Source organism: Triticum aestivum, chromosome 3A (assembly GCF_018294505.1).
Source record: "Triticum aestivum cultivar Chinese Spring chromosome 3A, IWGSC CS RefSeq v2.1, whole genome shotgun sequence".
Lineage (NCBI taxonomy): Eukaryota > Viridiplantae > Streptophyta > Magnoliopsida > Poales > Poaceae > Triticum > Triticum aestivum.
Genome location: NC_057800.1, coordinates 21,706,480 through 21,778,568, shown reverse-complemented (window position 1 = coordinate 21,778,568; position 72,089 = coordinate 21,706,480). Strand labels below are relative to the sequence as shown.

The 72,089-nt window shown below is 43.8% G+C and overlaps 1 long non-coding RNA gene across 4 annotated transcripts; it reads right to left on the bottom strand.

Moving 5' to 3' along the window:
• Positions 1-34,599: 34,599 nt before the first annotated feature.
• Positions 34,600-43,437, bottom strand: LOC123059933 (uncharacterized). Of its 4 annotated transcripts, none has more exons than XR_006427654.1 (11): positions 43,179-43,437; positions 42,946-43,089; positions 42,499-42,630; positions 41,944-42,213; positions 41,786-41,849; positions 40,255-41,367; positions 36,767-40,141; positions 36,588-36,690; positions 36,419-36,495; positions 35,860-35,921; positions 34,600-35,425 (listed from the first exon to the last, which is right to left on the bottom strand). It is a non-coding gene; the product is annotated as an uncharacterized lncRNA (long non-coding RNA). The 4 variants fall into 4 exon arrangements; XR_006427653.1 differs by having other exon boundaries at positions 36,588-39,704; positions 39,796-40,141; XR_006427652.1 differs by having other exon boundaries at positions 36,588-40,141.
• Positions 43,438-72,089: the final 28,652 nt, after the last annotated feature.

Genomic DNA, 72,089 nt, shown 5'->3' with positions numbered 1-72,089 from the left:
CAAATTTATCTATACATGAAAGAAAGTGCCCAGAAAATTCTGAAAATTTGGCACAACAACACTCATATGATGTATAGAATTCTGGGAAAATTTCAACTTCATTGGATTAACAGATTGAGACAACCATCGAGTTGGATCCCTGTCTACGTGGCATGCTGACTGGGTTGCCCAGTCAGTTTGACTGGGTCAAAACCGCTTGACCAGCCTGAAACTGAGTCAAGGGTTAAAATCTGGACCCTGTGACAAGTTGAGGGTTGAAATTCGACCGGTTTTAGAGATCGAGGTTGAAAATCAAACCACGCGGTTAGTTGAGGGTTGAAATGTGGACTTCCCTCAACTTTATTTGACGCTATTATAAATGAAAAATCTAGAATTTATTATAGGCACGAGCAGACGAGTGGCTCATTGAGCCCAGACTTCTTAGACAAACCTATGAGGGCCTGAGCGGGAGCGAGAGCCAGGCCTTAAACATGTAGCATGAATTCGTGCAGGATCCAAAATATTTCAGAGGGAAAATTTAGCTAAGCCACGCAATATGGAGAACAACAGTTGCGTGTGGTCAGTCACGGCTAGGGTACACCAAAGAATATGTACATCCATCGACGTCATCACTATGGGGGGGGGGGGGGGGGGGGAGGTGCTTGCATCGTAGCCAAGGAGAGGCGAAGTGTGGTCAGGAAGGGTGGAGGAGGGAGGGGGGCATGCGAGCTCGAGCATTGGGTCCAATCGCTGGGAATTTATCCTAAATTTCCATATAGGGTTTTATTGGTTTTTTTCATTTTGTCCATATACGAAGTCTTAAATTTTTTTTGACACAGTTGAACATGACTTGGCATCAATCTTCTTGAGGTCAATAATACTACTGTATAGCCTTGGTAAAATTATTTGAATTTTTTTAAGCAAAATATTTGCATACATCTGTTAATGGTCCTTCTATTTCTGTGAATTTGCAAAGGGTTTAAAATACTTCATTTATTCCAAAAAAGATAGGTAAAGGTTAATGGGATTCACCAAAAAATATGTACATATGATGACATCATTGCTAGCTAGGGCTGGAAGGGGTAGCTGCGCAGCCAAGACGAAGCAAGGCATGGTCGAGAAAGGGGATGAAGGAGGGTGCATACATATAATTCATAAATTAACTCGATGTTTTTTAAAAGTTAATAGGTGAGCTTTTTTACTCTAATTTGTTTTATTTATATGTATATTATTCATAGTTAGAATTTACAACTTTTTTAAAATCATCAAATGAAAAAAGAACTAAAATAATTGTAGCCAACGAGCACGATATGTTATATTAAAACTTAACAATTTTATGTAGGCATTAGACTCCATTAGTTGGAGTGGCAGGCCATCCTGTTTGTTTTACTCTGGTCGGTGGTTCGAAACTCAATGGGCATAACTATTTTTTCGGATTAAAATTCTTAATTTATGTTATTTAATCCCAGGATATAAAATTTGCATATGCACTTATGTCAGCAACTGAACTTTGGACATTGATCCGCTGGAGCTGCGTTTCCCTTTTGAGGTAGACAAGTAGATAGCTTGTTCACTTCAACTAAGCAGCCCGAGGGATGATTACACTGCCTTCTACGTCCAAACGTCAAGTGGGCAGTACCTCATAGAGCCGAACAAAGGAATTGTACCACCCCAATCTAAAAGTAATGTCATCATAGCATTCTGAACCGAGGATGAGTTCATTGTGCGGTGCACAATGGTGAATGGGGACCTCACGACTGAGAACGTCACTGAAGACATATTCGATGAAGAGTCGAAGTGGTCGAAAATGTGAGTTTGACGGTTGCATTTTAACGCAGTGCTGAAGATATGTTTTCGTTCTAGGGATCCATGTCTGGCAAAAAGCCGGCCTGAACCATTTTCAACCAAATTAAAGTTGTTTATAGTAATATACAGAAGAGAAGAAAGCCTGTAGGCAGGGCTGAGAAGCAAAAATTACAAAAGGGGTTAAAAAAAGGCCGCAACTGCACAAACCTAGCAGAGTTAGCTAGATGGGAAAGGCCCCAGTCTCGAAGAAGAGATTGCCGAACCGCATTGGAACACCGGTTTTGACCAACACTCTGGTTATTTTAACAGCTCATGCAAACGCCAGATGTAAACGGCGGTGTGGATCACTAGGTCGCCATGCTGAAATTGAAGGGTCTGCACGAGAAGCCATCGGCCGAGAGGTGCCGGCTGAAGCTGAGCTTCTACTTGTCCTCGTCGACCACCACCAGCCTGCTCTCCATCTGGAGCCCGCCGATCACCACCGCCGGCAGCGCACTCTTGTCCCGTCCTTCCATCTCCACGAACGCGAAGAACGCCGTGCCGCGGCCCACCCGCGCCATGGAGTTGTCCCCGAAAGCGGTCCAATTCTGCCCGCCATCCAGCATCACGTCCACCTCCGGCACCGAGTACCCGTTCTGCGACGACAGCAGTGTCGAGTAAGGTAATTGTATTAGAAAATATAAGTTAGACTAGGAATATTCTGGCCTGCCTTATACTTCAAATAAATTATATACTCTTGTATATATGTCTATGAGGCTCAAGTAATACAATGGACTATTTCATCAATTTTCTATGTCCCTTCTAACATGGTATGAGCCCAATCGATCCAACCCTAGCCGCCGTCCGACGCTTCCGCACCCGCGCGCCGCCCCCGAGGCGCTCGGCCTCCATGACTGCCGTCGGAGCCGCGCCGCCCGTACCTAGGGTTCGTCTGCCGATCGTGTTGACCGGCTGCCCTAGAGAGTCTTTTTCCCGAACCCTTTCTTCGAGATTTTTCTCTCTCCCATCGATCATCTTATTCGGCGTTTTCTTTTTGGTTTTCATGATCTGTTTGATCGGTTTGCGTCGCCCGCCGCCGCCGTCGACTTCCGTGCGCCTCTACTCCGACACCGTCGCGACCGGCCGGTGATACGTCTCTGTCGTATCTACTTTTCCAAACACTTTTGCCCTTGTTTTGGACTCTAACTTGTATGATTTGAATGGAACTAACCCGCACTGACGTTGTTTTCAGCAGAATTGCCATGATGTTGTTTTATATGCAGAAAACAAATATTCTCAGAATGACCTGAAACTCCATGGAACATCTTAGAAAAAACAATAAAAAATCCTCGTCAAAGATGAAGACCAGGGGGCCCACACCCTACTCACGAGGGTGGGGGTGCCCCCCTAGGGCGCGCCCCCTACCTTGTGGGCCCCCTGAAAACCCTCCGACGCCAACTCCAACTCTATATATTTGCTTTCAGAGAGAAAAAAATCAGAAAGAAGAAATCATCGCGTTTTACGATACGGAGCCGCCGCCAAGCCCTAAAACCTCTCGGGAGGGCTGATCTGGAGTCTGTTCGGGGCTCCGGAGAAGGGGATTCGTCGCTGTCGTCATCATCAACCATCCTCCATCACCAATTTCATGATGCTCACGGCCGTGCGTGAGTAATTACATCGTAGGCTTGCTAGACGGTGATGGGTTGGATGAGATTTATCATATAATCGAGTGCGTTTTGTTAGGGTTTGATCCCTAGTATCCATTATGTTCTGAGATTGATGTTGTTATGACTTTGCTATGCTTAATGCTTGTCACTAGGGACCGAGTGCCATGATTTCAGATCTGAACCTATTATGTTTTTTATGAATATATGTGAGTTCTTGATTCTATCTTGCAAGTCTATAGTCACCTACTATGTGTTATGATCCGGCAACCCCGAAGTGACAATAATCGGGGCCACTCCCGGTGATGACCATAGTTTGAGGATTTCATGTATTTACTATGTGCTAATGCTTTGTTCCGGTTCTCTATTAAAAGGAGGCATTAATATCCCTTAGTTTCCAATAGGACCCCGCTGCCACAGGAGGGTAGGACAAAAGATGTCATGCAAGTTGTTTTCCATAAGCACGTATGACTATATATGGAATACATGCCTACATTACATTGATGAATTGGAGCTAGTTTTGTGTCACCCTATGTTATGACTATTACATGATGAACCACATCCGGCATAATTATCAATCACTGATCCGGTGCCTACGAGTTTTCCATATACTGGTTTACGCTTATTTACTTTCCCGCTGATACTATTACAATCACTACAAAATACCAAAAACATTAATTTTGCCGTCTTTACTTTTGTTGCCGCTACCACCACTATCATATTACTTTGCTACTAAACACTTTACTGCAGATACTAAGTTTGCAGGTGTGGTTGAATTGACAACTCAGCTGTTAATACTTGAGAATATTCTTTGGCTCCCCTTGTGTCGAATCAATAAATTTGGGTTGAATACTCTACCCTCGAAAATTGTTGCGATCCCCTATACTTGTGGGTTATCAAGACCAATTTCTAGCGCCGTTGCCGGGGAGCATAGCTCTATTCTTTGAGTCACTTGGGATTTATATCTGCTGGACACTATGAAGAACTTGAGAGATCCAAAAACCAAGATCTATCCCTCAACTACGAGGGGAGGTAAGGAACTGCCATCTAGCTCTGCACTTGATTCACCTTCTGTTATGAGTAAGTTAGCGACACCTACACCTGCTTCTGCTATTCGTTCTGATATGTCGCATGTTATTGATGATGTCACATCTGCTATGCATGATACTTATGATGAAACTGCTTCTATGCCTGATACTACTGTGCCCCTTGGTGAATTTCTTGATGAACAAATTGCTATGGCTAGAGAAAAAGAAATTATTGAATCTGAATACGATGATGATAGTGATGATGAAAATATGCCTGTTATTCCCGAGGGCTATCTTTTTGATATGGAATCCTTTGCCGCTATTTTAGCTTGCAAAGATAGATATGAGCTTAAGATGTTATTAATTAAATGGAACAAAGAATCACTTAGAGATAAAATGAAACCCGACCCTGCTTTTGCTACTTCACCTATCTGTGTTCCTGATAAGGATTATGAATTCTCTGTTGATCCTGATATAATTACTTTGGTTGAATCTGATCCGTTTTATGGCTATGAATCTGAAACTGTTGTGGCACATCTTACTAAATTAAATGATATAGCTGCCCTGTTTACTAATGATGAGAGATCGCGTTACTTCTATATACTCAAAATATTTCCGTTCTCATTAAAGGGTGATGCTAAGATATGGTTTAATTCTCTTGATCCTGGTTGTGTGCGTAGTCCCCAGGATATGATTTATTACTTCTTTGCTAAATATTTTCCTGCTTATAAGAAACAAGCTGCTTTGAGGAAAATATACAATTTTGTGCAAATTAAAGAAGAGAGTCTCCCACAAGCTAGGGGGAGGCTTCTCAAGTTACTTAATGCTTTGCCTGATCATCCTCTTAAGAAACCTGAAATACTTGATATCTTTTATAATGGACTAACCGATACTTTCAGAGATTACCTGGATAGTTGTGCTGGTTCTCTTTTCAGGGAAAGAACACTGGATGAAGCTGAAATTTTATTGAATAATATGTTGACAAATGAAAATAATTGGGCACCTCCTGAGCCAGCTCCTGAGCCATCTCCTGCTCCAATTACTGAGCCTATTCCTAAACCAACTCCGAAGAAGAGAGGTGTTTTATTTCTCAGTCCCGAAGATATGCAAGAGGCAAAGAAATCTATGAAAGAAAAAGGTATTAAAGCTGAAGACGTTAAGAATTTACCTCCTATTGAAGAAATACATGGTCTTAATTCACCACCTGTTGAAGAAACATATGATCTTAATTCTTTATTTACTGAAGAACCTCCTGGTCCTGATATCCCGACACAGGTAGTAAAGGTAGATTCTCTCTATAGATATGATAAAGCTGAAGTCCCTCCTACTAAAATTGCTAGTCAGTGCTTGGATGAGTTTGATAACTTTATGTTTAAGCAATACGACTTCAATGCTTATTTTGGTAGACAATTAAAAGAAAATGCTTATATGATTAGACGCTTGGGTGATTATATGGCTAATATTAAAGGTGAACTTAAACTTGTTAGCAAACATGCTTCTATGGTTACCACTCAAGTAGAACAAGTACTTAAGGCTCAAAAAGAAGTGCTTGATGAAATGGATAGTAAGAGAAATGATTATGATGTTAGAGTGGCTACTAGAACTGGTAGAATGACTCAGGAACCTTTGTATCCTGAAGGCCACCCTAAGAGAATCGAGCAAGATTCTCAAAAAATAATATTGATGTTCCTAGTTCTTCTAAAAAGAAGAAGAAGAAAAATGATAGAACTGTGCAAACTTCAAGTGAACCTATTGCTGAACCACCTAATAATCCAAATGATATCTCTATGTCTGATGCTGAAACACAATCTGGTAATGAACATGAACCTAATGAAAATATTAATGATAATGTTCATGATGATTCTCAACCTAGTAATGATAATGATGTAGAAATTGAACCTGCTGTTGATCTTGATAACCCACAATCAAAGAATCAACGTTATGATAAAAGAGACTTTGTTGCTAGGAAACATGGTAAAGAAAGGGAACCTTGGGTTCAGAAACCCATGCCCTTTCCTCCGAAACCATCCAAGACAAAGGATGACGAGGATTTTGAGCGCTTTGCTGAAATGATTAGGCCTATCTTTTTGCGTATGAGATTAACTGATGTGCTCAAAACAAATCCTTATGCTAATATATGAAGGATATCATTACTAATAAAAGGAAGATACCGGAATCTGAAATTTCCACCATGCTTGCTAATTATACTTTTAAGGGTGGAATACCAAAGAAACTTGGAGACCCCGGAGTACCTACTATACCATGCTCCATTAAAAAAATTATATTAAAACTGCTTTATGTGATCTTGGAGCCGGTGTTAGTGTTATGCCTCTCTCTTTATATCATAGACTTGACTTGAATAAGCTGACACCTACTGAAATATCTTTGCAAATGGCTGATAAATCAACTGCTATACCTGTCGGTATTTGTGAGGATGTGCCTGTTGTGGTTGCAAACGTTACTATTTTAACGGATTTTGTTATATTTGATATTCCCGAGGATGATAGTATGTCTATTATTCTTGGAAGACCTTTTCTTAATAGTGCAAGGGCTATTATTGATTGCAACAAAGGCAATGTCACTTTTCATGTTAATGGTAATGAGCATACGGTACACTTTTCGAGGAAACAACCTCAAGTTCATAGTATCAATTCTATTGGGAAAATTCCATCGATTATAATTGGAGGTTTTGAATTTCCTCTTCCTACTGTCAAAAAGAAATATGATATACTTATTATTGGGGAAGTGCATATCCCCGTTGAGGTAACTTAGTGTTATTCGAAATTTCTCCGGTTTCATGATTATCGGAATGAGTTTGTTAACAAGACTTGATCAACCTTGTTAGTGGATTCTTTTTGATGAGCATGAGATGGATGAAACTAGAAGCACAAACTTCTGTACCCCACTTTTACTTTCTGTTATTTATATTAAATAAAGTAAAAATAGTATTTTCTGTCTGTGTCCTGACTTATCCGTGCAATATAAAAATATCCCGAAAATAAAAGTCCTCAGAATGCCATGCCAATTTAATATGATTTTTTCAGGAATATTTGAGGATTTACTGTGCAAAAATTACCGCGGGAGGAGCTGCCACCTGGCCACGAGGGTGGTGGGCGCCCCCCTAGGGCGCGCCCCCCTGCCTCGCAGGCCCACGGTGGCCCTCCTCCACTTATCCCAGCACCCATCTTCTTCCTCTATCTCACACAAACCTGAAAAACCAACTCAAGCACGAGTTCCAGCCACTTTTGCTGTGATTTTCGATCTCCTTGCTCAAAGCACCTCTCGCAAAACTGCTTGGGGAGATTGTTCCTTGGTATGTGACTCCTCCATTGGTCCAATTAGTTTTTGTTCTAGTGCTCTATTCTTTGCAAATTTGTGTTGCATAGGTGACCATGTTCTTGAGCTTGCATGTCAAATTTATATGGTTCCAGGTAGTTCTAATGCTTGATTTAGGCTCTAGGCACTTGTAGGAGTAGTTGCTATCAATATTATTGAAGTTGGTTCATTTTTGTTTGAAGTTACTAAAAATTTCAGATTGTTTTAGAAAAGTAATGAGGAGGTTTTTGAGGGGCTCGTCGAGCCAAAGCTTGAAGGAAAAGGCACCAAAGCCTAAGTATAATTTGCCGCGCACCGTGGAGATTCGGGCGTGTGAATGACCTTTTAAAGATTTCTTGAGAGCAGCCGGTATCTATGAAGATTTTCATGAATTGGCTCACAGTGCAGGCCTCACCGCTTTCCTCCACGACCAATGCGATCAGTATCTCTTACTCACAAATACTTTTGTGCAAAACTTTCATTTTCATTCTAGGAACTCACCACCTACGGTGGAGTTTCATTTATATGACGAGCATAAGGAGATGTCACTTTATGATTTCTGTCGGATTTGTTTAATCCCTTTTGAGGGCAAGACAGAAGAACCACATCATGATGATGTGGCTGGGTTTATTGATACTATCACTGTAGGGGAAACTAGAAAGGTTTCCGATGCACGAATCACTAGCATACATTTTCCTGTTTTACGCTACTTTGCATTATTTGCTAGTTGTTGTTTAATTGGACGCGGAAATAGTGGAAACCTTAGTATCCCTGATATAATTATTCTGCACCATGGCTTATACAGTGATAACACTTTTAGTATGGGTGGTATTATTGCTAGACGGTTAAGTATGAACCGTACTAAGGGTCCCATCTTTGGAGGCGTCTATGCCACACGCCTAGCTGCACATTTTAACATACCTATTAGGCATGCTGAGAAGGAAGAAAAGGTGATGCCTCGTGTTTATCTAGATCATAAAAGTATGGTGACACATGATTTTACTGTTAAGAATAGGGAAGGAGAGCTTAAATATCAATTGTTATTTAACAAACATCATCCTGAGACTATTATCCTGCCTGCTCCTTCTTTGTTTAATTTTGTAGGACCCTACCTCGTTACGTGGGCTGCCGTCCAAGCTTACAAGAATCCTGCACCAGCCCCGGAACAGGAACCACAAGATGAGCCTCCACGATAGTCTGTTTATTCTTGGGATCCAGAGATGACTGTCAGCCAGTGGCAGTCAGAGTCTTCTTCTTCATCACAGTATGATCCCAACTATTCCTCCTCATCACAGTACGACCCCAACAACTATTATTATGGATATCCGTCAGGCCAGCCTTGGCCATAGACCAACTTAGGCCAAAAGCCTAAGCTTGGGCGAGTACGTATTTCTCACCGACATTACATTTATGCTCACACACACTCATTGTTAGATGTCGGTGCTCATACTTTTTCACTGTAATATCCATGCTAGTTTATTTTCTTTTTTCTGCTTTCTTCTTGTGTGTTTGTTAAACCTTAAGAAAAACCAAAAAAATTAGTAGTAGTTTATTTTTCTGTTGTAGTAGTAATAATTAAAAAGAAAACCCAAAAATATTTCCCGTTCTTCTTTTACTTGTTGGGAGCTTTCCCGTGTAAATAGTTTTATTTCTTTTCTTTTCTTTGGGGGTCCGTAGGAGAAGACCATAATTAAATTGTTGAAGTGGCTCTTATTTGCATTATTGTTGATTTAACCAAGAGCCCATATTGCCTTGTCTTCTCCTGTTTATTGAATGCTCACAGATTCCAGCTTAGTCCAATGCACGTGCACTCTTATTATTATTCACACCGTTCGGTCGTGCAAGTGAAAGGCAATTATCATGATATATGATGGACTGACTGAGATGAGAAAAGCTGGTATGAACTCGACCTCTTTTGTTTTTGTAAATATGATGAGTCCCTCGTTCTTGATTCAGCTTATTATGAATAAACATGTTTGCAATGACAATTAGAGATCATAGTTGCTTGTGCCATGCTTGATTAGCTATGAGTTATAATGATTTACCTTGTGTGCCAACATGCTATTGCGATGATTATGATGTGGTATGATGGGGTGGTATCCTCCTTTGAATGATTTAAGTGACTTGACTTGGCACATGTTCACGCATGTAGTTGAAACAAAATCAACATAGCCTTCATGATATTTATGTTCATGGTGGATTATATCCTACTCATGTTTGCATCTAATGTTTATTAATTTTAATGCATGTACATGGCTGTTGTCGCTCTCTAGTTGGTCACTTCCCAGTCTTTTGCTAGCCTTCACTTGTACTAAGCGGGAATACTGCTTCTGCATTCAATCCCTTAAACCCCAAAGTTATTCCAGATGAGTCCACCATACCTTCCTATATGCGGTATCTACTTGCCGTTCCAAGTAAATTTGTATGTGCCAAACTCTAAACCTTCAAATAATCATTCTGTTTTGTATGCTCGAATAGCTCATGTATCAACAAAGGATGTCCTTATCTTCCGTGTTAGGCGGGTTATTCTCAAGAGGAGTGGACTCCGCTCCTCACTCACGAGAAAATGGCTGCTCACCGGGATGCCCAGTCCCATGCTTTATGCAAACTAAATCAAAATTAATTGCACACAAAACTCCCCCTGGGACCTGATGTATGTGGGAGGCACTTGTTGTTTCGAGCAAGCCATGGATTGATGCTTGTTGGTGGAGGGGGAGTATAAACTTTACCATTCTGTTTGGGAACCGCCTATAATGTGTTTAGCATGGAAGATATCGCCATCTCTTAGTTGTTACGTTGACAATGAAAGTATACCGCTCAAAATACAATTTATCTCTATTTCAAAACCGAGCTCTGGCACCTCTACAAATCCCTGCTTCCCTCTGCGAAGGGCCTATCCATTTACTTCTATGTTGAGTCATCACCCTCTTATTAAAAAGCACTAACTGGAGAGCACAGCCGTTGATGTCTACTACACAACCTTCTTCTTATAAATGTTGTTGGGCCTCCAAGTGCAGAGGTTTGTAGGACAGTAGCAAATTTCCCTCAAGTGGATGACCTAAGGTTTATCAATCCGTAGGAGGCGTAGGATGAAGATGGTCTCTCTCAAGCAACCCTGCAACCAAATAACAAAGAGTCTCTTGTGTCCCCAACACACCCAATACAATAGTAAATTGTATAGGTGCACTAGTTCGGCGAAGAGATGGTGAAACAAGTGGTATATGGATAGTAGATAATAGTTTTTGTAATCTAAAATAATAAAAACAGCAAGGTAGCAAGTGATAAAAGTGAGCGTAAACAGTATTTCAATGATGGTAAACAAGGCCTAGGGTTCATACTTTCGCTAGTGTAAGTTCCCTCAGCAATACTAACATAATTGGATCACATAACTATCCCTCAACATGCAACAAAGAGTCACTCCAAAGTCACTAATAGTGGAGAACGAACGAAGAGATTATGGTAGGGTACGAAACCACCTCAAAGTTATTCTTTCCAATCAATCCGTTGGGCTATTCCTATAAGTGTCACAAACAGCCCTAGAGTTCGTACTAGAATAACACCTTAAGAAACAAATCAACCAAAACCCTAATGTCACCTAGATACTCCAATGTCACCTCAAGTATCCGTGGGTATGATTATACGATATGCATCACACAATCTCAATTCATCTATTCAACCAACACATAGAACCTCAAAGAGTGCCCCAGAGTTCCTACTGGAGAATCGCGACGAAAAACGTGTGCCAACCCCTATGCATAGGTTCCCAATGTCACCAAACCCGCAAGTTGGTCACCAAAACATACATCAAGTGGCACGTGGTATCCCATTGTCACCACAGATATCCATGGCAAGACATACATCAAGTGTTCTCAAGTATTTAAAGACTCAATCCGATAAGATTACTTCAAAGGGGAAACTCAATTCATTACAAGAGAGAATAGGGGGAGGAGAAACATAAGATCCAACTATAATAGCAAAGCTCGCGATATATCAAGATCGTGCCAAATCAAGAACACGAGAGAGAGAGAGAGAGAGAGAGAGAGAGAGAGAGATCAAACACATAGCTACTGGTACATACCCTCAGCCCCGAGGGAGAACTACTCCCTCCTCGTCATGGGGAGCGCCGGGATGATGAAGATGGCCACCGGTGAGGGTTCCCCCCTCCGGCAGGGTGCCGAAAGAGGGTCCCAATTGACTTTTGGTGGCTACGGAGGCTTCTGGCGGTGGAACTCCCGATCTATCTTGCGTTCTGGAAGTTTTAGGTCACGTAGGTATATATGGGTGCAGGAGGTACGTTAGGGGAGTCACGAGGGCCCCACGAGATAGGGGGTGCGCCCCCACCCTCGTGAGCACCTCGTTCCTTCCTTGACGTGGGGTCCAAGTCCATCAGGTGTGTTTCCTTCCAAAAATAACTTCTCCAGTTGATTTTGTTCCGTTTCGACTCCATCTAATATTCCTTTTCTTCAAAACACTGAAGTAGGCATAAAACAGCAAATCTGGGTTGGGCCTACGGTTAATAGGTTAGTCCCAAAAGTAATATAAAAGTGGATAATAAAGCCCAATATTGCCCAAAACAGTAGATAATATAGCATGGAGCAATCAAAAATTATAGATACGTTGGAGACGTATGAAGCATCCCCAAGCTTAATTCCTGCTCGTCCTCGAGTAGGTAAATGATAAAAAAGATAATTTTTGATGTGGTATGCTTGTTGGCATAATTTCAATGTAATTCTTCTCACTTGTGGCATGAATACTCAGATCTATAAGATTCAAGACAAAAGTTCATTTTGACATAAAAATAATAATACTTCAAGCATACTGACTAAGCAATTATGTCTTCTCAAAATAACATGGCCAAAGAGAGCTATCCCTACAAAATCATATAGTCTGGCTATGCTCCATCTTCACCACACAAAGTATTTAAATCATGCACAACCCCGATGACAAGCCAAGCAATTGTTTCATACTTTTGATGTTCTCAAACTTTTTCAATCTTCACGCAATACATGAGCGTGAGCCATGGACATAGCACTATAGGTGGAATAGAATGGTGGTTGTGGAGAAGATAGTCTCACATCGACTAGGCGTATCAACGGGCTATGGAGATGCCTATCAATAGATATCAATGTGAGTGAGTAGGGATTGCCATGCAACGGATGCACTAGAGCTATAAATGTATGAAATCTCAACAAAAGAAACTAGTGGGTGTGCATCCAACTTGCTTGCTCACGAAGACCTAGGGCATTTTGAGGAAGCCCATCATTGGAATATACAAGCCAAGTTCTATAATAAAAGATTCCCATTAGTATATGAAAGTGACAACATATGAGACTCTCTATATGAAGAACATGGTGCTACTTTGAAGCACAAGTGTGGTAAAAGGATAGTAGCATTGCCCCTTTTTATTTATTTTTTATTTTTTATTTTTTACCTGGCCTTTCTTTTTTTATGGTCTTTATTTTTTTTATTTGGCCTTTCTTTTTTTGGGGACAATGCTCTATTGAATGATCATCATCACACTTCTATTTATTTACAACTCAATGATACAACTCGATACTGGAACAAAGTATGACTCTATATGAATGCCTCCGGCGGTGTACCGGGATATGCAATGATGCATGAGTGACATGTATGAAAGAATTATGAACGGTGGCTTTGCCACAAATACTATGTCGACTACATGATCATGCTAAGCAATATGACAATGATGAATGTGTCATAATAACCGAAACGGTGGAAAGTTGCATGGCAATATATCTCGGAATGGCTATGGAAATGCCATAATAGGTAGGTATGGTGGCTGTTTTGAGGAAGGTATATGGTGGGTTTATGTTACCGGCGAAAGTTGCGCGGTACTAGAGAGGCTAGCAATGGTGGAAGGGTGAGAGTGCGTATAATACATGGACTCAACATTAGTCATAAAGAACTCACATACTTATTGCAAAAATCTAGAAGTTATCAAAGAAAAGTATTACGCGCATGCTCCTAGGGGGATAGATTGGTAGGAAAAGACCATCGCTCGTCCCCGACCGCCACTCATAAGGAAGACAATCAATAAATAAATCATGCTCCGACTTCGTTACATAACGGTTCACCATACGTGCATGCTACGGGAATCACAAACTTCAACACAAGTATCTCTCAAATTCACAACTACTCAACTAGCATGACTCTAATATCACCATCTCCATATCTCAAAACAATTATCAAGTATCAAACTTCTCATAGTATTCAACACACTCATAAGAGAATTTTATTATTCTTGAATACCTAGCATATTAGGACTTTAAGAAAATTACCATGCTATTTAAGACTCTCAAAATAATCTAAGTGAAGCATGAGAGATCAATAGTTTCTATAAAACAAATCCACCACCGTGCTCTAAAAAGATATAAGTGAAGTACTAGAGCAAATGACAAACTATTCCGAAAGATATAAGTGAAGATCAATGAGTAGTTAAACAATTATTTAGCTATGTGAAGACTCTCTAACATTTAAGAATTTCAGATCTTGGTACTCTATTCAAACAGCAAGCAAAGCAAAAGAAAATGACATTATAAGAATAGCAAACATCATGTGAAGAAGTAAAAACTTAGGATCAACCGATACTAACCGATAGTTGTTGAAGAAGAAAGGTGGGATGCCAACCGGGGCATCCCCAAGCTTAGATGCTTGAGACTTCTTGAAATATTATCTTGGGATGCCTTGGGCATCCCCAAACTTGAGCTTTTGTGTCTCCTTAATTCCTCTCATATCACGGTCTCCCTAAATCTCAAAAGCTTCATCCACACAAAACTCAACAAGGACTCGTGAGATAAGTTAGTATAAACCATTGCCAAAACCTTATCATACTCTACTGTAGCAAACCACCAAAATTATTATTCAACATTGAATACTAAATGACTCTGCATATTTAATAGTCCTATCCTCAGATAGAATCATTAAAGAAGCAAACATATGGAAACAATGCAAACATAACAGCAATCTGCCTAAACAGGATAGTCTGTAAAGAATGCAGCAACATCCATACTTCCCTAGCTCCAAAAATTATGAAATAAAATTCCCACTTTAGTAAATTTATCAGAGCTTAATATGCAAAAGGTTTCAATATTTTATCACATTCTGACTTTTCTAGGGAATTACTGCAACAGCGGTAAAATTTCTGTTTTCAAACAGCAACATGTATACTTGTAACATAGGCATAGTAAAGGCTATCAATGCCAATTTTATTGAAATAAAAGATGCAAAACATTGTTCTAAATAACATCAAGCAAATTCTAACAAAATAAATTGACGCTCCAAGCAAAACACATATCATGTGGTGAATAAAAATATAGCTCCAAGTAAAGTTACCGATGAACGAAGACGAAAGAGGGGATGCCTTCCGGGGCATCCCCAAGCTTAGGCTCTTGGCTATCCTTGAATATTACCTTGGGGTGCCTTGGGAATACCAAAGCTTAGGCTCTTTCCACTCCTTATTCCGTAGTCCATCGAATCCTTACCCAAAACTTGAAAACTTCACAACACAAAACTTAAAGTAGAAAACTCGTAAGCTCCGTTAGTATAAGAAAGTAAATCACCACTTCAAGGTACTGTAATGAACTCATTCTTTATTTATATTGGTGTTAATCTTACTGTATTCCAATTTCTCTATGGTTTATATACTATTTTACTAGCCATAGATTCATCAAAATAAGTAAACAACACATGAAAAACAGAATCTGTCAAAAACAGAACAATCTGTAGTAATCTGAATCAAACGTATACTTCTGGAACTCATATAATTCTCAAATAAATTTCTGGACCGGAGGAATTTATCTATTAATCATCTGAAAAAATAATTAACTAAATAGCACTCTCCAAATAAAAATGGCAGCAATTCTCGTGAGCGCTAAAGTTTCTGTTTTTGACAGCATGATCAACAAGACTTTCCCCAAGTCTTCCCAAAGGTTCTACTTGGCACAAACGCTAATTAAAAGCATAAAACCACATCTAAGCAGGGGCTAGATGAATTATTTATTACTAAACAAGAACAAAAATCAAGGAACAAAAATAAAATTGGGTTGTCTACCAACAAGCGCTATCGTTTAATGCCCCTAGCTAGGCATGATGATGTCAATGATGCTCACATAAAAGATAAGACTTGAAACATAAAGAGAGCATCATGAAGAATATAACTAGCACATTTAAGTCTAACATACTTCCTATGAATAGGGATTTTGTGAGAAAACAATTTATGGGAACAATAATCAACTAGCATAGGAAGGTAAAACAAGCATAATTTCAAAATTTTAAGCACATAGAGAGGAAACTTGATATTATTGCAATTCCTACAAGAATATGTTCCTCCCTCATAATAATTTTCAGTAGAATCATGAATGAATTCAACAATATAACCAGCACCTAAAGCATTCTTTTCATGATCTACAAGCATAGAAAATTTACTACTCTCCACATAAGAAAGATTCTTCTCATGAATAATAGTGGGAGCAAACTCAACAAAATAACTATCATGAGACTGAAAATTAAGCTCAAGATGACAAGTTTCATGGTTATCATTATTCTTTAAAGCATACGTGTCATCACAATAATCATCATAGATAGGAGGCATGCTTTCATCATAATAAATTTGCTCATCAAAACTTGGGGGACAAAAAATATCATCTTCATCAAACATAGCTTCCCCAAGCTTGTGGCTTTGCATATCATTAGCATCATGGATATTCAAGGAATTCATACTAACAACATTGCAATCATGCTCATCATTCAAATATTTAGTGCCAAACATTTTATAGATTTCTTCTTCTAGCACTTGAGCACAATTATCCTTTCCATCATACTCACGAAAGATATTAAAAAGGTGAAGCGTATGAGACAAACTCAATTCCATTTTTTGTAATTTTCTTTTATAAACTAAACTAGTGATAAAACAAGAAACTAAAAGACTCGATTGCAAGATCTAAAGATATACCTTCAAGCACTCACCTCCCCGGCAACGGCGTCAGAAAAGAGCTTGATGTCTACTACACAACCTTCTTCTTGTAGACGTTGTTGGGCCTCCAAGTACAGAGGTTTGTAGGACAGTAGCAAATTTCCCTCAAGTGGATGACCTAAGGTTTATCAATCCGTAGGAGGCGTAGGATGAAGATGGTCTCTCTCAAGCAACCCTGCAACCAAATAACAAAGAGTCTCTTGTGTCCCCAACACACCCAATACAATGGTAAATTGTATAGGTGCACTAGTTCGGCGAAGAGATGGTGAAACAAGTGGTATATGGATAGTAGATAATAGTTTTTGTAATCTAAAATAATAAAAACAGCAAGGTAGCAAGTGATAAAAGTGAGCGTAAATGGTATTGCAATGATGGTAAACAAGGCCTAGGGTTCATACTTTCGCTAGTGTAAGTTCCCTCAACAATACTAACATAATTGGATCACATAACTATCCCTCAATATGCAACAAAGAGTCACTCCAAAGTCACTAATAGTGGAGAACAAATGAAGAGATTATGGTAGGGTACGAAACCACCTCAAAGTTATTCTTTCCAATCAATCCGTTGGGCTATTCCTATAAGTGTCACAAACAGCCCTAGAGTTCGTACTAGAATAACACCTTAAGATACAAATCAACCAAAACCCTAATGTCACCTAGATACTCCAATGTCACCTCAAGTATCTGTGGGTATGATTATACGATATGCATCACAATATCTCAATTCATCTATTCAACCAACACATAGAACCTCAAAGAGTGCCCCAGAGTTCCTACTGGAGAATCACGATGAAAAACGTGTGCCAACCCCTATGCATAGGTTCCCAATGTCACGAAACCCGCAAATTGGTCACCAAAACATACATCAAGTGGCACGTGGTATCCCATTGTCACCACAGTTATCCACGACAAGACATACATCAAGTGTTCTCAAGTCTTTAAAGACTCAATCCGATAAGATTACTTCAAAGGGGAAACTCAATTCATTACAAGAGAGAAGAGGGGGAGGAGAAACATAAGATCCAACTATAATAGCAAAGCTCGCGATACATCAAGATCGTGCCAAATCAAGAACACGAGAGAGAGAGAGAGATCAAACACATAGCTACTGGTACATACCCTCAGCCCCGAGGGAGAACTACTCCCTCCTCGTCATGGGGAGCATCGGGATGATGAAGATGGCCACCGGTGAGGGTTCCCCCTCCGGCAGGGTGCCGGAACAGGGTCCCGATTGACTTTTGGTGGCTATGGAGGCTTCTGGCGGCGGAACTCCCGATCTATCTTGCGTTCTGGAAGTTTTAGGTCACGTAGGTATATATGGGTGCAGGGGGTACGTCAGGGGAGCCACGAGGGCCCCACGAGACAAGGGGGGCGCCCTAGGGGGGTGCGCCCCCACCCTCGTGAGCACCTCGTTCCTTCCTTGACGTGGGGTCCAACTCCATCAGGTGTGTTTCCTTCCAAAAATAACTTCTCCAGTTGATTTCGTTCCATTTCGACTCCGTCTGATATTCCTTTTCTTCAAAACACTGAAATAGGCATAAAACAGCAAATCTGGGCTGGGCCTTCGGTTAATAGGTTAGTCCCAAAAGTAATATAAAAGTGGATAATAAAGCCCAATATTGCCCAAAACAGTAGATAATATAGCATGGAGCAATCAAAAATTATAGATACGTTGGAGACGTATCAGCCGTCATTTGCATTCATCACTGTTAATTTATATTGGGTATGACTATGATTGGATCTCTTTTACCATGAATTATAATGTCTAGTCAGTCCTTGATCTTTAAAGGTGCTCTGCATTTATGTTTTGCGGTCTCAGAAAGGGCTAGCGAGATACCATCTTGTTATATCATATTATGATTGTTTTGAGAAAGTGTAGTCATCCGAGATTTATTATTATGGCTTGCTAGTTGATTATGCTATTGATATGAGTAATTGTGAGACCTGAGAATTATTGCAAATGTGGTTAGTTATGATGTATGCTGAAAACTTGAATGCTGGCTTGACATAGTTACAACAACAAGAGCAAATAGAGTTTGTAAAGTTTTTCTTTCTTTCTTTCAGTTTGTCAACTGAATTGCTTGAGGACAAGGAAGGGTTTAAGCTTAGGGGAGTTGACACATCTCCATCATATCTACTTTTCCAAACACTTTTGCCCTTATTTTGGACTCTAACTTGTATGATTTGAATGGAACTAACCCGGACTGATGCTGTTTTCAGCAGAATTGCCATGATGTTGTTTTATGTGAAGAAAACAAATATTCTCAGAATGACCTGAAACTCCACGGAACATCTTAGAAAAAACAATAAAAAATCCTCGCCAAAGATGAAGACCAGGGGCCCACACCCTTCTCACGAGGGTGGGGGCGCCCCCCCCCCCCTAGGGCGCGCCCCCTACCTCGTGGGCCCCCTGGAAACCCTCCGACGCCAACTCCAACTCTATATATTTGCTTTCGGAGAGAAAAAATCAGAGAGAAGAAATCATCGCGTTTTACAATACGGAGCCACCGCCAAGCCCTAAAACCTCTCAGGAGGGCTGATCTAGAGTCTGTTCGGGGCTCCGAAGAGGGGGATTCGTCGCCGTCGTCATCATCAACCATCCTCCATCACCAATTTCATGATGCTCACTGCCGTGCGTGAGTAATTGCATCGTAGGCTTGCTGGACGGTGATGGGTTGGATGAGATTTATCATGTAATCGAGTTAGTTTTGTTAGGGTTTGATCCCTAGTATCCATTATGTTCTGAGATTGATGTTGCTATGACTTTGCTATGCTTAATGCTTGTCACTAGGGCCCGAGTGCCATGATTTCAGATCTGAACCTATTATGTTTTCATGAATATATGTGAGTTCTTGATCCTATCTTGCAAGTCTATAGTCACCTACTATGTGTTATGATCCGGCAACCCCGAAGTGACAATAATCGGGACCACTCCCGGTGATGACCATAGTTTGAGGAGTTCATGTATTCACTATGTGCTAATGCTTTGTTTCGGTTCTCTATTAAAAGGACGCCTTAATATCCCTTAGTTTCCAATAGAACCCCGCTGCCACGGGAAGGTAGGACAAAAGATGTCATGCAAGTTATTTTCCATAAGCACGTATGACTATATACGGAATACATGCCTACATTACATTAATGAACTGGAGCTAGTTCTGTGTCACCCTATATTATGACTGTTACATGATGAACCGCATCCGGCATAATTATCCATCACTGATCCGGTGCCTACGAGTTTTCCATATACTGGTTTACGCTTATTTACTTTCCCGCTGCTACTATTACAATCACTACAAAATACCAAAAACATTACTTTTGCCGTCTTTACTTTTGTTGCCGCTACCACCACTATCATATTACTTTGCTACTAAACACTTTGTTGTAGATACTAAGTTTCCAGGTGTGGTTGAATTGACAACTCAGCTGCTAATAATTGAGAATATTCTTTGGCTCCCCTTGTGTCGAATCAATAAATTTGGGTTGAATACTCTATCCTTGAAAACTATTGCGATCCCCTATACTTGTGGGTTATCAGCTGGCTTCTTCACCGACCTCGCAGCCTCGCGCGACAGGCGGCTTCTCACGGCCGTCGTCTCTGCGCCAGCCCACCCATTGATCTATGCCGACCGTCTGCGCCCTCTCCGACCGGAACACCTCCATCGCCTCCACCTGACGGCCTCGTGCCATGCGGCGGCCAATCATAGCCGCGCTCGCGTGTCGGCCCGCCAATCGATCGACTCCACCCGCTTCCGCCGCGTCTGCACGGTGGCCCAGCGGTCTACCTCACCGACCTCGTCCTCGGTTGCGTCGGGACGGCTGCGTCACGCTAGTTGGATGCCTCAACTCAGGCGCCGCTGCTTCGTTGGTCGTTCGGGCCTCGCTGCCCGAGCGCCGAAGCTATTTTGGCAACCCGGGTGCCGGTGCTGACACACTTGTCCGCACGAGGTCCCACGCAGTCCGTCGTCGTTGGCCTCATCACGGACTTCGCCGCCACCACGCCACCGTCAAGAAGCGTCTCCGACCTTGCGCGCGATCGGCTTGAGCACCCGCTCGCCGCTATGATCCACCTCATCTACACCGCGCTACCAATCTGGCCCATCGGTTGCGCGCACCTCCGCAGGTCCCGTGAAGATTGTCCCCGAGTTCAGCACGCCGCTTCGCCGATCGAGCAACGGGCTGCCGTTGCGTCGCCCCGTCGGGCCGCAACACCGCCGTCTCGTGGTTCTCCTTGCGGCTGTATTGACTCGTGCGTCGCCGCTGCGTCGCCCCTACGAGCCGTAGTGCGGTGATACGCGGTCCCAGCTGCCGCCCCAGGCCATCCCTGCAGTTACACCGACCCGCGCTCCGCCGCTGCACCGCCCCTTTGCCCGTAGCGCCGCAGCCCGCGGTCCCGCCGCTGCCCCGAGGTCTATTGGAAATATGCCCTAGAGGCAATAATAAAATGGTTATTTTTATATTTCATTGTTCATGATAATTTTCTATTGTTCATGCTATAATTGTGTTATCCGGAAATTGTAATACATGTGTGAATACATAGACCACAACACGTCCCTAGTGAGCCTCTAGTTGACTAGCTCGTTGATCAAAATATAGTCATGGTTTCCTGACTATGGACATTGGATGTCATTGATAACGGGATCACATCATTAGGAGAATGATGTGATGGACGAGACCCAATCCTAAGCATAGCTCAAAGATCGTGTAGTTCGTTTGCTTTAGCTTTTCCGAATGTCAAGTATCATTTCCTTAGACCATGAGATTGTGCAACTCCCGGATACCGTAGGAGTGCCTTGGGTGTGCCAAACGTCACAACATAACTGGGTGACTATAAAGGTACACTACAGGTATCTCCGAAAGTGTCTGTTGGGTTGGCACGAATCGAGACTGGGATTTGTCACTCCGTATGACAGAGAGGTATCTCTGGGCCCACTCGGTAATGCATCATCATAATGAGCTCAATGTGACCAAGTGGTTGATCACGGGATCATGCATTACGGTACGAGTAAAGTGACTTGCCGGTAACAAGATTGAACGAGGTATTGGGATACCGACGATCGAGTCTCGGGCAAGTAGCGTACCGATTGACAAAGGGAATTGTATACGGATTGATTGAATCCTCGACATCATGGTTCATCCGATGAGATCATCGTGGAGCATATGGGATCCAACATGGGTATTCAGATCCCGCTGTTGGTTATTGACCGGAGAGTCGTCTCGGTCATGTCTGCATGTCTCCCGAACTCGTAGGGTCTACACACTTAAGGTTCGGTGACGCTAGGGTTGTACAGATATTAGTATGCAGTAACCCGAAAGTTGTTCGGAGTCTCGGATGAGATCCCGGACGTCACGAGGAGTTCCGGAATGGTCCAGAGGTAAATATTTATATATAGGAAGTCCAGTTTTGGCCATCGGGAAGGTTTTGGGGGTCGCCGGTATTGTACCGGGACCACCGGAAGGGTCCCGGGGGTCCACCAGGTGGGGCCACCTATCCCAGAGGGCCCCATGGGCTGAATTAGGAGGGGAACCAGCCCCTGGAGGGCTGGTGCGCCCCCCTTTGGGCCTCCCCTGTGCCTAGGGTTGGGAAACCCTAGGGGTGGGGGCGCCCCCCACTTGGCTTGGGGTGAAGCCACCCCTTGGCCGCCGCCCCCTTGGAGATCCATCTCCTAGGGCCGGAGCCCCCCCCCAAGGCCCCTATATAAAGAGGGGGGAGGGAGGGCAGCCACACCCTTGCTCTTGGTGCCTCCCTCTCCCTCCGTAACACCTCTCCTCCCCGCTTGCGCTTGGCGAAGCCCTGCCGGGATCCTGCTGCATCCACCACCACGCCGTCGTGCTGCTAGATCTATCAAGAAGGAGGAGACTTCTTCCCAACCATACGTGTGTTGAACGCGGACGTGTTGTCCGTTCGGCACTAGGTCATCAGTGATTTGGATCACATCGAGTACGACTCCATCAACCCCGTTCTCTTGAACGCTTCCACGCGTGATCTACAAGGGTATGTAGATGCACTCCTCTCTTCCTCGTTGCTAGATGACTCCATAGATTGATCGTGGTGATGCGTAGAAAATTTTAAAATTCTGCTACGTTCCCTAACAATGGCATCATGAGCTAGGTCTATGCGTAGTTTCTATGCACGAGTAGAACACAAAGCAGTTGTGGGCGTCGATATTGTCAATTATCTTGCCGTTACTAGTCTTATCTTGATTCGGCGGCATTGTGGGATGAAGCGGCCCGGACCGACCTTACACGTACGCTTACGTGAGACTGGTTCCACCGACTGACATGCACTAGTTGCATAAGGTGGCTGGCGGGTGTCTGTCTTTCCCACTTTAGTCGGACCGGATTCGATGAACAGGGTCCTTATGAAGGGTAAATAGAAATTGGCAATTCACGTTGTGGTTTTGGCGTAGGTAAGAAACGTTCTTGCTAGAAACCTATAGCAGCCACATGAAAACTTGCAACAACAATTCGAGGACGTCTAACTTATTTTTGCAGCAAGTGTTTTGTGGTGTGATATGGCCAAAGGATGTGATGAATGATATATGTGATGTATGAGATGATCATGTTCTTGTAATAGGAATCACGACTTGCATGTCGATGAGTATGACAACCGGCAGGAGCCATAGGAGTTGTCTTTATTTATTTATGTCCTGCGTGTCAACATAAACGTCCTGTAATTACTTTACTTTATTGCTAAAGCATTAGCCATAGTAGTAGAAGTAATAGATGACGAGACAACTTCAAGAAGACACGATGATGGAGATCATGATGATGGAGATCATGGTGTCATGCCGGTGACAACGATGATCATGGAGCCCCGAAGATGGAGATCAAAAGGAGCAAATGATATTGGCCATATCATGTCACTATTTGATAGCATGTGATGTTTATCATGTTTTACATCTTATTTGCTTAGAACGACGGTAGCTTAAATAAGACGATCCCTCGTAATAATTTCAAGAAAGTGTTCCCCCTAACTATGCACCGTTGCGAAGGTTCATTATTTTGAAGCACCACGCGATGATCGGGTGTGATAGATTCTAACGTTCGAATACAACGGGTGTAAGCCAGATTTACACACGCAATACACTTAGGTTGACTTGACGAGCCTAGCATGTACAGACATGGCCTCGGAACACAGAAGACCGAAAGGTCGAGCATGGGTCGTATAGAAGATATGATCAACATGAAGATGTTCACCGATGTTGACTAGTCCGTCTCACGTGATGATCGGACACGGCCTAGTTGACTCGGATCATGTTTTACTTAGATGACTAGAGGGATGTGTATCTGAGTGGGAGTTCATTGAATAATTTGATTAGATGAACTTAATTATCATGAACTTAGTCTAAAATCTTTACAATATGTCTTGTAGATCAAATGGCCCACGTTGTCCTCAACTTCAACGTGTTCCTAGAGAAAACCAAGCTGAAAGATGATGGCAGCAACTATACGGACTGGGTCCAGAACCTGAGGATCATCCTCATAGCTGCCAAGAAAGATTATGTCCTAGAAGCACTGCTAGGTGACGCACCTATCCCAGAGAACCAAGACGTTATGAACGCTTGGCATTCACGTGCTGATGATTACTCCCTCGTTCAGTGCGGCATGCTTTACAGCTTAGAACCGGGGCTCCAAAAGCGTTTTGAGAGACACGAAGCATATGAGATGTTCGAAGAGCTGAAAATGGTTTTCCAAGCTCATGCCCGGGTCGAGAAATATGAAGTCTCCGACAAGTTCTTCAGTTGTAAGATGGAGGAAAATAGTTCTGTAAGTGAGCACATACTCAAAATGTCTGGGTTGCATAACCGCTTGACTCAGCTGGGAGTTAATATCCCGGATGACGCGGTCATTGACAGAATCCTTCAGTCGCTTCCACCGAGCTACAAGAGCTTTGTGATGAACTTCAATATGCAGGGGATGGAAAAGACCATTCCTGAGGTGTATTCAATGCTAAAATCAGCAGAGGTGGAAATCAAAAAGGAACATCAAGTGTTGATGGTGAATAAAACCACTAAGTTCAAGAAAGGCAAGGATAAAAAGAACTTCAAGAAGGACGGCAAGGGAGTTGCCGCGCCCGGTAAGCAAGCTACCAGGAAGAAGCCAAAGAATGGACCCAAGCCCGAGACTGAGTGTTTTTATTGCAAGGGAAGTGGTCACTGGAAACGGAACTGCCCCAAATACTTAGCGGACAAGAAGGCCGGCAACACTAAAGGTATATATGATATACATGTAATTGATGTGTACCTTACTAGTACTCGTAGTAGCTCCTGGGTATTTGATACCAGTGCGGTTGCTCACATTTGCAACTCAAAGCAGGAGCTGCGAAATAAATGGAGACTGGCGAAGGACGAGGTGACGATGCGCGTCGGTAATGGTTCCAAGGTCGATGTGATCGCCGTCGGCACGCTGCCTCTACATTTACCTACGGGATTAGTTTTGAACCTCAATAATTGTTATTTAGTGCCAGCTTTGAGCCTGAACATTGTATCAGGATCTCGTTTAATTCGAGATGGCTGCTCATTTAAATCCGAGAATAATGGTTGTTGTATTTATATGAGAGATATGTTTTAGGTGAATGGTTTATTCTTAATGAATCTCGAGCGTAATGTTACACATATTCATAGTGTGAATACCAAAAGATGTAAGGTTGATAATGATAGTCCCACATACTTGTGGCACTGCCGCCTTGGTCACATAGGTGTCAAACGCATGAAGAAGCTCCATGCAGATGGACTTTTGGAGTCTCTTGATTACAAATCATTTAACACGTGCGAACCATGCCTCATGGGTAAAATGACCAAGACTCCGTTCTCAGGAATAAGAGCGAGCAACCAACTTATTGGAAATCATACATACTGATGTGTGCGGTCCAATGAGTGTTGAGGCTCGCGGTGGCTATCGTTATGTTCTCACCCTCACTGATGACTTCAGTAGATATGGGTATGTCTACTTAATGAAACACAAGTCTGAGACCTTTGAAAAGTTCAAGGAATTTCAGAGCGAGGTTGAGAATCAACATGACAGAAAAATCAAGTTCTTGCGATCAGATCGTGGGGGAGAATACTTGAGTCACGAATTTGGCACACACTTAAGAAAATGTGGAATAGTTTCACAACTCACGCCGCCTGGAACACCTCAGTGTAATGGTGTGTCCGAACGTCGTAATCGCACTCTAATGGATATGGTGCGATCTATGATGTCTCTTACCGATCTACCGCTATCATTTTGGGGCTATGCTTTAGAGACTGCCACATTCACTTTAAATAGGGCTCCGTCGAAATCCGCTGAGACGACACCGTATGAATTATGGTTTGGGAAGAAACCTAATTAAGCTGTCGTTTCTAAAAGTTTGGGGATGCGATGCTTATGTTAAGAAACTTCAACCTGAAAAGCTCGAACCCAAATCAGAAAAATGCGTCTTCATAGGATACCCTAAAGAAACTATTGGGTATACCTTCTACCTCAGATCCGAAGGCAAGATCTTTGTTGCCAAGAATGGGTCCTTTCTAGAGAAAGAGTTTCTCTCGAAAGAAATAAGTGGGAGGAAAGTAGAACTTGATGAAGTATTACCTCTTGAACCGGTAAGTGGCGCAGCTCAAGAAAATATTCCTGAGGTGCCTGCACCGACTAGAGAGGAAGTTAATGATGATGATCATGAAACTTTAGATCAAGTTGCTACTGAACTTCGTAGGTCCACAAGGACACGTTCCACACCAGAGTGGTACGGAAACCCTGTCTTGGAAATCATGTTGTTAGACAATGGTGAACCTTCGAACTATGAAGAAGAGATGGCGGGCCCGGATTTCGACAAATGGCTGGAAGCCATGAAATCCGAGATAGGATCCATGTGTGAAAACGAAGTATGGACTTTGACTGACTTGCCCGATGATCGGCGAGCCATAGAAAATAAATGGATCTTTAAGAAGAAGACAGACGTGGATGGTAACGTAACCATCTATAAAGCTCGGCTTGTCGCTAAGGGTTATCGACAAGTTCAAGGGGTTGACTACGATGAGACTTTCTCACCCGTAGCGAAGCTGAAGTCCGTTCGGATCATGTTAGCAATTGCCACATTCTATGATTATGAGATATGGTAAATGGACGTCAAAACGGCATTCCTTAATGGTTTCCTTAAGGAAGAATTGTATATGATGCAGCCGGAAGGTTTTGTCGATCCTAAGGATGCTGACAAGGTGTGCAAGCTCCAACGCTCGATTTATGGGCTAGTGCAAGCATCTCGGAGTTGGAACATTCGTTTTGATGAGATGATCAAAGCGTTTGGGTTTACGCAGACTTATGGAGAAGCCTGCATTTACAAGAAAGTGAGTGGGAGCTCTGTAGCATTTCTCATATTGTATGTGGATGACATACTGTTGATGGGAAATGATATAGAATTCTTGGAAAGCATAAAGGCCTACTTGAACAAGTGTTTTTCAATGAAGGACCTTGGAGAAGCTGCTTATATATTAGGCATCAAGATCTATAGAGATAGATCGAGACGCCTCATTGGTCTTTCACAGAGTACGTACCTTGACAAGATATTGAAGAAGTTCAAAATGGATCAGTCAAAGAAGGGGTTCTTGCCTGTATTGCAAGGTACGAGATTGAGCACGGCTCAATGCCCGACCACGGCAAAAGATAGAGAAAAGATGAGTGTCGTCCCCTATGCCTCGGCCATAGGGTCTATCATGTATGCTATGCTGTGTACCAGACCTGATGTAAACCTTGCCATAAGTTTGGTAGGAAGGTACCAAAGTAATCCCGGCATGGAACACTGGACAGCGGTCAAGAATATCCTGAAGTACCTGAAAAGGACTAAGGATATGTTTCTCGTTTATGGAGGTGACGAAGAGCTCGTCGTAAAGGGTTACGTCGATGCTAGCTTCGACACAGATCTGGATGACTCTAAGTCACAAACCGGATATGTGTATATTTTGAATGGTGGGGCAGTAAGCTGGTGCAGTTGCAAGCAAAGTGTTGTGGCGGGATCTACATGTGAAGCAGAGTACATGGCAGCCTCGGAGGCAGCACAAGAAGCAGTCTGGGTGAAGGAGTTCATTACCGACCTAGAAGTCATACCCAATGCGTCGGGCCCGATGACTCTCTTCCGTGACAACACTGGAGCTATTGCCCTTGCCAAGGAGCCCAGGTTTCACAGGAAGACCAGGAATATCAGGCGTCGCTTCAACTCCATTCGTGAAAGTGTTCAAAATGGAGACATAGAGATTTGTAAAGTACATACGGACCTGAATGTGGCAGATCCGTTGACTAAACCTCTCCCTAGAGCAAAACATGATCAACACCAGAACTGCATGGGTGTTCGATTCATCACAATGTAACTAGACTATTGACTCTAGTGCAAGTGGGAGAATGTTGGAAATATGCCCTAGAGGCAATAATAAAATGGTTATTATTATATTTCATTGTTCATGATAATTGTCTATTGTTAATGCTATAATTGTGTTATCCGGAAATCGTAATACATGTGTGAATACATAGACCACAACACGTCCCTAGTGAGCCTCTAGTTGACTAGATCGTTGATCAAAAGATAGTCATGGTTTCCTGACTATGGACATTGGATGTCATTGATAACGGGATCACATCATTAGGAGAATGATGTGATGGACGAGACCCAATCCTAAGCATAGCTCAAAGATCGTGTAGTTCGTTTGCTGTAGCTTTTCCGAATGACAAGTATCATTTCCTTATACCATGAGATTGTGCAACTCCCGGATACCGTAGGAGTGCCTTGGGTGTGCCAAACGTCACAACGTAACTGGGTGACTATAAAGGTACACTACAGGTATCTCCGAAAGTGTCTGTTGGGTTGGCACGAATCGAGACTAGGATTTGTCACTCCGTATGACAGAGAGGTATCTCTGGGCCCACTCGGTAATGCATCATCATAATGATCTCAATGTGACCAAGTGGTTGATCACGGGATCATGCATTACGGTACGAGTAAAGTGACTTGCCGGTAACGAGATTGAACGAGGTATTGGGATACCGACGATCGAGTCTCGGGCAAGTAACGTACCGATTGACAAAGGGAATTGTATACGGATTGATTGAATCCTCGACATCGCGATTCATCCGATGAGATCATCGTGGAGCATGTGGGAGCCAACATGGGTATCCAGATCCCGCTGTTGGTTATTGACCGGAGAGTCGTCTCGGTCATGTCTGCATGTCTCCCAAACCCGTAGGGTCTACACACTTAAGGTTCGGTGACGCTAGGATTGTACAGATATTAGTATGCAGTAACCAGAAAGTTGTTCGGAGTCCCGGATGAGATCCCGGACGTTACGAGGAGTTCCGGAATGGTCCGGAGGTAAAGATTTATATATAGGAAGTCCAGTTTCGGCCATCGGGAAAGTTTCGGGGGTCGCCGGTATTATACCGGGACCACCGAAAGGGTCCCGGGGGTCCACCAGATGGGGCCACCTATCCCGGAGGGCCCCATGGGCTGAATTGGGAGGGGAACCAGCCCCTGGTGGGCTGGTGCGCCCCCCTTTGGGCCTCCCCTGCGCCTAGGATTGGGAACCCTAGGGGTGGGGGCGCCCCCCACTTGGCTTGAGGGGGAAGCCACCCCTTGGCCGCCGCCCCCTTGGAGATCCATCTCCTAGGGCCGGCCCCCCCAAGGCCCCTATATAAAGAGGGGGGAGGGAGGGCAGCCGCACCCTTGCTCTTGGCGCCTCCCCCTCCCTCCGTAACACCTCTCCTCCTCGCTTGCGCTTGGCGAAGCCCTGCCGGGATCCTGCTGCATCCACCACCACGCCGTCGTGCTGCTGGATCTTCATCAACCTCTCCTTCCCCCTTGCTGGATCAAGAAGGAGGAGACGTCTTCCCAACCGTACGTGTGTTGAACGCGAGGTGCCGTCCGTTCGGCACTAGGTCATCGGTGATTTGGATCACGTCGAGTACGACTCCATCAACCCCGTTCTCTTGAATGCTTCCGCACGCGATCTACAAGGGTATGTAGATGCACTCCTCTCTCCCTCGTTGCTAGATGACTCCATAGATTGATCTTGGTGATGCGTAGAAAATTTTAAAAATCTGCTACGTTCCCAACAAGGTCTTCCTGTCGTCGCCCCGACCTGCCCGCTGCCGCTGCGTCGCCCCTTCGGGCCGTAGCGCTGCGGCCCGCGGTCCACTCCGCCGTCACCGCGCATCGACCTCCCGTGGTATGCGTCGCGCCGTCTCCCTTGACGCGGGAATGCCACCGTCCGCGCCGGTCTTCGTCACGTTGTCAGGGTTCTTCGCCTACTTCGAGCACCATTGCCGTGCACCTAACCTAGCCGCCGCCGCTGCCGTCAGACCGCCGCCACCGCCGCTACCCCTATAGCCGTCGTAGTCGCCCGTCCACCTCCTTCGTCTTCGTCCAGCACCAGCCCGTCGTCAGCGTCGCCGTCATCTACCCCGACCACTTGGTCTACTCCGACCATCGTTGGTGACATTGGCCCTGCGTCGATGGACGCTGTAATCATTGTTGAATTCTTCTCTGCTGGCCTCTCCGACTTCTTCGACATGGCGTACAGCTTGTGTAGGTCCCTCGTCTACGCATGCCCAATGCTGGCAACACCGATCTGTGCCTTCATCCACGACGTGTCCCTAGGCCTGGCAAGCCTTGTCGGCACTTCGTCAACTTCGTCTTCGTCCGTCTACGCATGTGCGGTGCTGGCGACACCAATGTGTGCCTTCGTCCACGACGTGTCCCCGGGCTTGGCAAACCCGCCGCGACGCGTCATCAACAACATCTTCTTTCTGGCACACCACTACTTCGACATCACCGCGCCCATGCTAACTCGGCGCCCCCTTGCGCCCGTGGCTCCACGGCGACTTCCTCGACACCGGCCATCCCGACTCGACATCGACTACGGTATTCTTCGCGCGGCTACCACGACCACGGCTACACCACCCACGCTCTCGGCTTCCATGACAAACGGCACAAAGGGCTACCGCCTTGCTTGAACAATCTCGTCGGTTTCCAATCCAGCCACGACTCCGCGATGCATCGACCGTTATGACTGTGGGAGGGTGTCCTTCGGCTTTCCTTCGGATTCTTCTCCAGTCTCACCGTCTGCGTCGCTACCGTTGTGACTGCGGGGGGTTGTTGGGTAATGTGATTGTATTAGGAAACATAGGTTAGATTAGGAATATTCTGGCTTGCCTTGTACTCCAAGTAGATCATGTACTTCAATATATATGCCCATGAGGCTTAAGCAATACAATGAACTATTTCACCAATCCTCTCTCTCCCTTCTAACAAGCAGCCTCGTGGAGTCGTAGCAAAGCTCGAACGGCGCCACGCGCTCTGGCCGTGGCCGACGCTGCACGGCATCGTGACGGCCGGGCCGGAGAGGCCGAGGACGAGCGGGCGGCCGGCGTTGAGGGTCGCCGTGTAGAGAGATGTGGAGGGATCCTTGGTGACTGTCGTGACCAGCGGCTTGCCGCGGCCGCCATTCGCCGTCGCTGTGCACAAGCCGAGCAAGACGGCGACAAGGAGGACGAAGAGTACGGGTTGCCACATTTCAGGCGGCGGTGGGCTGGGCAGCTCGATCAGCTTAAAGCTTACTCCCTCTATTCTAAAATGTAGTGCGCATAGTTTTTTGGGGAAAATTCCAAATTGTAGTGCGTGTTTGCTACTTTGCCCCGCTCTTGACGAAAATGTCCCTTGTCTTCTTCCTCGCATATCTCCTGCTCCCGTACGCATCGCCTCCACCTCGCCGTGTCCATGGCCTCGCAACACGGAGGAGGAGCTCCAGCGCGTGCACGCACGTGAAGGTCGCTGGCGCAGAGCAGATTCACTAGCCGATGGAGCTCCAGCGCGAGCACGTGCACGCAAGTGTCGGCGGCGCAGAGCATATTCACCACCAGTCGGGCGCGGTCGCGGCCACCAGCCCTATCAACACGTGCAGCTGCGCGCCGCATCTGGCCGCAGCATGAACCGACCGACGGCGGCGAGAATCAAGCTGGACGACTCGGTTAAGAAGACGACAGAGGGGCCGGCGGCGGCGGACACCGATAGCAGGATCTAGCTGCGGGCGCCTAGCATGGTCATCAAGTGGAACTTCCGGGCGCCGTTGTGCTTGTGGGGGAGGTGGGGTGTCTCCGCCGGGCAAGCGTGCGCGGGTAGAAGGAGAACCTGGCCCGTGCACCCGCTTCTACTTCGGCATGACCATGTCTGGAGTTACTCGGTCCCGCCGAGCCTCTCTCTCCATGGCGGGCTTCTCTACGTCCACTGCAGCAGGCATCAGCGAGTCCGCCACCAGTAGCTGGAGCAACGCATCCGTGTACGGCTTCTTGGCGGCCGCCGCGGCCGCGTACGGCTGACCACGGTGACTCTGGCTGAAGGATGAAGGGGAGGGGGAGGAGGAAGAAGATGGGGAGGAGCAAGAAAAAAGAGGAGCCGCCTGACAAACGTCGGCGCCGGAGGAGGCGCCACCTGACGACGACGGCACCGGAGATTAGCGTCGGCAACGCATGGCTCGAGCACTAATCGGTACTAGTAGTACTAGTACTACTTGGACCGGGCGTGAGAGAGATGGAGTGGGGGCTTTCTTGTCCAAAATTTAATGCCAGCACACTCATTGATATGTGTGTTAGAAACTATGCGTAAAAGATTTTGGAACGGAGGGAGTAGGTAGGATGTTGTGAACGATGGTACGTACGTGCCTTATATAAACGCTGCAGCCAGCTTCTCGATCTGAATGATATCCATGTACGATGCATTCATTGCCTGGCATGTCAATGGAATACGATGGAGAGGCCAGGGCAGTGGTAACGTGCCATCCTATTCCTAGATCGTGTTAGATTAGGGGCTGTTTGGTTTCAATAAATCACCTGACTTATACGTCAGGTGATTTAAAACCAGTAACTTATAAGTCACGCTTATTTGGTTGTTATCTAACTTATAAGTCACCTAACCACATTTTTCCACCTTATTTTTATGTAAAAATGATGGGATCCACGTAAAAGGGGATGATTTATAAGTTTTAAGTTGGGTGGAGCAACTTATGACTTATAAGTTGGGTCTGTTTGACAAAATAAATCACTTTTTTCACTTTTTGATTTATAAGTTGATGACTTATTTGGAACCAAACAGGCCTTTAGTCCCCGCGCGGCGCAATGGCGGATTGATTTCTTGGGCTGGATAGTTCTGTTCCGGCATTATGGCACAACGACTCGACGGTCGATGCATCGGTCCATTGTGTGATCACAACCATTATGTGCACGGTATTGTCCCATGTGCGACGAACTACTCCATGTCATAGGAGTATATTTAAAGGACATCAATATATACCAAACGTTCGTGCTTATTGGATAGGTCCGAACGATTCCATCCCTCTTCCTAATCCCGATCGATCCTACCCCGCGTCCCTCGATATCTTCCTATTCTTTTTTTTTTATTTCTCCCACTAAACCAGGCTGGAGAGGATTCGAACTCTGCTCTCTTGTATCAAGTATTAATCCAACGACCAACACACGTTATGTTGTTTCTTGTCCAACAAATTGGAGTCCATCTACTTTTTGAGCATCAGTACAGACTCAAGCGCTCATATACACGCGCATACACCCACTCCTATGAACGCACACACGCACACCCTACCCCTATGAGCACCTTCGAGAGACTGAGGCGGCATATCATTTTGAGATTTACGAAGTCACCGTAGGCGCCTCGTCGTCGACGGGAACGTCTCCTCCCACTGAAAGCGCATCGCCGAAAATCCTGAAATAAATCCAGGAATAATGTGAGCACCAAGATTTGAATCCTGGTGGGTTGAAAATACCACTGTCCACCTAACCAACTCAATCACATGTTGATTCGCAATTGGAGTCCATCTACTTGATCATTACTTACCGCTGTGTTTTTTTATTTCTCCCACTAAACCAGGCTGGAGAGGATTCGAACTCTGCTCTCTTGTATCAAGTATTAATCCAACGACCAACACATGTTATGTTGTTTCTTGTCCAACAAATTGGAGTGTCCATCTACTTGATCACTAGTAGAGTGCCCGTGCGTTGCCACGGGCTCTTGAAAAAAGTTTACAAGAGTTACATGTTAAATTTCACATGCACAAACAATATAAAGAGTACAATGTCGCTGCTTTTCCATGATCATCATGCGGAATTAGATCATCATCATTACAAATAAGCAGTACAATGTTCACATTCCCGAAGCATAACAATCAAGGCTCGCTGACTGTCACAAGAACATAAAAATAATAGCAGTGCATATACACAAAAGAGAAGAATAAATTACAAGGTAAAATTATGCAACGTGCCATCTTCCAGCAAATAGAAAAAACATATGATTAGCAGTAGTTTGAATCATACACGAACAGTAGCTGCTGAGTTTAGCCTCAATGCACTGGCTTGAGCTAGATATACTCGAAAATAAAAATTATGAGGTGTACCTCAGTGGAGTAGATCTTCTGATCAGCCTATTCTATCTTTGAGAAAATTACCGACCTTTTGCGAAACAAGAAATACATGGGATCCAAAATAACTGCATCTTCTAACCACCCATGCACTACCAAAAACTAGAATTTTTCTGAGCCAAAAACCGACAGGAAAATAGGGTATACCGACAGGAATAGTATTTCCTGTCAGCCGGCCGTCAGGGTTAGCCGTCAGCCATAGCTTGACAGGGAAAATAAAATATGCCTGTCAGCCAGCCGACAGGGACATTATTCCTGTCGGTTTTCCTTATTTTCCTGTCGGTTTTGGCACGACAGGGTTATGTAAGTGTCAGGTTTGGCAAACCAGGAAAATAGTATATCCCTGACAATCGAAACCGTCAGGGAAAATAAGAAACCAATCAACAAAAAAAATATTTACACTAGCTTTTCAATTACTCAGAATATTTATAACATAGAAGCCCAATATCAATAGCTTACATGAAGATTTTACAAAGTCACACATCATACAATTCCATAGAATTTACATACAGGAACCAAAAGTCAACGAAAACAGAGGTGCGACATCATAAAATACACAAGTGCATCAACTAAATACTCACAACGTGAGATCTCATTTTCTGTAATGTTTTTCTGTAGCTTAAGTTGCAAGCTTCTTTTCAAGGTTACCCTGCAGTGGATATAATCGAGCTTGAAAAAATGTAACAAGAAATAGGAAAATATTTATAAGATATAATTAGCATAATCTATTTGATATCTCAGTTTCTCACAATAACATTGGCATATATGTCCTACCTGTTTTTGTCAGATCAAAGTTATCCAGTTTTACAGGACAAAACAATGGAGTAATTTGTTCTAGCATCATATACAGACCATGCAACTGACAAAATCCATTCAAATGACAAGCTGAGTTTCTGGATTAGTTGGAAAGAACTATCAGCTAACAGCCTGAGTAGATAAGTTATTAGAGGCTTCTTGCAAGTATTGTATAACGACATGGAGTCAAATATATCCATTTCAGATTTTCCAAAAAACAAGGGCAGTCGTCATCTTCTCCATAATAATAAAAAACCAAAGCATTATGCAATTATTCGATAATGTAACAACAGGGAACGACATCTCTTCATTCAGAAGAATATGTAGAATTTCTTGCCTTGGTTGAAAACCTTAACTTCTTGCAGCCTCTCCTTGTTGTACAGATAATTTAGCTTGTACTTGCCATGGAGCTGCTCATTGCTTCCTAAATCATACATAATGAAGCATGAAACCAAATGGCATGGACAAACAGAACTCGAGAACACAATTTTACAGTACTGCATAGTGACTAGTGAGACAATAAAAAAAAAAGACTAGTGAGACAATAAAAGACAGAAAGAAATAGAAAGAGGCTAGTGCCTAGTCGCAATGCTACAAACAAATGGCAGGTTGGGCCAGGATGAATGGAACGTGTGGTGCATTCATGCCATCAACTCTTCACCAGACATAAATTTATCAAATTGCAGTCGGGTTAATAAAAAATTATTCACTAGATGCAATTTAACACTCAGATTGCTGTTATGCTAACAAGTGCTAACAACAATTCTTCACTGCATACAAATCAAGCCACAGGAATTGGTAAGATGAATAGAAGCTGCCATAATAGAAATTTAGAGATAGGGAGATAAAAAAATTTACCTGTGTTGTCTTGCAGATTCTTCTCCCCTCATGCAGCAATATTCACATCATGCAAACCTGTCCTGAAAATAAAGACATCTTTATCAACAAATCTGAGTGCTGGATACAAATTAGTAGCACTCCTAACAAATCAAGGAGTGGCAGAGACTCAACCTCTGCTGCTAGCTGCGCTGACCGGTGTAACCAAAAGGTATGGAAAAACAAAACTAAGAAATAGAAAAGGAACACGTTCAGACTAAACAAACATAGCAACTGCTTGCTCAATAATGTTGATCTCATGATATTGAGTACATTGGACAAAGCATGGTTTTTGGTAATTTACACTAGACAACTTGACTGACAATTCATGATAAAATTTTGAAGACGAGGGTGAAAACAAAAGTAAAACTATCTTGATTACAGCTTACTCAATAATTACAAATTCCATTTACATGTTAATACACAACATCCAAATATTGGAAGGCATGATACAGGACAAGAAAACAAGACATGCATAGCCTATATTTTCGGAAATTGGTGAAATATTAAATGATAACAAGCATGCCGTACTATCCATTACCTTGACTGTCAAATGTCAATAGCTTAACTCTGCTTTCTTCGTAGTAAGAAGTGATGTTTCTGAGAAGTCTTGTAAACCTGGAAGATGAAAGAAAAAGATCTCTCACAACCTTTCTAAATGCAGTTGTGGCTCTAGTTCTAATACAATCTCTTGCAGAGAAATCAACTACCTTGACGGCTTGGCCTATTCAAAACAAATGTGTGTAGAGCCATTGCTTCCACCAGTACCCAGCACATGAGGGATGCCAAAATGCTTGTAGTTTCTGCTGAATCCTACCGGAGGTACGCACATATGAAAGTTATCAAGAAAAGAAAACAAATCGTAAAGAAGGGAATACGAAAACAGCACCTGGATCTGGAAGGGGCGTCACCTGGATAAGGATGCGGTGGCGGTCAAGTGACGGCAGCGGCGGGTACATTGACGGCGACCATCCTCCGGAGGTAGTGAGAAGGTTGACGACAACATTTGTAGGCGACCGTTCTTGGTCGACACCCAGCGAATATGGTGGAGGGAGCGGGCGAGAGGCTGGAGGAGGTGCATCCGGCGGTGAGAGATCTGCGGCGCATCCGGCGAGGAGGGATTTGATGGGCAGCCGGCTGGCAACGACGAGGGATTTGGGGCGCCCCTGCTGGCGGCGGCTAGGGATTTGGGATGAGGCTGGGAAGCGAAGATAGCTCTGGTCTGCATCTGGAAGGTGGGATTTTTTTCACTAGAGGCTTTATTCCAAGATTTTAACCGGTGAGCGGCAGGCCCAAAAATTGGCTAAGCGGCGGGGCGGGCTTGCTTTTGCGCGCGCGACTGAAATCCATGGCGCCAAACATGGGCTCCTTTTTCGCTGTGAGTTACGCACGACAGGAATAAATCTTACTTCTGTGGGCCGACCAAGGCCCGACACGGATATAACTATTTCTGTGTGTTCTCTGCCGGCGCACAGGAATATAGTGCATATTCCTGTGAGCTACTGCGGGCCCGACAGGAAAAATTATTACCCACAGAAATAGTTCAGTTTCTGGTAGTGATGGTACCTTGATACGATACAAAAACGTTACAAATAAATGAGCATTACAATGCAGCTGCATAAGCATAGAGTAAAAATTTAAGGATGTTGTTTATAGCTTCATTATCGATGTAGTTGAGAAGGTGCACCAAAAATCACCTTCTTAACTTGCAACCATCCTATATGCGCATTATAAGTCATCATCTGGAGTTTTAACATGGAAGAATATAAATTCTGAAACAATGAATGCTCACATTGCAAATTGGTTGATTTAGTTCTTTCCCATTTCATGAGTACATAAATTAAAGCCAAAATATCCCACTTTATGCATCACTTTGGATCCTCCGCAAACTCGCACATAGTTGTCAGAGGAAATGATATCTAGAAATATGGTGAAAATAATTCCATCTGGTAGTAATTAAAACATTTTCCATACCTTGAGAATACTCGTATATATTTCCATCATGAACTCAGTATACGTGTCTAGAATTCCAGTTGTAAACTAACCAAAGGCCCTAGTGGCCCAAGTATGCAAATTGATCTCAAGGAGAACTTATAAAGAAATTAATGCAGGCTAATCCTATATAATAAAACAGTTTGCTTCCAGTGTTCAGTACAGTCAATAAAGTATCACATTCAAGACAAATCTGATAGAATGTGAATAAATCGATAAGTAAATCAATATGTACTGTTAATTAGCAGATATTAATCTTCTACTCATTTCAGAAACCCCTACAGAACCAGGGAGTACATTTCAAGCTTAATATATTATCCGAGCTTATAAGTAAGTCTATATTCTGAAACTCCCACATATAGGTGTTGATATGAGACCCTCTGAAATGGATCTAAACTGAGGGTAGTATTTCATATTAGTTATTTGACCATATGAACTTGGTACTACTACTTTTCTGTGTGCCACCGTGGTTCTAAATGTGCGATCTCAGATGGTGGTGCTGACTACTGAGATAATCCTGCAAGTATTATCGTACTGTTAATTATAAGATATTTCTCAACCCAAAGTGCAGGCAACTGTGCAAGTAGGACCTAAAATTCGTGCATGTAGTCAGAAGATCTCCAAAGCGAAGATCTTGTTCGATGATCAGAAAGAAATAAAATGTAAATGAATAATATCTTACCTTCAGTACATGATTTCTCATAAGAAGGCAGGCGAGATGAACACACTATGTAGCGCCATAAGGGGCCTAACGAATTAACACCCAACAACGACAGGCGGCGTCGCATGGACAGAGGAAGGGAACGGTGAGTCGACCAAATCGGTGAACTTATCACTGGTGCCCTGCTCCGCCCGTTGGTCGCACATCCCCGCGACAGCGATCGGCGAGAGGTCGACGCGGGTGATGGCACATTTGACGCCCTACCACAAAAGCTCTTCCCAGAGTTGCGAAATTGCTACACCCAATAGTAACACAGCATATAAATTCTACCATGGGAAAGTGTTTTTGCAGGAAAACATTGAAATTCAGGAACTTGCACATTAGGTGTCCATCTCCTCTACCCTCTTCCTCGGCGCTTCCTTCTGCTAGTATGTTAGATATTCCTCGGTTTGTAGAAAATAAAATCCTAGCTAGAAAGAAAAGCTTGAATCACAGTACCTTAGCCTTGGCGAGATCCAAATGCACATAAATGTAGTACAGAATGTGATGTGTATAGTTGGTTACAAGTCTGAAAAGAATTCATATAAAGTAAGATGAAAATGTAGCTGACCAATGTCAAATGGGTATAGAAAATATTCTCATATGTTAGACACCATTCACCACAGAAAAACTTAAATACTGCTTTTACAGGAATCATATAGCAAAACACTTTCAGTCTTATATATCGACGCATTTGGATGAGAAAAATCTACACTACAATTATATTAACACCATATATCATCAATAAATTATACCATGGGAAAGTATTTTGGCGGGAAAAGGATGGTTACCCAACAATAAAAGAGGCAATTAGCCTTGGACAAACAACCTTTTTATAATTCATCACAATGCCAACAACAGCTTTAACTAACGAAATAAAATTTTGAAAGCTCACATCCTAATATCATACAAGGAAGATTAGAGTGCTCATCGCATGGAATAAGCAACAACGTGGCGCTTCCCTTGAAAGCCTTTCAGACCACCAGATATAGACAATATCATAGTCACCATCCCTTGTAAAGAAAAAAAAGAGGATGTAAAGTTTATTGCATAGGAAACCAATTTCCCATCATATGACAATTAGTTTTAATCCTTTACTAAACTCATTTCTGTAGTGTCCGGCGTCACATTCTCCCTGGGAAAAATAAAATAACAGACAACATATATGAGTGACAGTTCAAAATTGGTTGAGTGTAGACAAACTAAAGGAATACATAAGATCTCACCAGCAATACACAACGTATTACATTGATGATTCAAGTCAGGCAGAAAAATGGTTCATTGTCAATATTCACTGTCAAAAAAACAAATCTATCATGGAACCTGATTCGTTTGCATTAGAAAGTTGCAGAGATGATGCGTTTGCATCACAAAGTTTGTCATGGCACCGTCCTCTTGAAGAGAGAGAGACCAAATCTCACTCCCTGCTGCCACCGGTCCCCATTCCCGTCTGCCACACCCCGTTCTCCGGATCGCCTGCTGCCATCACTCGCGGACAAAGAAAGGAGAGGCCAGGGCATCCCAGGGAGAGAGAGATGAGAGGATGTGCTGAAGTACATAGTTCCGACATGACTGGAAAAGAAGAAGTTAAAGAATCAAACATTCATTAGTGCATCATCCTAACTCAAGAGCACGACACGAAGTAGACGAATACCCTTGAGGCCAGAGCAGAGTGAGGATCCTACCAGGCTCAAAACCAGGGTGCATACCGACACCTCCACAAGTGCGTCCGTGCAGCCACCGCTCTCGCAACTGGTCGTGTCGACACGGCCCCACAACCGCCACTCCATCCCATCTCCCAAACGCTCGGGCCGTCGCGGCCACCGGTATTTGTTTCCTATCCTCTCAGTCGCCGCTCCTCGTGACCATGGTGCCATCTTTCGATCTCACCTGTCCATGGCGACTTGTTCCTCTCAAGAAACTAAAAGAAAAAAAATTAGAGAATTTCATGCCATGCAGACTCAGAACATGAAACTTTATTGAAAGAACAGTAACACTTTCCTTCTCCACATCTCTACAAAATTGTAGTATAGGAAATCATCTTAGTCTCTCTTTATTTACAGAGCATTTCACCTCTACCTCATTGGTCGTACTATTCATGATAAAAAATGGATAAATAGATCAAATTACAAGTTAAAGCTCCAACGTCCAATAAAACAAGAAACAACTATCACGGGCAGCATATCATTCTATCATTCAGTATTTTGAATATGCATAAAATGAGCTATTAAATCAAGTGAGTAATACATTTAATTCTTCAAAGAATGTATGTCCATTACCAAACTATAATCAGCTACTTCAGAAACCTAGTGGTGTTAAAATGACGTGTGCCCCAACATATCCACCTATACAATGACAAAAAGATGACATCCAGTCGTACTTCCTTGATGGTTGGGAGAAATTCCAGAAATAACAAAATTGCGGGCTCCGGTCAGCAGCCCAAGTTTTGCCATTACTGTTGCCTCAAACTCCCACTCCGATGGTTTAACTTCCATGCACAAATATGGTGTGGTAACCCAACAAAGCTCTCTAGAACTCAAATTCCTTTTCAGAGGATTTCCCGTCCTTCTCCTGCTTCCTCTTCATCTTTTGCTTGCGCCATGTGAGTTAGAAAGACAAGTTGATGTTTCAGTTGAATAACTGCGTTAGTCAGGCAAAAAAGAATTGTTGAACAACTACAATATATAATTTCTGGTAAGGAATGTACCTCTGGCCACCATGTTGTTGAAATTAATCTTCCTCCAGCTAGCGGCGCTATGTCTCATTCTTCATACTGGAAACCAAATTAGCTACCCACTCTGCATTTCGAAAACAGAGAGTCCAAGTCACCATAGCATAGCATAAATCATCATCATCATTTTAGTACAACATCCAAAGACATGCTGAGCCCCTGTTTGGCTGGTCTTGTTCTAAGCAAATAGGCCAATCAAATGCCCTGCTTATTTTCAGATGTGTTGAAAGCAAACTGACTTGAAGGCAAATCATGTTTTTGTATGCCTTTTAAGTTTCACAAGATTTCCTGCTTCAAGAAAATTAAGAAAGCATAGTTTAAAGGTGAAACCTTAAAAGGAGATAGACAGCCAACAACACCCACTTATTTGTTTTCAGTCGACATGCATATAACAGGCAGCACACAAGGTCATTAAAATTAGATCTACCTATCTTCGTATATGTATGTGCTCCAGTCAATGTTGTTGAAAAAAATGAGTGACTCACCTTTATTCGTACACCAGCGACTTGTCACTTTATTCATACAGTAGTAGCAACAGAGAGCAACATCCTGCACATTAGAAGAGTACGATGTGAAAATAAAGAGAGAGAGAGAGAGAGAGAGAGAGAGAGAGAGAGAGAGAGATGCTCGAAGGGTCACGAACAACAACGACTTTGACACTCGCTTGAACCCGAGCAGGCCTCGCCGCCTCGCGGGCGTGGTCGTCCTGTTCTGGACGATCTCCTGCAGGACGTTCGGCACCAATGGCGCCTCTACCTCGACAGCGGCAAGCACGTCGCTCGTGCCCACGGTCTTGTTTGGAGGAGGAGGGTCGCCCCTTCCGCGACGAAGCTCCGGCTGCATGTCACCAGCTTGGCATGACGCTGGTGCTCTTCCTGAATGACGCCCAGCTGCCCACCGGAGAGGTCCACTCCTTGACGGGCAGCAATTGGCAGAATAAATTCAGTCAAGCATGCAAGTAGATTAAGACCAGCAGCAAACAAAGCAAATTATTTCAGATTGTGGCATTTGGCAAACGAGAAGGAATCGAATTGGTAGGTTCCAGTTCCTAAGCGTAATTAAACAGGCAGAGTATTTATTTTTTGAGTTGAAGCACATAACAAAAATAGTGACCACCAACCAAGCCTGATTCTGGACGGTGACGACTCACAGCAGCATCAAGCAAGCACAATTGCTGGAGGCAAGGAGAGGAGCTCACCGTGGCTGTTTTTGTAGTTGTTGTCGAACAGCGCCGTCGCCGCCGTGGTCCGAAAGAAGCAACACCGAGGTGACTGGCACGCTAAAGCCCTTGTTGTTTGCATCCGTGATGGTGTTGTACAAAAACCGAATCCTGCCACGCAAGAAGAACAAGAGAAATAACAACTTAATAATTTACCATGACAACCTGCAGCATTTTCAGATTGGATTGAGACACCAACAGTTAAGATCCTACTTCTACATACTGTAGAACCAAAACAGCGTGGCAGTTTCCATTGATCAAAGTTGATCTTTTATGAAATCAAATTAATTAGTGAAAGATGAAACCAGATCGGGGCCATCCGAGAAGGATTCGCCTCTCTGCAGGTGGAGAAGGAATGAGCAGACCTCCTCCCTTGCCTAGAGGGAAGAGACGAGAGGAGATGGGGACCAGGGATTCAATTCATACCTGTGCTGCGGTGGCGGCCATGGCCGGGCGGGCGTCTAGGGTTCCCTCCCGGCGTTTTCCGTGGTGGTTGCGTGAGTGCCTGCGTGCCGCGTGAGAAAGGCTAGACCTCCTCTTTGCCCTTCCTGCCGCTGGACCTGCGCGTGCCTGCGTGCGTGCGTGAGGAAGAGGAAGCGGCATCAGGGAAGGGAATCGAAGACCCTGACGCTAGGGACGTGAAGGGAAGGGGGTCGGACCTTGACGAGCAGCTCCATGGCGTCGGGGTCACGGATCAGGGAGACGCCGGCGGCCTCCTGGTCCTGTCCCGGCGCTGATCGCCGCCATGGTCTGCTGGATCTCGCCATGGCCCGGAGTTCGGCGGGGGCGATCCCGGCGACAGGGATTCAAGCCGCCCTGCCCTGGAGACGCGGCGGCGGCGTCTCCCCTCGGACGGCGGCGGCGGCGGCAACAAAGAGTCGGTGGCAGGGAGATCGGAGATGGGATTGAGAGGAGTGTTTTTCGTGGGGGGTGGGTTTTTTTGGGTGCCTGCGTCTGCGTGGGATGGGATGGGGTGGGTGAGAGGTGCGAGTTAACGGAGGTGGGAGGATGACGGAAAAAAATCGGAGGTGGGAGGATGACGAAAAAAATCAGCGAAAATAAACCGCGCGGATTATTCACCAACTGCTCCATTAGGAATAGAGATTACTTACCGCTGTGTTTTTTTTTCTAGATATAAAAAAAGGAAAATGCTTGCACATGGATTTGAACCCATAACCTCTACTCCAAACGTGCAACGCGCTAACCAGCTCAACCAACTATAATTGTTGTCCTACTACATATAAACTAGACTAGTAAAATGCCCGTGCGTTGCCACGGGCTTCTCAAATATTTTGATGAAGTTATATAAAGGTAAATATTTTGATAACAAGGCATCTCCATATGTCCACGAATTTGGTTTTCTTGGGGGCAGACATGATTGATTCAATAACTATAATAACTCTATGGGGACAAACATAGTCTGTCGGCATGATTGCAAAAATGAGCCAATTAGTATAAAAATACCTAATTAAGTGAACATGGAAGGCAATATGACGAAGGAAAGATCGATGATAACATTGAAAAGAATACCTTGTGTGATAAAATTTAATTGACATCTTTTTTTATGAGATATCACCGCTTCCATATCATTATGTTGTAAAAAACACGATGAATTGTCGGCCCCTTGCAGTGATGTCGCTTCGGAGCCCCTGACAATGGATTTTTTTTGTGCATCTCCGCTTAATATCCATATTTGTGTCTCCTACATTCTGAAAAAAATATATAAAATAATGCACCCTTTGTATTAGCATGCATAACATATATAGATCTCATGGTGTTTCAGTCCGATCTGCCATCGTTACGTCAATGCATATGTCAGTTGATTTCTTGAAACATCATTCAGGTCCATCACTCTTTATCAATGTTGAACAAAGGTGGAACATATAAAATATAATAGTATTTTATACTGCATATATAAATAAACTTGTATAATATATAATAAAACCAAAAGTGGGACTAACACAGATATTTTTATTTGCAGTTTTTTTTTCACCCTACAACCTTATCCAGATCTCTCCCTACCCAGTCTCTCCCCCTCACAGACAGACCTAGCCAAATGGGCCGGCCCGCCGTGGCACGGTCCGGCTGAGTTAAACGGGCCACCCCTCCCCAACCGATGCTCAGAAAAAAAACCATCTCCCCACCCACTCTCTCCCCCTCGTCTCCCCGGCGATGGCGTCCATCGATCTCCCCTTCCTCTCCCCACCGTGCCGACCGCCTCCTCCTCTCCTCCTCCCTAAACACGCGCCACCAGCAGATCTACATCTCACGCAGCCGGCCCTGTCGCATTCCACCCTCCGCCGCCACCTTCCCCATCCCGAGCTCGGATCTAGGCCACCCACCGTCTTCCCTGTACCCAGCTGCCCTCATCAGCTCCGGTCTCGTCCGCGACGTGCTGCTCCAACCATTGGTACGCGACAGTGGGGGTTCGGTCCAGGAGGTGGTTGCTGCAGTCCTGATGGTGTCGCCTCTGCGGTGGCTCCATTCCGGCGGCATCAGGGAAGCACACCAGCGTCCACGAGCAGCAAGCAGAGCCGGCCAAGGAAGCAACACTAGTGCAGAACCGGGCAATAGCACCGGTTCGTAAGGCCCTTTAGTGCCGGTTTAGGAACCGGCACTATTATTTCGGCACTAAAGCCCCCCCCCCTTTAGTACCGGTTCAGCACGAACCGGTGCTAAAGGGGTACCACGTGGCACGAGCCAGCTCCGGGGGCCGGGAGCCCTTTAGTACCGGTTGGTAAAACCAACCGGTACTAAATGGTTGTGGGTTTTTGTTTTATTTTGTATTTTTCAATTAAATTTGTGTTATCAATTTAATTTAGGATTGTTTTACGTTATAATGAGTTGTAGTCGTCATCATCATCATCATCATTGCATATGAATAAATAAATAAACTCTAGCTAGCTAAAAATCATCGTAGTCGTCTAATTACCACTATTTAATCATCATAGTCATTACCGCTAGCTATGTAATCATCATCAACGTTGGCTAGCTTAAAGAGGAAACATTCACTTTGTAACAGAAGCAAAGAGATATCATCAAGTTCAACATAATCATCACCAACATCGAAGTTCAGGACACGGATCCATGAGACAAGTACTAATTAAGAGCATGAAGTAGTAGCTACTGATCCTGCTGCTCCCTCTCAGGTAGAATAGCATAGAACATGTATAGCTCTCCTGATTCATCATACTGGAGCATGCAGATGAATCTGTCTCCTAATCTTGGGTTGCGCTTCTCCTTACTGCCCCCTAGTACTTCTCTGCGATCGTTAACAATTTTGCTCCAATCTTTCACTATTAAGCATTCTTCGCTTTTAGAAATCCTGAATGCACTCATGTGCAATGTAGGAAATCTTGGTCGTAAGCTAACCATTGACATGCAACCTTTTGTCTCGATCCACTGAGGCACAACTGTCATCGGAAGTCCCTGTTGAACAACATTGTATAGTAATTAATATACTAAGCAATGAAAGTTTAGCTTCAAAAATAATGTATGCAAAAGATGCACTAATTAAGGACAAATATTTAAAATCTTACCATCTTTTGATTATAGATGTGACCGTAGTTCAATACGATCACCATTGGTCGCACGTTTTGAGTACTAACATTTCTAAGTTTAGGAAAAAAAATTTCTTGACAGTATTAAGATCCTCAAGCCATGAAACATAATGACTTATCTCCTCGCAGTTTAGTTGAGCCCCGGGGCAGTAATAGGTCCTGTCTACCAAGCGCCGGACATGTTTGCTTGAACCGAAATAAGCTGACAATACAAATTAGTTGTCAACTATTTTTGAATAAACTGTATGAAAGACATAAACATGTGCATGCATGGTTGAGAAAAACTCACCAAATGGTAGGACTGGGGGCGTTTGCACATCGACCCAGATGTCTATATTACCTTCAATATCATCTTCCGGACGAATATCAAAGGTGATAACCATATCAGGCTCAAATGCATAAGCCTTGCATAGTGCTTGCCAAGTTTTGCATTCAAAATGGGTGTATGTGTCTCCATTATATAATTTGACGTTGAAAGTATACCCATGCTCCGTCTTCAAGTAAACTCTCTTTACCTCCATATCATCTATAGCACTAAAACCTATCTTATCCAAGACAAAAATTCTTGCATGGCAGGGGATGCGCTAATAGAATAGTGAAAATTTAAAATTATAAGTTGAAGCAAATGAAGCATAAGTTTTGCATTCAAATAATAATTGACAAAGTGACTTACTGTATCAACTTCGAATGTCTCATCCAGCTTGATGCTGAAGCGCCTACCATCAACAAGGAAATTTTGGTCGCACAGGCCGCGCTGGTCTTCACAGTGTTCACACATAATAAAATCTTTTTCGTCGTCAGATGACATTTCCTATGTTCATATAGGTGAAACATTAAACACCTATATCTAGCCAAATATATATTCATCTAACATTTGACATTAATATATCTAACTATATATTCAATTGACATTACTATATATTTAACTTTTCTATCTAATTCATCTAACATTCGACATTAATCTAACATTTATATAAACTCAAAATATATAAAAAAATTAAATAAACAGAAAAACTCATTAACAAATAATATTTTAATTAGATCATCAAATCTCATATACCTAAATTTTTTTACTAAAAATAAACTAGTTATATTAATTATTCAACTAGTTCTAATCTCATATACCTAAATTTTCTTACTAAAAATAAACTAGTTATATTAATTATTCCACTAGTTTTAATCTCATATACCTAAATTTTCTTACTAAAAATAAACTAGTTATATTAATTATTCAACTAGTTCTAATCTCTAGTTCGACAATTTTTCTATCTAGCTAGCTAATTCATCTAACATTCGACATTAATCTAACATTCGATCATCTAATTAACTTTTCTAAAAAACAGAAAATAAGTAAAAAAAATGTGTGTGTGTGTATGTGTGTGTATGCATGTGTGTGTATATATACGTATATGTGTGTATGTATGTGTGTATGTGTGTGTATGCGTGTGTGTGTGGTATATGTGTGTGTGTGCGGCCCCGTACACCGCCGCCCCGTACGTACGAGCGGGGGCGCCGGCGTACGGGGCGGGGGCGCCGGTGTGTGTGTGTGTGTGTGTGTGTGTGTGTATGTGTGTGTATGTATGTGGGTGTATGTGTGTGCGGGAGCGAGAGAGAGACGTACGGCCGCGGCGATGGCGACGGATGGCGGCGGTGTTCGGGGCGGCAGCGCGAGACGACGACGACGACGGGCGGCGGCGGGGACAGCGACGATGACGACGGACGACGGTACGGGCGACGGACGGCGATGACGGGATCGAGCGGCGCGCGCGGCGGAGGTTGGAGACAAAGTGGGGATGAAACTGAAATTTTCGTAAGTGCTATATATATAGGATGGGCCTTTAGTACCGGTTCGTGGCTCCAACCGGTACTAAAGGCCTATTTTCGCCAGGCCAAGCGGCGGGAAACGAAGGCTTTTAGTACCGGTTGGAGCCACCAACCGGTACTAAAGGGGGGCCTTTAGTACCGGTTGGAGCCACCAACCGGTACTAAAGGGTGTGCGCTGCCAGGCGAGGGGCGCAGAAGTTTAGTCCCACCTCGCTAGCCGAAGGGCGCACACACCTGCTTATAAGCCCCGCCGCCGCTGCTGTCTCGAGCTCCTCTCTAAAGCAGGCCTTCTGGGCCTACCTCTGCTACTCTGCCCTGTGGGGCCTATTGGGCTTGCGGGCCTGCATCCTGGCCCAACAACAGGTTGGGTTTCTAGTCGTATGAAGGCCGCTGTGGCCCGGTAGGTGGGCTTTTTTCATTTAGTTTTTTCTTTTCTGCTTTATTTATTTTGTTTTATTTATTTTAGTTGTTTTTTGCTGTATTTAGAGTTTCTTTGTGAATATTTTTGATAGTTTTTAGAAACTTTCAGTTAGTGCCGGTAGTTTTTAAATTTGAATAGTTTAAATTTTGAATTATTTGAAATTTGTGCGAATCACTAGTTTGTGAATAACTTAACTTTAAAAATACATTTTTCAGTGATTCTTTTTTCTTATTTTTAATATTAGTGTGTTTTATCATTATATTCAATTTGGTAATGCTTAAGTTATTTAAAAAATGAAATGCCTTTGTAACGGATGAGTTTTCGTCCGAAACCCTGATACTTCGAAACAGATTGTCCATTTTGTACACGAAGTGCATCCAGTTTTTGCGGTAACCCTCTCTACTTTTTTGCACATGCTATGTGGGTGAAATTATGATACCATGCCAACTTTCATCCTTTTCTGAGTTCATTTGAAATGCTTTTCAATTTCAGGGTCATTTAGCTGAAAAAATTAGTAAATGCATGAAAGAATTTGCTTGCACATAAAATTTCTTCGCGTTTCAAGGCTTGAAGCTAATCAACATGTAGATGAGCATTGCAACTCTTCGTCATTGTCTGTGCACTCACGGCTTATAAACCGCTCATACTGCCTCTCTTTTGGCGAAGATCACAAGATAGTTTGGTTAAATTGCATTACTTGTAAGTCCAGTTAACATGGATGCTTATGATGCAAGAGCAACAGCAAAAGTGAAAATTTGGCACAAATAGGTAGTTGTGTAACTAAAATAGGTAGGAGGAGAGATAGCTCTTATGTCACAAAAAAGAAGTTGTATCAAACCTTTTATGTCGGATCTAGAACAAACCAATCGGTATCACCATCATACAGCCCAACCGTGGCTCGTGATGCATATATATGCATATCAAATGCACGGTTGGACGTATGATAGCGAATCCGAATGATTTGTATTCAGTCGATGAACTGGTAGATGTATGCAGTCGATGAACTGGTAGATGTATGTAATCGATGAACTGAAAGACTTATGCAGGGAAGGCGAGAGGTGGGCTATATATAGGGTCGTCTGGCTCACAAAGTGATTGTGGTAGTTTCGATCCAACGACTCACATGAGCTAGGAGAAACACACCCTTGATCCAACGACTCGTAAGAGCTAGAAAGAAACACACGATCTGTGTGATTCTTCCTGATTGGTGGGATGCACATTAGTACCCACTCCGGACTCCGAAACCCTGATACTCGGAAAGAGTTTGTCCAGTTTGTACACGAAGTGCGTCCAGTTTTTGCCGTGACCCTCTCTACTCTTTCGCACATGCTATGCGGGTGATATGATGATACCATGCCAAGTTTCAACATTTTCAGGATTCATTTTGTAGTGATTTTCAATTTCTCGGTCATTTAGCTCTCTAAACAATTAGGTAAATGACCGAAAACAACAAATGATGTCAGAACATGTTAGAAATTGATGACGTCGCTTTAAATGTTGCATACTAAACACAAAAGAAGTCCGGAGTTCAAATAAGTTTAAAAAACATTGAAGTGGCCATGTAACAGATGAGTTCTCGTCCGAAACCCTGATACTCGGAAAGAGTATGTCCAGTTTATACACGAAGTGCGTCTAGTTTTTTCCATGACCCTCTCTACTCTTTCGCGCATGCTATTCGGGTGATATGATGATACCATGCCAAGTTTCAACATTTTCAGGATTCATTTTGTAGTGATTTTCAATTTCACGGTCATTTAGCTCTCTAAACAATTAGGTAAATGACCGAAAAACAACAAATGATGTCGAAACATGTTGGAAATTGATGACGTCGCTTTAAATGCTGCATACTGAACACAAAAGAAGTCCAGAGTTTAAATAAGTTATTAAAAATAAAAAAGAGGTGCAATGCTGGTTAATTTGCTTCAAGCCTTTCGGAATAGTGTAGACTGCACTGCACATAGCTCAGTGCAATCTATGCTATTCCGCAAGGCTTGAAGCTAATCAACATGTAGATGAGCATTGCAACTCTACGTCATTGTCTGTGCACTCACGGCTTATAAACCGCTCATACTGCCTCTCTCTTGGCGAGGTGGGACTAAAAACAGCTTGCCATAACCTCATTAGTACCGGTTCGTGGTACAAACCGGCACTAAATGGTGATGGTGGAGCCATAGCCTGACCGCAGGCTGACACAGCCTTTTTAGTACCGGTTCGTGGCATGAACCGGTACTAAAGGTTCGCCACGAACCGGTACTATTGATCGCCGCCACGAACCGGCACTAATGTACACATTAGTGCCGGCTCTAATTCAAACCGGCACTAATGTGCTTCACGTTTGACCATTTTTCTACTAGTGCAAGGACGCGGGCAAACGATGCAGCAGCGCCGTCCTTGAGGAGATGCCGCCCGTGGATACAACAGCCGTGGGCGTGGAAGATGATTTTGGATCCTGTGAGCCGCCGCCGCTGCCGCACAGGTAGTCAACGATGGCGTGCTGCTGTTCCATGTCCAAGAAGTCGCCCACGAGGCGTCGTCGTGGCATTGCCAGCTCCAGCTTGCCCCTGCCATCGTCTCTGCCGTCGGCACTTGCACGCACGCTCCTTGGTGAGGCTCTTCATGTTAATTTTGTTCTGTTTGTAACATGGCACGTAGCATATTTCTATACCCACAATGTTTTGCATCATCCGAACAAATGATGGTAAATTGATTCCTATGTATTGTAACGTCCTGATTACAAGTTCTGTTAGATTAGTTTTTCTGTTGGAATAATTGTTCTGTTGTAGCAGAACAATGACATCATTGTGATTCCGTTTTTAGGGGATGGTCGAATGGGAGTATATAACATGCAGGAGTACTGTATTTTTTATTACTTAAACAGAGAGTATATATCATCGAGGTAGTACAGCAAAGATAGAGTATAAACATGATTAAATGCTATACAGTAGGTAAGTGAATTTACATGATTAAACAGAATCCAAGTGACTATGAACATGATAACGGGATTAAGTGAGTATAGATGGAGTACAAAAACTACATCTGACAGTTTAGGAGTAAAATTGCTTGCCTTACAAACTGCTTGTCTACTGGTTGCTCTAAAAACTGCTTGTCACTGCTTGCCTTAAAAACTGTGTGTGGTTAACTGATGGATTTATGGCAGAATTTTGCTAGACACAATGGATCTCGATGTGAAATAGTAGATGAGTATATACTACTTTAATTTAGCTGGAGTGCTGGCATGATATCATTGTGTTTGATGAATTTGGTTGTTCCACATAAGATAATTATTACACATTTGTAGATAAGAGAAATATACACAGATGTTCACACCTAGATGCACTTGCTTTACTTCTTGACTATCCTTGATGCTCGTTCACTTCTTGATGTTCCTTGGTTATCTGTTATGGATCTGTGATGGACGAGGGGGGAGGAGGGAGGGGGAGAAGGGATGGCAGGGGAGGTTTACAATATCAAGCCCAAGAAGAGTTCACACCTTCTTATTCTAATTTTTTTACTCCTAATAAAACAAGGAGAGACGCTACAAGCATTTCTGCTCAGAGAAAGGGCGGTGCAGACCTGATTTATATGTGTATATCCGGAACAAGTGCTCGCAGGTGAATATTGCAAGAAAAGCCTGTATTCATTTATCTTGTTTCATTGTATCATTCTGCAGCAGAACACACACATGAGTATATATACTAACAGTGTATAAAACTGAGTGGAGGAAACCAGATATTAGACAGTCGCACTGCTCGTGGCAAACTCTGGATCCTAGTGGAAAACAAAATATATATCTTAAAAGGCAATAATAGAACTTGATATAGTAGACCACAATGTTGAAATAATGGAATCTTATGCAAAAATAAGATGGGCAAAGTATTGGGGAATTATGGGGAAAAATACCATCTTATAATTCTCAAAATTATGTCCATGAACATATTATAACCTAATAAAAGGGAGAAGGAAAATACACTATTGCAATGTTCAGTATCTTTTATCATTGCTCAGTGAGGTATAACCAAAATAATCATTCTGGTGAAATTACATGCAAGATAATAAAGAACTCCTCCTTTTCATGAGTATGCCTGCTTTGAGCCTTCAGAGCCTACATTTCTTCTTGTACTGAACTGTATGAGATGTATTAGGACATTGACATATATCATGCATGCTTTGCACCTATAGTTTTGACCAATCAGAATAATAAGGGGATAAAAAGGATGCCAAGAAATTAACCATCAAGCATAAGAAGCAATATATTATCAATCTGACAAAAGAATCACTACAAATTATATTAAATCCTTTTTAAAATAGGGTCTTCAGTGCATGTTCAAGGTGTGTTACAGGCCAACCATTATATCAGAATCTCATATTACACATTTCAAAGTATACTGTGTGACACATATATTGCACTACATAGTTCTTGTTTACTTCTTGTCACCTATTTGTTATAACTAACAACAGGATTTTCTAGATCAACTTCCCGCATAGACTCGCGTCGAGGGAGGAGGACGCAGAGGCCAACTACAAGGAGCGGTTGTGGGTGCACATCCTGGCCGCCGACCACAAGTGCTGCGAGAAACCTTGGGCGGAATTCGCTGCTCCACTAGTATGAGCAAATCAAATATTGCTTCCTTCTCTATGTCTGTTGTCTGCTGAAGTAGCTAATATATCGCTTCAGGATGCTGTGAGCTTGGTTATTTACATTGTCTGCTAATGTTAAGCAAAGAATGAATGTTGTAGTGTGTTAAATGTCCGCAACGACGTTTTACTTAGATGTAGTAGATGATTGATTACAAACCAGGAAAAGAATAATATACATAAGAAATCTACAAAAGGAAAAATAATCTAAACTACAAGTAATAGTCCGTACCACGAGTTGACCATGGCTATGCCAGAAACAAGGAGAAAAAAAGAAAACCTCAACAACGACGATGCTGCTGCTATTTCCATTTCTGAAACATTAGATAGGAGTTCACCTAATTGGAGTCTAGCTCCAGCTACCTAAAAAAGGTAAAAGGAGCAAACAGACACAAAATAAATGAAACTAAGAAACAACTATACCACAAATGTTGTTTTGGGGACATTTTGTGTGCCTGCTTTGAGGCCGCATCATAATATTTCTCTAAAGTAGAGCACTCCAATGGAGTCTAGTTTCAGAGCATCTGAGTGACACGTGCAGTGTGCAATATCTGTGCAGGAAAACATAATGGTCGTGCACGTTTAAACACATAGGATGCACGTACCAGGTTTGTCATATACAGGAAGAAATGGTAATTTGCAAAGTCACAACTCCGAGGAAATATTATTAATATTTGACTTTTTGTATAAACATAATAAAGCTCAGTTGCTAACAACCAAAGATAAGATTTCAGTAAAAAAAAACCACCAGTTTCTTAAGTGCGGACTTTAGCCTGTAAGGACTTCCTTATAGACGATGTTCTTCATTGAGGCCTGTAAGGACAAGGCAGGTCTTTTTCGCTTCTTTGATTTACTGCTTTGCTTATTGCCATTATCATTCTCCTTCTCCTTCTCAATGAGGATCTTTATGTTCATCTTCGCAGTGGCTCGAGACAACGCGACATAGAGTTGACCATGAGAGAACACCGGATTAGGTAGGTACACGCCAACAATCGGAATAGTCTGCCCTTGAGCCTTGTTAATCGTCATAGCAAAGCTAAGCCTTATAGGAAATTGCTTCCTCTTGAACTTGAATGGAAACATGTCGTTGTCAGACGGGCATAGGGGTATTCGAGGAAGGAAGACCCTCCTACCCGCGTGTTGTCCAATCACGATTTCTGCGTCAATGGCGTTCCTCTCAAAACCTTGGACGACGAGCCTCGTCCCGTTACATAGACCATTAGCTGGATCAATGTTCCTCAGAAGTATCACAGGGCAGTTGAGCTTCAGTTTGAGTGCATGCGGAGGCAGACCGTTGGGAGTCAATCCATTCAGGAACTCAGGAGCGTAGTAGCCATATGGGTCGTCCTCTGCACTGTCAAAGCTATGGTAGGTTAATTCTTCTCCTCGAAAACGCTCTACCATGCGTATGTTTATCTTGTCAACGTTGTCGTTCGTGGTGGAGAGGATTGCGCGAGAAGTCATGTAATTCGGATCAGACATGTTGTCATCTAGTCTCGGAAACACATGGTCAATTAGCTTCTCCAGGTCATCACCCTCGCCTGTAGACGGCACACAAATATCTTCAGGGAGTCGTATGTTTCCTTGATCGTCAACTACCTTGGTGCCATTGCCTATCCTAAGCAAGTAATCCGCAAACCAGGTGTCATTATGAGCCCTCATGTTGGTGACGAGCCTTAGCTGGCGCATACCCTTCCAGAGATGTGAACTTCGGAGGGTTGCATCAATTATCTGACCCCGGGACCCCCTCCTGACTACCGGAAGCACCTGCCTGAAGTCCCCGCCAAACACAACAGTCTTTCCTCCAAATGGTCGGTCCCGTCTTCCCATGATGTCGCGCATGCTGTTGTCCAGTGCCTCGACCGCCTGTCGCTTAGTCATGGTGGCCTCGTCCCATAGTATCAATGAGGCCATCCTCAGTAGCTTGGCGGTCCCACTCTGCTTTGTGAAGGTGCATGAGGCGCCATCGTCGCAGCTCAATGGGATCTTGAACCTTGAGTGGGCAGTCCTACCTCCAGGCATGATAGAAGCGGCGACGCCCGACGTCGCAGTAGCGATAGCAATGTTTCCCTCGCTTCGAACCTTGGCAAGTAGTGCCCTGTATAGGAAGGTCTTCCATGTACCTCCCGGGCCATCAACAAAGAACACACCCCCATTACCGTGTTCAACAGCAGCTAGTATCTCGTCGTATGCAACTCTCTGCTCCAAGTTTAGCGTGTTGGGGAACGTAGCAGAAATTCAAAATTTTCCTACGTGTCACCAAGATCTATCTATGGAGAGACTAGCAACGAGGGGAAGGAGAGTGCATCTACATACCCTTGTAGATCTCTAAGCGGAAGCGTTCAAGTGAACGGGGTTGATGGAGTCGTACTCGTCGTGATTCAGATCACCGATGATCCTAGTGCCGAACGGACGGCACCTCCGCGTTCAACACACGTACAGCTCGACGATGTCTCCGACGCCTTGATCCAGCAAGGAGAGAGGGAGAGGTTGAGGAAGACTCCATCCAGCAGCAGCACAACGGCGTGGTGGTGATGGAGGAGCGTGGCAATCCTGCAGGGCTTCGCCAAGCACCTACGGGAGAGGAGGAGGTGTCACGGGAGGGAGGGAGGCGCCAAGGGCTCAGGTATGGATGCCCTCCCTCCCCTCCACTATATATAGGGGCAGGGGAGAGGGGGGAGGCGCAGCCTTGCCCCTTCCTCCAAGGAAGGGGTGCGGCTAAGAGGGGGGGAGGAGTCCATCCTCCCCAAGGCACCTCGGAGGTGCCTTCCCCCTTGAGGACTCTTCCCTCTAGGGTTCCCTAGGAGCATGGGCCTCTTGGGGCTGGTGCCCTTGGCCCATGTAGGCCAAGGCGCACCCCCTACAGCCCATGTGGCCCCCGGGGCAGGTGGCCCCACCCGATGGGCCCCCGGGACCCTTCCGGTGGTCCCGGTACAATACCGATGACCCCGAAACTTGTCCCGATGGCCGAAACAGGACTTCCTATATATAAATCTTTACCTCCGGACCATTCCGGAACTCCTCGTGACGTCCGGGATCTCATCCGGGACTCCGAACAACATTCGGTAACCACATACAAACTTCCTTTATAACCCTAGCGTCATCGAACCTTAAGTGTGTAGACCCTACGGGTTCGGGAGACATGCAGACATGACCGAGATGTTCTCCGGTCAATAACCAACAGCGGGATCTGGATACCCATGTTGGCTCCCACATGTTCCACGATGATCTCATCGGATGAACCACGATGTCAAGGACTTAATCAATCCCGTATACAATTCCCTTTGTCTAGCGGTATGGTACTTGCCCGAGATTCGATCGTCGGTATACCGATACCTTGTTCAATCTCGTTACCGGCAAGTCTCTTTACTCGTTCCGTAACACATCATCCCGTGATCAACCCCTTGGTCACATTGTGCACATTATGATGATGTCCTACCGAGTGGGCCTAGAGATACCTCTTCGTTTACACGGAGTGACAAATCCCAATCTCGATTCGTGCCAACCCAACAGACACTTTCAGAGATACCCGTAGTGTACCTTTATAGCCACCCAGTTACGTTGTGACGTTTGGCACACCCAAAGTACTCCTACGGTATCCGGGAGTTGCACAATCTCATGGTCTAAGGAAATGATACTTGACATTAGAAAAGCTTTAGCATACGAACTACATGATCTTGTGCTAGGCTTAGGATTGGGTCTTGTCCATCTCATCATTCTCCTAATGATGTGATCCCGTTATCAACGACATCCAATGTCCATAGCCAGGAAACCATGACTATCTGTTGATCACAACGAGCTAGTCAACTAGAGGCTCACTAGGGACAGATTGTGGTCTATGTATTCACACGTGTATTACGATTTCCGGATAATACCGTTATAGCATGAATAAAAGACAATTATCATGAACAAGGAAATATAATAATAATACTTTTATTATTGCCTCTAGGGCATATTTCCAACATAGCGACGATGCCAATTTAGTGTCGTTGATGTCAAAATCGATGTTGGATTCCTCGATCACTTCTCTGGCCTCACCCTCGGTTGGGTCGAATGCATCGTCAATGCATGGAAGAGCGAAATTAGCTATGTCTTTGCCCATGGATTGCAACATACCCCTAATGTCAAGCAACACCATCTGTTCCACCTCAATCGGGCACGTGTGTGATCGCCGATAGTCATCAGACATAGGCTCGAAGTGCCTATCCCATAAACCACGCACGTCGCTTGGCTCATAGTGCACCAAAATTGTTGCGAAGAGCCTCCTGAGCGAACCTGGCATCGCCCACTGCTCTGCCTCGGTAAGACAGTCGTCGAGCGTGTTATCTGCCTCGATGAGTCCCAACCTTTCAGCAGCCTCTCTAAAGCTCCCGCATAGCCTACCGTCCACGGTGAGCAGGTCCTCATAGGATGTCTTGCCAGCAACGTGGTTTAGCAGCACACGCAGATAGTATCGCTCCCCCTCGGCAGGATTGGCAGACACAATTCGACATATCTGATAATGCTCCACCCGCTCTTTCCAATACTTCTTACCCTTCTGCCATGTGAACCTTCCAGGAAAATCCTTGTACAATATATTCCTAGCCCACGGGTGTTTCTGGTTAGCTTTGAAATACTCTGTCAACATGGATTTGGAAGCATTCTCAGAGGCTAATACGTCGGTCAAGTGAGCTTGCTCATTGAATGCCACCCTATGCATATTCGGGAGATGAAGAGGCAACTGTAGGACAGGCGGGTCATTGGCACACAAGGGGAAGCCAAATATCCTCCACATCGCCTCTGGAGGAGTAACCCACCTCGCGTCTACATATCTTTTGATCTCATCAATGTTACCATCGGTGTCGGGCTGGTCGATGCTGAAAGAAGCCCTATCATGGCCCTTGTATATGTACTTGTAAAGGTATTTGACGGCCTTTATGCTGGAGCAAACCTCAACATTGATGTGGCAATTGAACATCCGCAGAAGGTAAGGGTTATACGGCACAACCCATCTGTTGTCCAACATTTTACCCCGGACCTTAGCTTGCCGGCCATTATCTCGGCGACGATAAACTGGGTATGAGTCCTTCCCCTGTGCCGTGTTTTCATTGAACGGCCGCGGGTATCTGCACTTGCACTCATTCTATTGCATGCACACATTTTTGGGGTTGAGAGCACCGCATGGTCCGTGCATCATATGTTTGACCACCAAGGCGTGGAGTTCTGGATACTTCTGCTTGTCTGGGAGCTCGGCAGAAATGAGTCGGTCGTACTGCTCTGGAACGACAAGCTTATAGGAAGAATCCATGATCAACAAAAAGTGTGCGTGGGGGAGGCCCCTCTTCTGGAACTCGACTACGTATACATGTGCGACAACAACACCCAGGATATTCTTCTTGAACAACATCTCTTTCATAGCCTCAAGCTTGCCATGGAACACACGGGCCACAAGATCAGGTCGGTCTTGCGCTGTCTGACCAGGAATCAACTCATTCGTTATCTCTTCCCAGTTAGGGTTGCAGGTCATGGTCAAGAAGATGTCAGGCTTCCCGTATGTATGGAAAATTGCCATGGCATCCATATGCCTCCGCTTCATGTCACAGTCGCCACCTGGGTACGTTCCAGGGAGCACTATCCTTACTCCAACAGCACTTGCCCATGTCTCCCCGGATGTAATTGCATCAACAACTCCTTTATACAGGTCGGCACGGATCTTTGTCTGGTTCTTCCTGTACCATTTCAACCTACAACTCTCAATCTTGATGTACATGTCCACCCTCCATTGCTGGAGCAATCGTGCTCCACAGAGTATGGGATTGAATATCCCAGGTCGTGTCTGCAGCATGTAACAGTAGTAGTCTCTCACGGAGACGCATAACCTGCTATTCCCCTCTGCACATGTATGAGTAACACATAAGTTAGGATTCATATGAGAACTATACAATTCATCAAAACGACAGAATACGCATAAGGCTTACCTCCATCCTCCTCCTCCTCATCATCATCACGTCTACCTCTTGGTTGTTGCACAACCGGCCAAGGGACATCATGTTTAGGTAGTTTTGGGTGCCAACAGAGCTCCCCCCTTGGGTAGAAGAGTGGGTAAGAGAGCGGGTCATACGAGCCAGCCGTCACATGTATACTGTGCCTCTGGTTGTCATTCCCGCAAAGTGTAATCCTATGACCGAACCTCTTCGCTAGGTCAGTGCCCTCCACCCAAATTGCAGCGACCTCAGATGACAGAGGTTTATTATACTTCCGTTGGTCTAGTCTCTGGTCAGTGTTGAGGTCTATCCTGTAGTCGTCGAGGTTGTCCCTGTGCGCACCCAAACTCCTAAACTGCTGTGAGTATGGGTTTTCCCTGAGTATGTCCACTAAATTTCTGACGACATCCTGGTCTAATTGCTTGGTGGCAGCCTTGCGATGGGTTAGGCCTGGGTCGTCGTCATAGAAGTACAACTGTAGATGCTCTGGACGGGATGTTGGCCCGAAGGAATGAACGTTGTGGTAGATGGTGCCGTGTGCCCGGAACGTGTACACCCCAGACTTCATGTTTGTGTAACTTTCATCGAGGCTGACGCCGAGGGTTGTGAAGGAGAAGTGGCCGTTGAAGAACCGTATGTTCTCCCGAAAATTCCTAGAGTCCGCATCACTGCTAGACCAAAGCGTCATGAGCTCCGGGATGGGTTCCGGTTGCTTCAGTTGGATCTGCCCACTGCGACAGCAGAATCCTGGGGCCTCGGACTCAAATTTCTTGGCCTTGCAGTGGGCACAGTTTGCGGCATGCTTTAGGATGTGTGTGTTGTCTGGGAGGTTTGAGTACACATAGTCCAGTGGATCATGGTCGACATAGTTATTGTGACTTGAGTCTTCCAATTCGTCGTGCTCCATGTCATCAGCATCTGAGCCTGCAAACAATGTTTCTAATAAGTGTGATACCCCAAACAATGTGGATCATGCTCAAGCGGGTGTACATACCTTCACCAGAAAACAGGTAATATTCATCGTCAAAGAGGTCATCAGGATTGGCATTATCATTCATGAGACCATTGAGGTAAGCGTCCATGTCGTCTGCCCAGGTGCCAAACAACACAAATGAGGGTTCGGTCTCAAGAGACGATCGGAGAGTAAGGATGGGGGTGTTACCTTCACTTCTGATCATGTACTCCGGCGTGCTAGATGATGTTGAGGCACCGTTTGCTTCAACTATGGTAGGTTGTCCCGTTGAGTTAATCTCCGATGTGGAGATGGTCTTGACAGTTCGGGTATTCGCCCTACCTGCAAAGCTTGCATTACGATGATCTAGCAGAGCCTTCCTCTCACCACGTGGCACCTGCAAACATGATTTTCGCTTGCTAATTTTGTCCTGACGCTTATTCGCCGCCATACTTCCCTTGCAAGCTCGCTCTCTCGTCCTACGCTGAGCTCTGGACCCATGACTCTGCTCGGGGGAGCCATAATCCGCTTTTGTTACCGGATCACTGGTTTGCTGGTCGGCATTTGGTAGGTGCTCATTGATTTTGTCGAGGTTGCCATCTACGTCACCATCACCTAGGGTTCTGCTTAGGTATGCACCTACAACATTATCGAATCATTATAAATAACCGATGAATGACTACAAAATGAAAGATGATCATTGATGGGATAACTACCATCGGTTTCGGTGTTGCGAATGTATGTGGGGGCCGACTTGTCGGTTGCGGCACGATCTATCTGTTCAATGTCGAATTGTTGTGTGATGGTTGGAAGTGTGAGAGTCGGACAATGTGCGTGAGGGTTGAAAGTGTGAAAGTTGGACAATGCGCTAGCTAGATCTGGACGTGGCATTGCGATCGATTCAGCACAAAGGGTGTTTTTCCTCCTAGCATAGTCTGCCTTTCTATTCGCACTTGACTCCCCCTGCTCATCAGGGGTCCTGCAGTTTCGTTGTTCCTTTCGTCGCTCACGCTGCACTTGATTATTTTTTTGGAGGTTGATCATACCCTCTTCCTTTTTCTTCTGATAAGATGCTCGTCTCTATGCGTTTCTCTGCTTCCTTTGTTCTTCTTTCTCACGTTGCCATCCAGCTAGTACATTGTCATCAATGAACCCATCAATGGGAGTACTCGAAGTAGGCAACATTGCATCAGCATGTGACAAGGATGTATAGCTGGAGCTAGTTGGGTTGGCTGGTTGAACAATAAAATTGGAACATAACCATATCATCCATGTTCAGCAAGCACGAAGCTGCAGAATGAAGTCATTCTATCCAACGATTACTTAATTTATGAACTGAAAAATTAAGCACATGTACCTGATATGCTATGGGAAGATTGATCAACACTTGTTATATCACCAAGAGGGGGTCGGGAAACACACTGAAATTCTGCTTGGAGGTTGGTCATATCCTCATATTTTTTCTTCGGATAAGCTGCTCGCCTCCGCGTGTTGTTCTGCTACTTTTTATCGCCTGTGAAGCTATTGTTTCTTTCTTTATCGCATTGCACCATAGCTACCATTACCTAATTTACGCTACAATTAAACAAGAATAAATTCTAGATCCGTACCTGGTATCTCATGCGAAGGCTGATGAACATTAGTGATATCGCCAAGAGGGGGTCGAGAAACATTGTAGTTTTCACTTTGAAGCTTGATTGTATTCTCTTCCTTTTTCTTCCAATAATTTTCTCGCCTTCGCGCGTTTCTCCGCTCCCTTTGGTCTTCTGTCAAGTTATTACTGCATTCTTTATGATGCTTTCTGGTAGACCGCTTGGCATCATTCAGGAGTAGAGATGTTGTCTGGGAACCAGTTGGGGTAGACACTGGTGCAAAATCTAAACCATCATGACCATGGGCATATGGGCAGTCATCGTTTTGCCGAGATTTTGGACCTACAGGAACAGAACAAAAGCTAGTGGTTAGGCTCACAGAAGAATATGAACATCCATAAGCACAAGAAGGGAAGGTGTGTCCCATTGCGACATTGTCCATCGGATGTTTTTGTTTAAGATGGATCTTTATTTGGTTTCTTTTAGAGTCAATGAACATCACATATATTTTCTTGTCTTCTGGTTGATCTCTTTGCAATGGCTCCTCCCTATATCCTTTTATATTACCATGTAAACCACACTACTAGGAAAAGGCCTACTAATAGCGCACTTAATTTGGCCATTAATGGCGCATTAGTGCTGCGCCATTAGTGCCACGCCATTAGTATATTTTACTAATGACGCACCACTGGTGCGCCATTAGTATCTGGTATACTAATGGCGCACCTCAGATGCGCCATTAGTATATACAACAGTGCGCCATTAGTATGCCTCCCAGGGGGCCATGTATACCCAGGTGCTTTGGCATACTAATGACGCACAACAACAAGATGCGCCATTAGTAACTTCGGCATACTAATGGCGCACTGTTTAATGATGCGCCATTAGTATCCTTTGACATACAAATGGCGCACTGTGATGTGATGCGCCATTAGTATGAATATTAGGTTTTTTTATTTTTTTATTTTCTGTTTTTTGCACAGGTTACAAAATATATAATTGGACAAAATATAGACAGCACACATCAACAACAGATTCATCGAATACAATAGAAGATTAGTCTCTGAATACAATTCATCATATTAGTCTCCGAATATAATTCATCATATTAGTCTCTGAATTGAAAAGACCGAACAAACATACAACATTATATTACAAGTCTCGAGACCGCGAGTAGCGAGTTTGTCTTCACATTACAAGTCAATATCGATCATCTAAACTACCATCACATAGAAGAGAGCTGCGGTCATCACGATGAGCATCATCACGATGAAACTCGTCTTCATCCGGTTCCTCCAACGCTCCCTCCCCTCTCCCGCTAGATAGCGGGCGTATCTAGAAAAAGTCCTAAACTAAACCTATACTAAACTATCTAGTTCTTCATCTTCTACTTCTTTCTTTCAGTTCATCAACCTGCAAAACAAGAAACAACAAACATGAAAAACTTGATCAAGGTTTAAATGTAGCATTCCCCTTAGCAAAATGCCTTTGCTGTAGGAGCTAGCACTTACGAGTTTGGAAACATTAGTCAAACCCCAATCAGATTAAGTTGATCAAAGAAACAGTAGAAGAGAGCCAACACTGCATAAATGGAGCCAATAACCCAAAAGACAGAAGTAGAGCCAGCAAAGTATAGATCAAAGCCAAACCCAAAGATCAACTCAAACTAGAACTAACTCCATGATTAGGGGATCCCTCAATTAAGCTTGGGTTAGTTTTCAGATGAAATCCAACAAACCCACTACTAATCAACTAGCCCAGAGGTAGGGTTTGAAGTAGGGATTGTCCTCAGGCAGCCTAGTAGTGCTAGGACTATTGCATCATTGGATCAAGTAGTGCAACATCTTTAAGTAACGATGAGAGCCTCAGGACACCATCATTGGCATGGCAAGATTAAGGAGCACCTGTTCTTATCAGTGAGAGTAGGAGAGAAAGAAAGAAAGTGAAGAGACCAGTGCAGCATCTGTTCAAATCAGATTTAAGAGAGAGGGAATTGGCATGGAAAGATATAGTCTATAACCTACAAGAAGAAATAGGCCATTGATAGCACATTTACTAAACATCTGCTATAAGCAGAACACATACACCCACTTACACATGGGTACTATTCTGTATATAGGTACACAAGCACAACACATGCACCTGGTATAGATAGGAGTATAAGCATGCATCTAAATTATCTGAAACATATGAAATAGCTAATGCAAAGAAAGAATTATCACTACATGCAACCGTCAGGACTATGTCCTGTACAATATACAACTAAACCACCAGTAGATGATGTACTAAACCATACAAGAAATACCAATACATGGTATTTAGATAAATACTAGTATATATCAAACACAGATACCAGCTTGAAAGAGAAACTATAATTTTATACCACTACAGGAGCAAATCATGAAGTACACAGAGTAATTGCAGTAAAGAGATGAATCAGTATATGTTGATCAATAAGAGAGTTACGGCTATATACAAATGAAGGACTATATCCTTTATAAGATAACAAAGAAACAGTAGCACTTATGCATATGAACAAACAGAACCAGCAGCCAACCAATAAAGAAACTAGCATGTGCTATATGACAGGAACAATAACATCTATAAGACCAAGATAATTGAAATGATAGGCCAACATTAGGGTCATGCAATCATTCGATCCCATCATTGCAGCAGTAGTTGAGCAACAAATCAAATATAACAGTAGTTCCATTGGTTCAACCAACAAGTTAACAAAAGTTTACTTCCCACTACTAATTTTGCAACTCGTGATAATAAAGAAAACAGAGCACAAATAAATAGGAATGATCTTTTCCATGACAGAAGCACAAACAAAATCACCCATACGCATGAAACAGAGCAAGGTACTAATATAGCAGCACAAGAGCGGGAGCTACAGGTAGGAGACGGATTCACAAGAGAGGAGGTTGGTCGATGCCGCACACGACCACGTCACCGTCACGCGGTGGATGTTGTAGTCGAGTTGGACCATGTGTGGGGTGTCGTCGTGGCGGTGGATGACCTGGTTGTCGTCATCGTCCACGGAGGATGCCTGCTGCTCCGAATCTAACAAACAAGTAAGTGCTAGTGTCGTTGATCTAGTACAGAAATTAAGCAAGCTAGTATAGGAGACACGCGTGCTGCTGCTAGTATCTACAGAAATAAATCAAGCTGCATGTGTGTGTGCTTGAGCTAGCTTAGTAAGTACAGTCCATGGTTGGGCTCCAAAACTAATAGAGCATGCTAGCGTCAACAGAATCAATCATAAGGTTATTTTGTTGTTGTTGCTAGCAGTGCTAGCTGTATGTATTGATCCATCCATCCATGACCTAACTAATGTTGTTGTATCTCTAGACTAAGTGCAGCAACACAAGAAGAACTAAAACTACAAAGCACATGTGTACGTAACTACTATAGTCATCCATGGCAAATTGTACCAAACCATCCATACATAGCCAGATTGCAATGGAGTGGATTTAACACAAGACATGAAAAATTGATGAGCCAAATGATTTTTAGTATTACTAACTTGAAAGGAAGCTCACTGTTTCCATCTTCTATCTATCCATGATTTTATTTTTCTGAAGCAAGCATCAGAAAGCACAATGACAATCGAATTTCACACAAAAACTGAACCAATACTTGCTGTTATGTAGTGTCCATGACAATTGCAATTCATGTCCACTCCACATCAGATTTGCAAGGGCTAGAAAGAGAGGTTGTAGCTCACCATGTATGGGGGTAGGAGGTGGATGCAGGGGAGGGGTGGAGGGTGTCCTGCAGAAGAAGCTTCGCCATTAGAGCAACCTGCACAAAACAGAGGAAGGGGAGATGAATAAATCATGGTGAGGAAAAGGGCCTTCCACATGATTAGATCGGGAAGAGAAACAACAACAAAAATACCAAAAAAATCCCTTCCATGGCGTGCTGTACTAGGAGTAGCTCCTCTCTCTCCGCTAGGGTTTGGGGCGCTGGGAGGCTCCATGGTGCCGCTGCGTGGTGGCGGACAAGGGAATCCATCTCCATGGCGGCGTCCCGCCCCACGGAGGTGCGCCCCTCCTGCCGTCGTCGTCGGCACGCCCATGGCGACCTGCAAAGAAGGAAGAGAAGATGAGGTGAGGTGAGGAGGAGATGGTGGGCGAAGGAGGGGGAGGGGCTTACCAGTGCTGGATCCGGTCACCTATGGCCTCGCCGTGGCCTGCCATGGCGGATCCCGGCAAACAAAAGGGGATGCAAAACCCTAGCCAGTGGGGGAGCCGCGGATCTGCATGGAGGTAAGCCAGATGCGGACCAAGGGGATCTCGCCGGCGTGCTGCGCGCGACCGGAGCTCGCCGGAACCGGGCGGCGTGGGTGGCGACGGCGGCGAGGGAGAGAGGGGTTCGGGGGGAAGAGAGGAGGCGACGAGGGTTTGGGTGGGTTCGAGCGAGAGAGAGAGAGTGTATGTGTGTTGGTGCGTTGGGTCGGATGGATGGATGGATGTGGGATTGTGGGATTCCTGGGCACTAATGGCGCACCAACTCTAAATGCGCCATTAGTAATCCAGGTTACTAATGGCGCACCTTCTGGTGGTGCGCCATTAGTAGTTTTGCAAAAAAAACATACTAATGGCACACTGTCCCACAGTGCGTCATTACTAGTTTAAACTAGTAATGGCGCACGGTGAAATAGTGCGCCATTAGTAGTTTTGCAAAAAAAGGAATAAAAAATATAATAAAAAACAACATTAGTGACGCACTTTTCGACATGTGCGCCATTACTAGTTACAACTAGTAATGGCGCACTGTGTCTGGATGCGCCATTATAATGTTTGGACAGGCGCACTAGTTCAAAAAAAATTTGATACTAATGGCGCACCCTGGGCCAGGTGCGCCATTAGTGTTTCAACTCTAATGGCGTATCAGAAGGTGGTGCGCCATTAGTATATACTAATGGCGCACCGCTTGTCTAGTGCGCCATTAGTGTCAATCCCATCTATAACCCTTTTTCTAGTAGTGCCAGCTTATATCATTTTGTCCCTTTGTTTTTGGTAATGGTATGTTTTTCCATGATTGTTGTCATTATTGTTGTCCTACATGTGTTTGTGCGTTGGGATTATATGAATAAAAGTTGCAGCTGAATCACTATTATGGCCGAAGGGAAATCTACTGAATCACAGTCACATTTCCTAATACCCAATGACTCCAGTTCATCGTCTGTCAAACTTTCATCAATACAAAAAGAAACATAACCACTCAACTGCCAAAAATATCATGGATATAATAAGTTACAACATATAGGGCGATTATTATAGCACTTTTAGGAAAACTACCATCCAAAAGTATACTATTGATACTCTTAATATGAGTGTGGCATGGTTTAGTTTTTTTGTCAGGCATGGCTACCCAAACATTTCTGATATTGGAGAAGAAAATATTAGTCACACCTTGAACAATAATAACAACAAAATAGTACTAAATAACATCATGTATGCCCATAAAAGAACGTGTTATGAGAAATTTGATATAACATGCATTATGTTTATATATGACCCCAGCCACAAGCTTTAATTTTACTTTACTACTGCTTTTCAACTACGATTGATGCTCTTTATTACTGGAATTCAGTTTACACCCCTGATGCTTATTCCTATTAGTAATCTGCTTGATAATTGTCACTTCAGCCATGCATTTTCTCCATATGACTGCAGGAGCCATGCTCAGATTTGTGTTCCTCGGTTTATGACTTGCATTTTCTCCATATGACTTGCATTCCCAAGTTTATGAAGATTTGCCCAGGTTCAGAGGGACTAATATTGATAATGAAAAAAAACCATTTGATAATGCATGTTATTTACAAAAGGTACGTACCTGGAGTCATTGGGTAATACTCGTAAATGTTGTGACTCGGTGCGGGAACGATTTCTGGTATGGATTCGTCGACATTTTTACCCTCATTATGGCATGTAACACGGTAGTTATATGAAATGTCTTGTTTATACCAGAACGAAGGTCAACAAGACGGGATACAGGTATACCTGGACTTCCTTGGGGATGTAGATCAACAAGACGGGGTAGAGGTACATCCGATGCCTTTATCTGTTCCAGTGCCTTGCTATTTGAAGTTACCATACTTACTTTTTGTTGTGATGAGTGACCTATCACAATTGTAGGTTAACATGAGAAGATGAAATAAAAACCATTTGATAATGCAAGTTATTTACAAAAGCCCCAAACCTGGAGTCATTGGGTCGTACTCGTCAATGTTGTGACTTGGTGCGGGAACGATTTCTGGGATGGATTCATCGACGGAATTACCCTCAATATGGCCTGTAAAATGATTTCTCATGTTGTGTTTACATCAGAATAAAGGTCAACAAGACGGGGCAGAGATATACCTAGACTTCGTTGGGGATGTAGATCAACAAGATGGGGTAGAGGTACATCCGATGCCTTTCTCTATTCCGGTGCCTTGCTATTACAATTTCCCATACTTCGTTGGGGATGTAGATCAATAAGAGGGGTTAGAGGTCAATTTCAATGTCAACGTACAGGAGGACAAAACCGGATGATAATTAGTATATGTCTGGTAAAATATTTATGCATGTGCTTCCTTTGAACCTGCTGATTTTCGTGCTTCCTTTTGTAAAGCTTCCTTTGGTACGTGCTTACAGGAAAAACTGAAACCTGGTCGAGCTGGGGACATTTATAAAGAAAAGGTGTAAATCAGCTGTTTGTATAATTCAGAGAAGCATCAACTTGTATGTATGTGCTGCCGGCGGAACCATCAAATTGTATGTATGTGCTGCCGGCGGATCTGTAAAATTCCGGAAACCTTCAAGTGTCTTATTGTATGTATGTGCTGTATAATTGAATCGGGCCTTGTTGAATGGACGAAGGGTTTAGGGTTTAGGGGAACCTGATTTAGGCGGACCTGATCTGGCGCAGCCTTCGTGAGATCGGCGGCACCCTCACTGGCAGATGTGTGCGTAGGGTTGTGCGGCGGGCTCCCACGGATCGGCAGCGGCGGAGGCGTCAGTGGGATTGTGCGGCGAGGGCGAGACACGGCACTGTCACCTATGTGCATGATCTGCGCCGGCCTCCATGAGATCGGCTGTGGCCAGGCCGGGATCGACGACAGAAGGGATCGATGGCGGCGGCGAAGGGATCAATGGCGGCTGGGGTGGTTCACGTCGTCGTAGGAAAACTTCGAGGGCAGCCTAATTGTGCGAGGGGGCTGGCCTCCTGGTCCGTTTTTTTTTGTGTGGGACAGGGGGAGTTGAAAAACCATACGGGATGGGAGGAGGACGAAAAAAAACCTGAGAAGGTGGGAGGTGGGACGAAAATAAACCGTACCAGGCTACCAACTCGTCCATTAGGAGTAGAGATATTGGCACCTTCTTTACTTTCATATCAAGATTTTCTTTTCTTTTCTTAACTTAAGTTACCAACCCCGAGAGTACATTAAGTTACCAGCCCTACGGTATGATGTTTGAACAGCTTTGTTATATTGGGTCAGAGTTACGATGGTGTTAAACATAAATTATCAGGTGTGCGGCATGTAAAATACCATGTTATTTACATAGAACTTATCGGGCTATGTTTTCAACAACTTTTTCTCAGATCAACGTTAGCATAATATCTGTACATAAGTTATCAGCTCCGCGGTGCCTAGCTTACCATGTTATTTACACATAAGTTATTGGCAGTATGTTTTTTCAACAAATTCTTTTTCCTATGGCTAAAAAAGTTACCGCGGTGTTTCTACATAAATTATCAGGTTTGTGGTGCATATATTACCATATTATTTACACATAAATTGCCGGAGCTGTGTTTTCAACATCTCTCCATGGGTTAAATTACCGCATTTTTTGTACCAAAGTTACCATGCCTGTGGTGCATACATTACCATGATATTTGCACAGAAGTTACCGGGGTTATGTTTTCAACAACATTTGTTCCTCGACTTAAAGTGATCATGATGTTTGTGCCTAAGTTATCAGGTCTGCGATGAATATATTATCATGCTATTTACATAGAAATTATGGGGCCAAAGTTAACGGCTATTGTTTTCAATAATTTTCTCGCTGGTCAAAGTTACCAGGGTGTTTGTACGTAATATATCAGCCATGTCGTGCATTTCTTACCATGGTATTTACACATAAAATTATGGGTGGTATGTCTATAATTTTTTTTCACTGGGTTGAGGTCACCACGGGTGTTTGTACATAAGTTATGATGCTCGTCGGGAGTAAATTACCATGATTTTTCGCAGAGGTTACCAGAGTATATTTCAACAACTTTTTTTCTTAGTATCAAAGTTACTATCGTATTTGTATATAAGTTAGTTATCAGATCCGAAGTGTGTGTGTTACCATATTATCCACACATGAGTTAGCGAGGATATGCCTTTTAAGGTATATTGGACAAGGACTAAAGCTGGTGTGCCTTGGTTATTGCGTCAAAAATCCAATGCAATAGCCTTGATTGTTGTGGCTTTCTTTTACTCACATATACTGGAGTACAAAGGAAGAAACTAACATAAAACTTAATGTAAGCAGGTGCTTGTTGAGGTGGTTGAGATCCTACAGCACCAACAGTGCGTTGTGGGCTCGATTCCGGATCAACCTCACGAGAAACTGGCGCGCGCTAGAATTTCGGATCGAACGTCAATTAGATCGTTCGGATCTATTGTCAAATCACGAACGTTTGGAAATTACAAATTCCGATATTTAAAAGGTTTAGCTTCACTGTCTAAATTATATTAACACATGCAGTCTATCCACGTCATCACATATGTCCCACACATGTCACCGCTCATTTAAATGCACACACAAATAATTCACATCATTAAGCGCATTCAATCAATCAATTTTTCACTTTCCACCGCATGCATGCCCTCCACATCACCAAGAACTCATGCAATCATTGAACTTTTCGCTTTCTACCACATGCAAGCCTCCACATCATCAAAGAACATGAAAGCCCTCCATGTCATTATTGCTCGGCACTCATGTGAGTGCCGGGTACGGATATATTTGTTTATGCAAATGTAGACTTCGCCTTTTCTTTACATAATAGCTAAATGAAATGGTTGGTGAAGGAAGAACGCTTAAAGGAAGAGGGATCTTTAATCTAATGGACCCAGAAAATCGACTTACGCATAATAAATTTACAAAAAGGGTAAAAGTCTCACGTCAAATTTATAGGCATGCCAAGTCAAACGTTTCTCATCGCACTTTATATTGGCATGAGGACGTCAAATTTAAGTTTGTAAGCATGGCAATTTCCTAACAAAAGAAATAAATGAACTGAAGCGGATTAGCCATGCTCTCCAACTAAAGTTGTTATCCTCGACAAACATGATTTGCCATAAAAAATATTTGATTTGGCATGCCTAAAAAATCAGACATCCGTTCGATATGCTTGTCCTAAATTTTAGGCCACCTGTCCCAATTTTTAGATGATTTGGCACTAGCCAATTTTATTTTTTTTGAGAACTCAGTAGCCTTTTTTTCTGAGACGAACTCACTGGCCAAGTTTTTTTGGAGGGCTAACCCACTGGCCAAGTGCGCCACGATGAATGACCGGACTGGGCCATCCATCCGTTCTGTCCTCCAGCTTAGCCCAAGCCCACTGTGGCCCATACTGTCCAATCCTTGTTTGGTTCGACGCCCGATTTTGTTCACGGCGGCCGCCACCGCCACCGGTTAGCGGAGCACCACGGCCACCTCGCCTTCCAATCCTGCGGACACGCCAGCGATGGCAGCCACTAGCGCGCGCCATTCTTCCCCGGAGATGGAGCGCTTCCTTCACGAGCGGCTGCTAGAGGCAGCCCATCCGCGCGCCCTTCTCCGTCGCTAGCCACAGGTTCCATTGCAGGAGGATCCAAATTTCTAGTAGCTTTGCCTGCTTAGGTTCAGCGACCAGTTGCCCGGCTGCTTTTACTATATTGGAATCAGCTGATGCGATTAGTATGGGATAGTTCACTAATTTTTTCTAGTAATAATGATGATTCTTTTATTCAACATAGTAGTGAACTTGCAGGTTAATTTGGTGCCCTTGTTTTCTCCCCAAATCAGTAACCCTAGAAATGTATTGTCGCCCATTTTGTTATGTTTGCAAAAAATGAATAAACTGCTAGTCTGCTACTACTACTATCTAGCAAGTGAATTTCAACGCGCTAACAGCTTATTCCTCTGTATTAATATGGATTCCATGAGCTTATAGTGGCTTGTTTGGTGCTAATATATGTGCCCTATGGATCACCCTCTAAAAATTCTGGGAGGTTGTTTGACTAATTGAGTAGTCTTGGGTTTACAAACGTGTCCTCTCATAATGTTTGGTATCAGTACTGTTTTTGGTTGGCATGATAAGTAGGTTTGGACTTTGGAGGGTTTACACGATTTGGTTAGTGGCTGCTGTTACTGACAAAATTTCTGGCTCTAATTGTCTCTCCATGTTTTTCAAGTCCATCACTAAAATATAAACTGCGGTAGAAATAAAACAGATGATGGCATGCAGGCTGCAGTTCCCCACTATTTGAAGATGAATTGGCTTAGCTAGAGATATACTGATGAACTAAACCTGGCTCAATTCATGGGCTGCAAGTTCAGATTCTTCTGTTCACCTCCTTGGTACTTGTCT